General features: G+C 35.6%; 1 protein-coding gene across 1 annotated transcript; it reads right to left on the bottom strand.

Annotated features, from left to right (window-relative positions):
* Positions 1-23,712: 23,712 nt before the first annotated feature.
* On the bottom strand, positions 23,713-69,770 carry PI15 (peptidase inhibitor 15). Its single transcript, XM_090282886.1, has 5 exons — positions 69,498-69,770; positions 28,188-28,306; positions 27,071-27,203; positions 26,833-26,948; positions 23,713-23,848 (listed from the first exon to the last, which is right to left on the bottom strand). Exons 1-5 carry the CDS (start codon positions 69,768-69,770, stop codon positions 23,713-23,715), a joined length of 777 nt encoding a protein of 258 aa, XP_090139012.1.
* Positions 69,771-72,089: the final 2,319 nt, after the last annotated feature.

Raw genomic sequence — 72,089 nt, 5'->3', positions numbered from 1 at the left:
AATCCTGTCTGCATTGCTACCTCCTGAGACTCAATGGTTTGGCTGAACTAAGTGGCTGGGTTGGTGAAGAACGGGGTGGTCTGTGGGCTTCACTTTAAAACTGGTTTCTCTTTTCTATCCTAATGGCTTGGACAGAAAGAGCCCAGAGGTCTTAGAGGGGGGAAACCTAAAATATTTCCCTCAGTCCAAACTAAGTATAATGGGCAAAAGGGTTTTGGACAGGTGAGATGTACCTGGCATACCTTCCTCCAAAGAAACCCTTCTTTTCCCTAATGTGGGACATTGAAAAATTAATACCTGTCTTTTGTCATCTAGTGGTTACGGATTGAATGATGTCCTTTAACCCTGTTGCCCCCAGAATACAACAAGGATGCCAGTCTGTTAAACCAAGCATGTCGTTGTCCAGAGACAGCCAAACAACCTGAAGTCTGCACGATCCTTTCCCTTGTGGGAAGGCTACCCTCCCCTCCACACCCCCACTCTTATTAGGGATTTCTTGACCCAAGGGTAGGTAGGACGACGACCATGTCCAGCTTGAAGCAGCTAGAGGAGCTCGAGACCTTCGTCCATTGTCCTTTATAAGATTGTAAAGGGTCTTAAGTCTGAGAGGGAGGGATTGTTATTTTTTAGTGTTAAAATATTTAACTAATTAATTAATTATTTTAAAAAAAAAGAAGAAGAATATATGAAAGGGTGAGCCATGGGCATGGACTTGGGGAGGGGATTGTTGGGGAGGGCGGTGCTGGGTGAAGGGGAGCAAAGGGGAAAAGATTGAAACTATTGCAACAATATAATCAATAAAATATACTTAAAAAAAAAAAAGGACAACAGAAAAAAAAAAAGAATGTTATACAAAAGGGTGAAGCCAAAGAACTTATATGTACCCCCCATGGACATGAAATAAGGGGGGTGGGAATGCTGGAGGTAAGGGAGTTACTGGGTGGAGGGAAGCAAAGGGAAAAAATTGGGTTTACTGCAACAAGATAATCCATGAAATATACTTTAAAAAATAATGACAATTTTATTTATTTTTTATTCTTTGTGCTTTCTTTTCTCTCGTCCTAATACACTGGCTAAACTCAATGATGAATAGAAGTGAGGATGGTGTACATGATTTTTTTGTTTTTAATATCAGTGGGAAATTGTTCAATATTCCAAGAGATTAAAAATGGTGATAGCAGCTAAAAGATTTGTCAATAGCTTTAATCAGATTAAGGAAGTTCACTTACTTTTCAAAGCAATGAGATTTTCACTGGCCAATGTGGTTCAGTTGGTGAAGTGTCCCATAACCAGTTATGGGTTCGCGTCCCAGTCAGAGGGTATGCGTAGGTTGCAGGTTCCATGCTTTTTTTTCACATCAATGTTTATTTCTCTTCCTTCCTCTCTCTCTGAAAGCAATGAAAAAGTGTCTTCATGTCAGGACAAAAAATAAAATAAAATTTATTTTTCTTAATGATAATGTGCTGATTTTTTATCAAATGACCTTTCTACTTCTGTGCAGATAACTTATAAATTTTCTTCTTTATTATAATAATGATAAAAATGATATTGATTTATTTCTGAATAGTAAATCAACTTTAAATTCCTGAAATTAATGCATTTTGGTCATAATATGAAATAGATGTATATGGATTATTTTTTGATATTTTATTTAGGATTTTAGTGTCTTGTCTATTGAGAAGTATTGGCTGGTAATTTTTCTTTCTTGCACTGCTTCTGTCAAATTGAGGTATCAAGGTTATGTTGGCCACATGAAACAAATTGAAATTACAAAATCTAGTGGGTTCTAGTTTTTTATTCTTGATATATCTTGTTAAGGGTGCATCATTTCAAAGAAAAATCTTTTTGATTTGTCTTTTTTATTATACACCTGATTTCTTTATGAATTTTTGTTCTTACATTTATTATTATTCTTTCTATGATCTTTGACTTTACTTTGCTGTTTCTTTGATAGCTTCTTATAATAGAAGCTTAAATCATTAATTTTTAAGTTTTGTCCATTTCTGCTCTCTGTATTTAAAGCTATAACTTTAAAAGATGTTGGTAGAGTAGCTAGCAGCCCTGTCTGCTTGCTCCCATCATGAATTGAACTTGGAGTACAAACACAGAGTGGACTAAGTGAGAGTAGCTTTGAGATAGGGCAAACAGAGACAAGAATGTGGGAACACTGTGGGAGAGGGCAAAAACCATGGCCCATGCTTTCTAAGTGGAGTCACCAGGGTTGCGCAACCTAGCACCTCCACCTGCACCACATAGGGACAGCCGCAGACTGGCATTAGCTGGGATTTATCCAAGTAAAAAGAGAAGGCCAGGGCAGTGACGAGGCCTGGAAACTGTGATCCCAAAGTAGGCATCCTTTCCAGTGAAGTCTAGGAGGGATTCAGTGAGGTTTGGATGAAATTGTCTGAGGCATGGGAAGACTGAGGCCAGCCCAGACTGTGAAAGACTGTAATTTTTGGAAGCGGTGAGACCATGACAAACCAGGTCCCCAGGGACTGGTGTTACAGTGTGGGGGCCACACAGAGACTCCTTTAGAAAGAAAGCTGAGATGGGAACCAAGACTCAGTAGGGACCCCGAGCTTGCACACCTGTGCGTGGGCACAACAGCTCTGCTAAACAGAAACACAGACTGGTGCTGCAAGGAGAAGGCCAAACAAAGACTCTTTTGAAAGGAGAGCTTAGGCAAGACCCAAGACTCAGTGGGAACCCAGGGCTTGCATTCCAGGGCGTGGGCACAGTGGCTCTGCTAAACAAAACTATGGAGGACTAGAGGGTACTGCAGGACCAGTGGGTAGGACCCAACCCCGGTGGGACCCAACCCAGTGCAGCTTACAACAGAGAGCGGCGGTAAGGAGAGAGGTCAGCAGACCCACAAGCAAGTGAACAGCAGCCTCAATATCCAGCTTGATCTCCTCACAGACAGATAGCCAGAAATGATGATATGAACCCATGGAACTTGGACCAGGGGCAGATCGAGAATGAGAAGAAAGCAGTAAAAACCAGAAACTACTGAGACAAATTCCTCCCTTCTATTACTCCACTTTAACAGTTGATTTCCTCTTCTTACTCTCGTTTTAAATTCTATCCTCTCTCTTGCTACAACCAGTATTCATTCTGCACTCTTACTATTTTTCCCCTTTACAGCCTCTCAAAACCATTTTTCCTGTCATTAGTTATCTCATATTATTTTTCCCATTCATAAAATACACTTATTATCTAGCCACCTTGATCAATCTTTGCTCATTGGTTTGCAGATATGGTGGTAGTTGTGACATTACTGAAATTTTATTCATAGATCTTCACTGTTTCAGCATTTCAAATTTCAAATCCAATAATTTCCCTCTCCTACTTCATTAATACCTTCCTCCAGTCCTTTCTTTCATCTTAAACTTAAGTTTTTTCCCTTTTAGCCTAGTTTTCATTACTCACCCTTAGTATTACTCTTACCTCTATCATCTTAAATTCACTTCCTTATTCTCTAGACATCATTTAAGCTTTCTCTCCTCCGCCCCCCTTATTCCCATCACACCTACATTAATAATAGCTCAAAGGTTGTCGATATACTGAGGAGAAACTTTTTCTCTAATTTGGTTCCTACTTTTTCTTCCTCTTCTTCTTTAAATTTTTTTTGTTTGTGTTCTCTCTCACACAAAATATACATTTGATAACTTCTGTTTAAACCTAATATTATAAGCTTCCCCACTCTTCCCTCCCTTTTTAACATACAGATTAAATTCTACTTACTGTTTTGCATTGCTTTGTCCCTACTTGCTATTATTATTGCTCCTCTCTCTCCTCTCTCAAAAAATAATTTTTCTTTCAGTTAGTCAACTTTTATATGACATTCCTTTAGCATAATAGCCTTAATCTCTTTACATCTATATTAATACTGGCTCATTTGCTGTTGATAGTGCAATTATGGGTGGGGGATATTTTTGTGGGTGTGTGTTTCTTGTCCAGGTTGTGTGTTTATATTTTAACAGCCCCTCTACAAAAGTATTCAAGACATGGTGGATGGAGTGACTCTGAATGAGTTAGCTGGAGGGAAGGACCCACCAAAGAGCAACACAACAACAACCAAAACTGAAATACAACCAGAGACCCCAAATAACTGGCATAAAGAGAATCCCAAGAGCATCATTCTCAAGATATCAAAGAGACTGCACCATTGAATCCCACAAGTCTCGAATTATGGAATGTCACACTACAAAGACAAGAAGTCAAAGCATACCAATCTAAGAAACAAAACCAAAAAGAACAGTCATCTAAAATGGATAGACAAAGAAACAACCCCCCAATGAAAGGAAAAGACAAGTACCCAGAAAGAATGTTAGACAAAACAGAGGAAAGCAAACTATCAGACATGGAATTCAAAATAATTGTTCAAGGAAGCTCACTGAACTCAAAAAACTCAAAGAAAACTACAATGAACTCCAGAGGAACTACAACAAATTTCAGGAAAACTACAAAGACTCCAGGGAAGTTACTTTGAACCACACCAGCATTAAAAAGGACATAGAAACTATGAACAAGAGCCAAGAGAAATGAAGAATACAATTTCTGAACTAAAGAACACAGTAGAAAGAATAAAAAACAGGCTAGATGAAACAGAAAATCAGATCAGTGAGCAGAAGAACAATATAAAAAAATTTGATACAGTGCAACTAAATGAAAAAATACTGAAAAAGAATGAAGAGGGTTTAAGAGAGCTGCAGAAAAACATGATATGTAATAATATCCATATCATAGAGATACCAGAAGGAGAAGAAAAGGAGCAAGGTATAGAAAACCTGTTTCAAAGAGTAATGACAGAAAAGGTTCCTGACTTGATGAAAGAAAAAGTTACACAAGTCTAATAAGCACACAGGGTCCCAATGAAGATGAACCCAAAAAAGTCCACTACAAGACACATTATAATTAAAATGGCAAAACTTAAATACAAAGAGAGAATCCTAAAAGCAGCAAAAGAGAAACCACTAATGACATACAAGTAAGTTTCAATAAGGCTACCAGCATATTCTTCAACAGAAACACTACAAGCCAGAAGGGAATGGCAAAAAATATTTCAAGCAATGAAAAGTAAAGGACTACAACCAAGAACTGTCTACTGGGCAAGGCTCTCACTCAAAATGGAAGGTGAAATAAAGTTTTCTAGACAGAGGAAGGCTAAAGGAATGCATCTCCACCAAACCAGCATTGCAAACGATACTAAAGGATCTGCTTTAAGAAGATGAAGAAACAGAGAGACAGAGAGGAACACAAGTACAGAGGGGGAAAATGACACTAAATAAGTACCTATCAATAATACCCATAAACGTAAATGGTTTAAATGTATCAATCAAAAGATATAGGGCAGCTGAATGGATTAGAAAGCATGGCCCACATATATGCTGTCTACAAGAGACCCACCTTAGAACAAGTTATCTACACAGACTGAAAGTAAAGGGATGGAAAAAAGTATTTCAAGAAAATGGATATGAAAAAAAAAAGCTGGGGTAGCAATACTTATATCAAACAAAACAGATTTCACAGCAAAGAGCATATAAAGAGACAAAGAAGGTCATTTCCTAATACTTAAGGGAACAATCCATTGGGAAGATATAACCCTTATAAACATACGTGCACCCAACATAAGAACATCCATATATATAAGAAAAGTGTTGGAAGACGTCAAGAAAGATATCAACAGCAACACACTCATAGTAGGGCACTTTAACACACCATTGTCAACAATGGACAAATCTTCAAAGCAAAGAAACAGCAAGGATATTGAGACATTGAACAACACTCTAGATTAAATGGACTTAGTCAATATATATAGAATTTTTCACCCCAAAGAAGCAAAATATACACTCTTTTCAAGTGCACATGGAATATTTTCAAAGATAGATCACATGGTAGGACAGAAAACAAAACTCAACAAATTCAAGAAAATTGAAATTATATCAAGCATCTTCTTAGATCACAATGCCTTGAAACTGGAAATTAACCTAAAGGAAAAAACTCAAAAACCTTCAAACTCATGGAGAATGAATAACATGCTATTAAATAATGAATGGGTTAACAGTGACATCAAGGAAGAAATGATAAAATTTCTGGAAACAAATGATAATGAATATACACTAACCCCAAACCTTTGGAACACAGCGAAGGTAGTCCTGAGAGGAAAGTTCTTAGCAATACAGGCCTACCTAAAATGGTTAGAAAAATTGCAAATAAACCTACAGCTACAGGAACTAGAAGAATAACAATAAACAAAACTCAGAGCAAGCATAAGGAAGCAAATAAGATTAGAGTAGAAATAAATGATGTAAACTAAACAAACAATTTAATAAAACAATCAATAAAACTAGGAGCTGTTTCTTTGAAAATATAAACAAAGCTGGCAAGCTTTTATCCAGACTCATCAAAAAAAAAGAAAAAGGACTCAAATAATATCGGAAATGAAAGAGAAATCACAACTGATTCTACAAAATACAAAGGATTGTAAGAAATTACTATGAACTACTATATGACAAGAAATTTGACAATGTTGGTGAAATGGGCTAATTTCTGGAAACATATAGTCTTCCAGAACTAAATCAACAAGAAGCAGAAAGTCTGAATAGACCTATAACAACTAGTGAAACTGAAGCAGTAATAAGAAAACTCCTAGCACACAAAAGCTCTGGACTGAATGGCTTCACAGGTGAATTTTACAAAACACTTAGGCAAAAACTAAATCTTATCCTTTTCAGACTATTCCAAAAATCCAAGAAGAGGGAACACCCCCAAACTCTTTATATGAGGTCAGTATACCCTAATTCCAAAAGCAGGTCAAGACACAACAAAGAAAGAACACTATAGGCCAATATCGCTGATGAACATAGTTGCTAAAATCCTCAACAGTATATTGTCAAACTGGATCCAGCAATACATTAAAAATATCATACACCATTGTAAAGTGGGATTCGTCCCAGGAATGCAAGTATGGTATTATATTCACCAATCAATAAACGTAATACACCACATAAACACAATGAAAGAGAAAAATCACATGATCATATCAATAGATGCTAAAAAAACATTTGATAAAGTACAGCACCCATTTATGATAAAAACGATCAGCAAAATGGAAATAGAGGGCATATGACTCAATATAATAAAGACCATATATGAGAAACTTGCAGCCAACATCATAGTCAATGGAAAAAACTGAAAGCTTTTCCCCTGAGAGGAGAAACAAGACAAGGATATATACTCTCTCCACTTCTATTCAATATAGTTGTTTAAGTTCTAGCCATAGCAATCAGACAAGAAAAAAAAATAAATGGCACTTAAATTGGAAAAGAAAAAGTAAAGCTGTGTTTATTTGCAGATGACATAATAGTATGCACTGAAAACCCTATAAACTCCACCGAAAAACTACTCAATCTAAAACATGAATTTGGTAAAATAGATGCGTACAAAGTCAATCTTCAAAAATTGAACGCACTTCTGTACATTAGCAATGAAATATCAAAGATAGAAAATAGAAAGAAATTTCATTTACTATATCAACAAGAAAGATAAAGTACTTAGGAATAAAACTAATCAAGGAGGTGAAAGACCTATACCCAAAAAACTACAAAACACTGAAGAAAAAAATTATGAAAGGTACTGATAAATGAAAGCATATATCATGTTCATGGATGAGAATAATTAACATCAGTAAAGTGCCCATACTACACAAAACAATTTATAGATTCAATGCAATCCCTATTAAAATACCAATGACATATTTCACAGACATAGAGCAAATACTACTAAAATTCATAAGGAGCCAAAAGACCCCAAATAGCCTCAGTAATCTTGAGAAAGAAAAACAAAGTATAAGGAATAACAGTACCTGATATCAAACTACTACAAGGCCATAGTAATCAAAACACTCTGGTATTGGCATAAGAGCATACATATAGATCAATGGAACACAATAGAGAGCCCACAAATAAAGCCATGTCTATATGGTCAATTAATATTTTACAAAGGGGGAAGAAGCATAAAATGGATGAAAATAGCCTTTCAACAAATGGTGTTGGGAGAACTGGACAGAGTTATGTAAAAAAAAAAGAAAAGAAAAAGAAACTAGACCACCAACTTATCCCATACACAAGAATAAACTTAAGATGCATAAAAGACTTATATGTAAGCTGTGACACTGTAAAAGTCATAGAGGAAAACATAGGCAGGAACATTTCAGATATCCCATGTAGCAATAGTTTTGCCAATATATCTCCTAGGCCAGAGAAATAAAGGAAAGAATAAACAAATGGGACTACATCAAACTAAAAAGTTTCTGTAACATCAGCAAGAAAACTTCAGCAAGATAAAAAGGGAACCAACCAAATGGGATAACATATTTTCCAATGATACCTCAGTCAAGGGATTGATCTCCAAAATATATAAAGAATGTATATGACTCAACACCAAGAAGACAGACAACTAAATTAAAAAATGGGCAAAAAGCATGAACAGACACTTCTCCAAGGAGGACATACAGAGGGCCTATAGGCATATGAAAGAATGCTCAACATCACTAGCCATCATAGAGATACAAATTAAAACTACAATGAGATACAACCTCACACCAGTCAGAATGGTCATCATTAAGTAATCAATAAACAAGTGCTAGTGAGGATGTGCAGAAAAGGGAACCTTAGTGCACTGTTGGTAGGAATGCAGACTGGTGCCACCCCTATGGAAAACAGTATGAAATTTCCTCAAAAAAATAAAAATGAAACTCCCTTTTAATCCAGCAATTCCATTGCTAAGATGATACTTGAAGAATCATGAAACACCAATTCAAAAGAAACCTATGCACCCCTATATTCATAGCAGCACTATTTACAATAGCCAAGTACTAGAAACAGTCCAAATGCCCTTCAGTGGATGAGTAGATCAAAAAACTGTGGTACACTTACACAATGGAATACTATGTAGCCAAAAGAAAGAAGGACCTCCTACCTTTTGTGACAGCATGAATGGAACTGGAGAGTATCATGCTTAGTGAAATAAGTAGGGCAGTGAAAAACAAATACCATATGATCTCACCTAATACAGGAATATAATGAATAAATCTAACAAGCAAGCAAAATAAAACCAGATCATGGGAACAAGGAACAGACTGGCAGTGACCAGAGGGGAGGGTGGTTGTGGCAACGAGAGGAAAGAAGGGGAAGGGTCTATTCAAGGAACTAGTATAAATGACCCATGGACATGGACAACAAGTTGGGGAATGACTGTGGAAGAGGGGGGAGGTGGACAGAACAGGGGAGAGGAATGGCAGAAATAATGGGACAACTATAATAGAAAAACAATTTAAAAAAATTTTTAAACATAAAGCTATAACTTTATGGTTGCAGCACTTAAGCACTTATGTTAGTTGTTATAATTCAGTTTAGAACATTTTATAATTTCCCTGGAATTTTATATTTGACCCACTGATGAAATACTTAATTTCCTAAACATTTGAAATTGTTCTGTTTATATTTATCTAACTTTTCCAGTTTAATACTCGTCGTCGTCGGCAGCCGTCCGTCTCGAGAGACGATGGTGTAGCTTCTTAAGAGTCTATCTGCACCGCCGAGAATGGCTGTGCAGTCCGACTCGGGAGTGACACAGTATCTGTCTCCTCCCGTGTTAAATCGACATCTTGCGATGATGCTGGAGTGTCCTCTCCAGTGAAGCTGAAGCTACAGAGCCTGGGCAGGGTGATATGGAGGGTCTGCTGTTGCCCATGCAGCAGACCCTCCCTCTCTTCGCAGCTGAAGGGTCCAAGGGAAAGATGGAGTCAATACAGCTTGGCTTCAGGTGCGCCGCAGGAGTTGCCAGTGTTGACTACAACGTCAAACCGCCTTAGGGACTCCGGCTCCGAATTTTCTGTCGGGGTTTACTCCCTTAGCCTTTCCCCTGAAGAGGTATGCCGCAAGGCAGTGGAGGTTTTTTGAAGTCAGAGTTTTCCTTCTCTGATGTGCCCTGACTGGAAGATCGAACCAGCGACACTTAGCTCGCAGGCTGACACTCAATCCACTGAGCCAAACCAGCCAGGGGCAGTTTAATACTATTGTGTTAAAAATACTCTATGTTTTCAGCCTTTTGAAAGTTGCTTATTCTTGATTTATGGCCTGCAAATGGTTCACTATGGTAAATGATCCATTAACACACATAGAGAGCACTATTCAAAAGTTGTTGGATGAAGCCTTCTATATGTCTCAAATAAGTCATATTGGTTGATCATATTTTCTATCTTATTCCTGATTTTTTTTCTGCTGATTCCATTACGGACTTAGATGTGTTAAAATCTCCTTCTGTAATTATTGCATTATTTTTCCTTTAATTCTATCATCTCTCTGTATTGAAGCTAAGTCATTTAATGCATAAAATCTATATTTTTAATATTTTCTAAGAAAATGAGTGAAATAAGTCTTTAATGTAATTATTGACATAGGTGGATTTAAACTAATATCCAGTCATTTATTTTTCATTTACTCCATCTTTTTTTGTATCTTAATTTCTTCTTTATTGACTTCTTTTCATCAACCAATTTATTTCCATGTTCTTGTTTTATTAGGATTTTATTTTACACTGTGTTATCACTCCATTAATGATTTCTCTACAGACTGTGATATGATTTAAATTATCTCTTAAGTTAATACTGCTACCATTTCTTGATCAATGCAAAAACCTTACAATAGTTTAATTCAATTTACCTACTTTGCATTGTTGTTGTCATATATTATTGCATATGCATTATAAACGGCATAAGACATTATTATTGAAATATTAAACAGTTAATATTTATTTGTATTTACTCCCATATTTACCTTTCTATTGTTTTTAATTTCTTCCTATACTTTCATTACTCCTGTTAAGATCACTTTTTTTAATCTGAAAAACTCTTGTGCGTATTTCTTAAAATATAGGTATTTGGGAAACAGTTTTCTCAACACTTTATAAAAACCTGCAATTATGCTTATTTTCTCTTCATTTTTGAAGGATGGTTTCAATAGATATGGAATTCTATATAGCCTGGACATTTTCTCCTTTTGATACATTAAAGACATTATTCCCGTGCTCTCATTTTTCAGGGTTTCTGTTGAAAAGTCGCCCATGTTTTTTCATTATTAACATGAGTCTTTATTTCCTTTTACTTTTAAGAGCTTTTTTTTTTTTTTTTTTTTTTTTAGCAAATTGACTATGATGTGTTTGGTGTGTTTTGTTTTTTTTTTTATATGTTATGATTGAGATTGTAGAGCTTATTAAAATCAGTTGGCAAAAGTCTTACATCCTTTGAGGAAAATCTCAGTAAATCAAAGGAATGTATAACTTGAATTATAATTATGGATCATGGAGAAAGGATCGAGTGGGAGAGGGTTTAGTCCAGATATCACCTTCAGAAAGCCTTTAAAAACCCACATCTACTCACATCTCCCCTAGATGTACTCTCTTAAGACACTGGATTTCAACACATTTAATACTACATTGTAACTATCTTTTTCACTAGTAAAATGAGCAGAATGCAAATAATATGGACCACTTTTTTTCAATATGTACAGATTTATATCCTTGCCTGAGGATATGTTGATATGTTTATTGATTTTAGAGAAAGAAGAACATTGATGTGACAGGGAAACATCCATCTGTTGCCTCCTTTACATGATCAGTCTGGGATTTCAGGGTTTGAATCCACAATCTAGGTATCCTGACTGGTAATTGAACCTACAACTTTTTTGATGTATGGGATGACACTTCAACAAACTGAGTCATGTGACCAGGGCAACATTATGTATATTTAATTGATTAGTTTTGTTTGTGCATTTTGTTGTTTAAAAACAAAAGAAAACTAGAAAATTGAATAGGTGCTCTAAAATGCCCGAATTGTATTTAATTACTTGATTTGGTTAAGAACTAATTATTTACATTATAAAGTTATATTTTGCCAAGAAAAGATTAAATTAGCTAACAAGGGGTTCGACTATTAGACTATAATTGGTTTCTAAATTTTTATGAAGTAGAAATTACCTATCATCAATTAGCTTTGAAAAAACTTTTTTGTCCTCACCTGAGGACACTTATTGACTTTAGAGAGAAGAGAAGGAGGGAAGGAAGGGAAAGGAGAGAGTGAAAGAAACATTAATGTAAGGGAGAAACATTGATTGGTTGTGAAGAATGAACTCACAACTTAGGTATGTGCCCTGACCGGGAATTGAACCAGCAACCCTTTTTTTTTTTTTTTTTTTGGTTATGGGATGACACTCCAACTAACCGAGCCACCTGTCTGGCCAGGGCTAATTACTGAAACTTTTAAATAGTCAGTGTTTCTCTTTAACTTCTTTTCAAATATCTTCAAGAAAATCACCATCTATTTGCCTGTTCACCTGCAGACTGCATATTACTTTGTTAAAGGTTGAGAAATTTAAAATCATTCACATAGCCTCTGAATAGATTTTGCTCACACACATTGACTATTGCTTTTATATTTAATATAAGTGACGCAAGAAGTAATAATGTTTCTATGATATAACTTTTCTAAATTCCTATAAATTTTCAACAGAAAGATACTATTACAACTACTTACAAGAGTGGCATCTGTTGGTCACTCATGTACTTGCAGATATGTGACTGTAACAGAAATAATGTGACAGCTTGACAATAGTCTTACACAAAAGCATCAATTATTTCAGTAGTGCATGGGTATCCTGTGTTTATACTTTGTGATGAAAGGATGACCCTACCAAAACTCTAGTGTAATTTAAAATTTTTTAGAATTATCGTCGTCGTCGGCAGCCGTCCGTCTCAAGAGACGATGGTGTAGCTTCTCAAGAGTCTATCTGCACCGCCGAGAATGGCTGTGCAGTCCAACTCGGGAGTGACACGGTATCTGTCTCCTCCCGTGTTGAATCGACATCTTGTGATGACGCTGGAGTGTCCTCTCCAGTGAAGCTGAAGCTACAGAGCCTGGGCAGGGTGATATGGAGGGTCTGCTGTTGCCCATGCAGCAGACCCCCCCTCTCTTCGCAGCTGAAGGGTCCAAGGGAAAGACGGAGTCAATACAGCTTGGCTTCAGGTGCGCCGCAGGAGTTGCCGGTGTTGACTACAACGTCAAACCGCCTTAGGGACTCCAGCTCCGGATTTTCTGTCGGGGTTTACTCCCTTAGCCTTTCCCCTGAAGAGGTATGCCGCAAGGCAGCGGAGGTTGTTTGGAGTCAGAGTTTTCCTTCTCTGGTTTAGAGAATTATATGAATATGCAATAAGGGAGGCAAGGAAGTAAATGCAATATCGTTATTACAAAGATACAACTCAAGTGCTACAGTGCTCAGAGGAAAGAGAACGAACTTGTAAATGGGGAAACCAAAGAATCCCAAAGGAATGAAAATTATTGACATGTGAGAAGGATTTGTGTCATGGAGGGCACACACACACAATACATATACACATGGGTACATCCACAAAACATGCACACAAACACACACAAATACACACATCAAGACAATGTAAACCATATGAGACTAGACAGAAATATTGAAATGTTTAGGATCAAGTATGAGTGATATTAATTAGTTTTATTCATCTATGGAAAAGATGTGTGAAGTGTAGCAGTAAAAAACTGAAATATTCAATATAAGGTTTCTCAGCATAAAGGAAATTAAATGTGAGAAAAAAGTTGTTTGCTTTTATTCTGTAGAGAGCAAGAAGCAAAAGAAAATATTTGAAGAGGAGAGCTACATGTCAGAGTGGGCCTCAGGAAGACTAATTTAGCAATAAGTTGTGCGGTAAATTCAGTTTCTCAATCATAATTAAGAACTTATTACTCTTTCCTGGAACCACTCTAAAGTCCCAGAGATAATAAGAGGTCAAGGAGAGTACAGAATGCAAGGAGAAGAATTTCAAAAAGAAGGGAATGACTTACTGCCTTGAGAGCAAAAAGGAGATTGAAGATAGTAAGAAGCGCTAGCTATTTTCAATAAACAGATCAGAGAAACCCTCCGAGACAGTTTAATTTGATAAAGAACAAACATTCAGGTATTTGTACAAATTTCACGTCTTTGGTGAAACCCTTCTTGACCACCACCATCTAAAGCACCCACAGTTTCTTCATCCCTATCTGCATCACCTGCTTTATTGTTCACAACAATTATACCCACTGGGCATTTTATTACGTAAGTATTGATTTCTTTATCCCCTACTTTTTTCTCCACTGTAATGTAAGCTTCTGGAGGGCAGACACATTGTCAGATTTTTATCACAAATACTTAATATGTAAAATGTGCTCAGTGTATATTTGTGGAATAAATGAGTGAACTGGAAGACATCAAGATTTGAGTGGGTAACCAGGATTGGGAGTCAGTGAATACAGGTAACATATTTATGAATCTGAGTAGTGAGGGGCTAAAAATCATATGTCAGTGATTGGTGCTGTTCTTGGCTTGAAAGAAGAGTGAAAATACAAAAGAAGAATAATGGACAAATGAGGTCTTAATGTAGGTAGACTTCCTGACTGTCCACACTATTAACACAGTGGCCAGGGTAAGCCATTTGAAATGTGTGAGATGTGAGAGAGTGTAGCACTTTGGAGCTCCAGACCTCAGTACAGTACTGCCTTCTTTCCTAACTCTGCTACATGTCTGTGGACACAGTGGTATGGTCTTGCATGAGGGCTTTGTCCTCCCTTCTTCTGCCTGAAAACTTCTTCCCCGGAGATCTACATGGTACAGATGCTCCTCTATTCACCATGGGGCTATGGCTGATAATCCATCATAAATTGAAAATACCCTAAGTTGAAAGTGTACTTAATACAGCTAACCTACTGAACATCAGAGGTTAGCCTAAATGTGCTCAGAACACAATATCCAAAAGTGCCTCTGGCAACACGGTCCACTGTAGAGCACTGGTTGTTGACCATCCTGACTGCACCGCTGATGTGGAGCTGTGGCTTCCTGCTGCTGTCCAGCTTCATGAGAGAGGATTGTACGACATATCCCAGCCAGGGAAAGATCAAAATTCAAAATCTGAAGTATGGTTTCTATTGAATGCAGGTTGCTTTCATACCATCGTAAAGTTGAAAAATTTTAAGTTGAACCATCATAAGTGAGGACCATCTGAACATGCAGGGGTATAGACTTCACATGGCTATCCCCTTAAAACTTTCATATATTTACTGAAGTGTTACCTTAGTAATGCCTCTCTTGACCCTTTATGTGAAAATGAGTACCATACCTTCCTGAATTTCCTATCTCTTATCCCATCTGAATTTTTCTCTGCAGCATTTATTACTCTGATACATTACATATCTTTGTATTTGTTATTGTCAATCTCTTCCTCCTTGGAATGTTCCATGAGGCATAGTTTTTTATCTGTTTTGTTCACTAAATGCAACACAAACTTCTAATAGAGTCTGGTACATAGTTGGGGACTCAAAAAGTATTGTGAAAACACTGAGTGAAATGTTACCATAATTGCAGTGAAATGTAGGAATGAGCAACTGCAAAATTTAGTGTATTAATCAGACTGGTTTGGTTTTGACTGTTTACTCATGAAGGTCTTTATCAGTGGTTCTCAATCAGGGGTATTACTGTATCCCTCCCCTACCAGGAAGGCATTTAACACTGTATACTGGTAATTTTTGAAAGTCCTATAGGCATGATTTAGTGCTCTGTGGGGCCAGGGATTAGAAATGTCTTTTAAGACATGAGACAGTCCTTGTAATAAAATATTTTCCCACTCAAATATCAACATCACTCCTATTGAGAAATACTACTCAAAAGTTTGCCTTTGTTATTTATAAAGATGACACAAAAAGGATTGCCTATTACTGTTATGTCTGCTTATTAATAAATAGGAAAATATTTAAAATACATGGGCATTTTATTTGACTTCAGGGAAGATTTGTAATTTATCTGAAAACTTACTAGTATAACTATAGCTTTAGACAGTTGTTATAGAGTATGATTTATCATTTTCTATCTATGAAAAGGTAATTTATGTCCTTAAATTTCATTGTTTCTATATTAATATGGTTCTCCTTTGAATCAGTTTAATAGCTTAAGTTCATGACTCAGGTTGAAACAGAATTCTTACTTTCTTGGTGTTGTGTGGATGTGAACCCACTAAGTGTTATAGAGAAAAGTCCCAGGTTTCAAACACAACCATCAACTAGGTCATTTCCAGATTGCCCTATCTGATTTACATGAAACTACTCAGCTAACACAGCCTGTGACACACTGCTTTGTGCTTTTGTTGTTGTTGTTGTTGTCTTCTCTCCTTCCTAAGTACAAACTTAGAAGCTGAAGCACTGAGTGCATTTCTCTCAGATTTTCATTGCTTACCTCATTCTTTTCCATGTAAAGGTAAGTCAGGGCTGCCTTATATGTATTATAAATGTATTGTAAATATATTATAAATACATTATTCCCCCTAACCTTTCTCACAAGGATAGCACTTTAATTATATTCCTGTGTACCATGCTTTTTCACCTAGTATCATTCTGGGAGACTTCTCTCTACATATTTATACAGAGGTTTTTCTCATTCCATTTTTCAATTGCATGGTATTACCTTATGTGGATGTACCACTCAGCCAATCCCCTTCTGATGGACCTTTGAGTTGTTTCTGGCCTTTTACTAGTACAAATGATGCTATGTTGATTAATGCCATACACATGTCATTTCATAAATTGCAAAGTTACCTCTAGAATGGATTTGTGGAAGGGAAATTGCCAAGTCAAATGGTAGTGCATACGTAAATTTTCAATATGAATAGCCACATGCCAGGACCTTGCTTCTCTTTGAACAAAGATGAGAATTGGGGCTAGAGAAATTCAACTAGGGTTTGTAGAGTGTCTCCAATTGGCTAAGGTAGGGCCAGTGTTGGTTCAACAATGTAAATATGATTCAGAAAGGAGTCAGCGCCCCTGGCACCACAATGCCCAGATTACTGTCTCAGAAGGAACTGGGTCAAAGTCACCAAGAGCGGGCATAGGCTTTGCTCCCAAGAGCACAATCCACTGTTTCTGGGAAAGTCCATGTTTGCCTTGTCAGGGAGTGCTTGTTTCTCGTGCATTTGTCTCCCACAGCTGTCACTACTGGGAAGAAGGAATATGACAAGGTACCCACAAAGCCTCCCATGTCTCCACAGTCAGAGGTGTGTAAGTCTAGCAGGAAAATACTTCCTGCACCCATTAGGCCTGCCTGAGTTAGAATCAGCTACATACATGCACCCATGAATGGAGCCCCATCTCCTACGGATATGGATGGAACTTTGAAAACATGGGTGAAAAGCTGAAGACTTGAGAAAGTGAAGTGAGAAGGGAGGACTAGCAGGAGGAAGAGAAACCAAATGGTAGCCACAAGCCTCCTGGGGACGATGCTCTGAAGAGTCTTGAGTCAGTGAAGCTTTCCCTTTTTGTGTGAAATATAAGAAGAAATTTACAGCCCTAGATTTGGGTCCTTCTCAATGAACTGGCTGATGGGATCTTCCATCGCATCAGAAAAGAGTGACCCTACTGCAAAGCAGAGCCACCATGGGAATCGGCCTTGGGCCAGCTCGTAGCCAGAGATGGTGTTTCTCACCCAGGAATTTGGATGTTTGCTCCTGAGGCCCTCTGTGTGGAAGCACGAAAATATCCAAGTTCAACTGAGGCAATTTCCTCAGCCAGAACTTCTTAATATGTTTTTGAATTAAGTGAAAAAGAAAGGAAGAAAGAAAGAAAGAAGAAGGCAGGGAAGGGAAGGAAAAAAAAGAAAAATAGAAAATTTGGTGTATTTCAGTAATGCATTAAAAAATAATCATTGTTTCTTTATAAAAATAGATAATTTCTTATCAAAAATTATCATGCCCTGTAGTTCTGAATTTATTTTAAAACTACTGGAAACAAGAAAAAAATTAAAAACAAACAATTAATATAATATTTTATTGAAAGGAAAAATAATATAGCTGAGCTCCAAAAACTATACTTATTAATCTTTATGAGGGCTGAGGTTTACACAGGTTTTATGTATATAAACATTTATGACATTATATCACAACATTCAAAGCACCTTTCACTGCCACAGTATTAGGTAATGAATAAAACTCATCCAAATTAATCTTTTTAATAAAAATATCTAAAATGATACAGTTTATTTTAGGTTTATGTACATATTTGAAACATCTTGATATTTTAAAAACACATTATCTTCATATGTGCATCAAAATTATCTCTAATTCCCAAAATATTATAGTTCCAAAATTCTGTTTGTCAAGTAACACAAGATGATGTAATCTATAATAAGCACCATTTAATAAGTCAGCATTTAATTCTCCACCAAACTAAGAGGATTCTAACACATGCAAAGTTATGTGATATTTTCAAAACCCATTGAAATAAAAACCACTGAAATAACTTAGAGCCTTAAAAGTTTTTCTTTAATTAGATGATTCTTTTAGAGACAATGGAGGGAACTGGATGATTCAGATCAATTATTTTCTAACTGTTAGATGGAATCCTAGGGCTCTCAGAAGAAACTCCAAAGGCACTGGGAAGGGTGCAGGGGATAAACAGGCCCATTTTTTCTTTATTGTATGTCAGAGATTTGTATATAATTGAGATCATAGAAAGGATTGTATTTAAAATAAGTATGAAAATACTAATTTGGGAAACTGCTTCAAAGTATATTTCATTTGATTATGCTAACATAGTTTAAGAAACATCTCTGTCAAACCAGATTATCACATCAGTCAATTACATAGCTCACCTGCAAGTTTATCTAAGAACCATTTTAGTTACAGGTGGTGTGATTCTAAACTTTATGTATACTTAGTAGGCTAAAAGGACTTTGAATGAAAAAATAAAATTTTACCATTAGCTCAATAGTGTAATCAAAGAACATTGTCATATTATAGACCAAAAAGTGAAAGTGAAGAGATAATCTTTTTCTATATGGAATTATTTTAAGCTATCTCCTTTTTGTCTTATGTATTCTGCAAAATAAAAATAAATTATTGCTTCTGAAAATGAAACACACATAATTGCTTGATAATTTTAATTCTAATTGTATTTATAACATAAATCAAATTTAAAATATTTTAATAATGTCTAGTTAAAAATAACACTGTAATGAGTGCCTCAGAAAAGGAAAATTATGAAAAATATTATTATTTAAGAAAGTAGATACTGAAATATATTATATCTCTTATTCTCTTAGAAAAATATGTCTAAAGAGTAAACATTTTAAATGATGTCAGATTTATAGATTATCTGAGAATTTGAAAAGTGTGCAACTTAAATTTTTATTGAACAAGAGAAAAGGCTTTTGTTTGAGGCCAAGTAGCCATCAATAATTTGTGTTTACAACCACCATGCAACCACCAGAGGGCGCCAGTGCCCGCAGCATGGTTGGTGTGGGTGTTACCTAACCTTTATGAGATACTTGATTTAGGACATTGCCAAGCTAAGAAATGCCTTTAAAAAAATTGATAACTTCTAAATATATATATTTACATTCTGTAACACTGAAGTAATTTTGAACTGTTTTATTAAAAATGTAATTCACTGGCCTGTTTCTGGCTAAGATTAATTTAACAGGATTTTATTATTTCTGAATCAGGAATTGAATGGGTAACTTTTAACAATGACTAAAAAGAGCATTACTGACATTACTAAAGTTATTAACACTAACAATTCATTTAGCACCATATAGTTAGCACCGAAATAGATGATAGTTCACACTTAATAAAAATTTTAATTGCAAAGAAACCTCAAAATTGTAGCAATTTTGGTGGTTGTAATGCAGTTTCAGCACCATTAACCAGTTACTTTGTAAGTTTTTGATTGGTCTCTCATAAGTCAGTTATACCATGACACAATTTTTAAAAATCATTTTGGATGTGTTTGAATGTCTTTCCCCATAATTATAAAGACAATATTTTTTTAATCATATATAAACAAAGATAATGTTACACTGATAGATATATAATTTTACTCTCCTTAAATGCTTCAGTAGATAGAGGCTTCCATCTATGTCAAAATTTTCATCTTATGATACTGCAAGACCTAGGGAATGTTTCTATATAAGGCAGAGATCATCAACCCCAGGCTAACATTAATTTTCCTTCATGGACACATTCAAATGATCTGTTTAGCTTATGCATTCATAAAATAGGCCAGGTATGAACCCAAAACTCTTAAATTGATCTAAATATATATGAGATTTGCTTATGTAGATGTTATTAAATTGATTCAATGTATGTATTAATGAGAATATATATATATATGTGTGTGTGTATATATATAGTTATAGTTTCAATTCAAGTATTCTGAGTGAATCGTATTGGTTGAACTTGCTCTAGCCATTTGGTCAACTCTGTGCTAAAGCTGCCTGGAGCCTTCAGATGAACGTTTCCATGGTTTCAAGTGAGTATTACCTCACTGTCAAATGAAGTTGGTAGGGAAAGTTTCATGGCCCAGAGAAGTGATGACACTTAGATTTAATAGAAGCAAAAAGGATAATAATTACTTCTGCTACATTTTAAAAGCAAGTTTATCATAAACAAGGACATTAAGACTGTGCCTACACAACTCAAATACAATTCTATAAAGAAATCCATCAGTTCAATAGCAAAAATTATAATTTTCCCAGTCTTTTGATAACGTGAAAGCCAAAAAAAATCTTTATTGTGACAGATTATTTTACTCTCCTACTAAAAAAAAGTGTGGTATGAAAAATCTATATCATAGATAGTACCCATGCTGTAGAATACATATGCTAATTTCTATTTATTTTGAATGGAACCTTTTGAAATGAAAACCTCAATACTGACTATTTAAAGCTGCTCTTATGAAATAGCTTATCCTCAGGTCCTTTCTGTCTCTGGGAATTACAATGAGAGATAGTTCCCCTAGCACCATTGTTGCATGCTATAGAGATATGAAACATCGTGTTGATACTAGCAAATTGTCATTTGCTTTAGCCTGGGAAATAAAACATTTCACATGGCCACATTATATGATGAACTTTAAAAAGTACACATAGAATAACAAATATACCCGTTATATTTTTCAGCTGAGTAGTTAAATTATAAACTTATAGCTCTAGTTGTGATTTGGAACGAACTGTTGTATAATTTATGTGTGTAGACCCTAGTCTTAATCTGATATGTTTGATGATTCATCTGGATTTCTGATGCATTCAAAGCTTTGTATTGAAGACATTTTTGTCTTAATGAAAGTTGGAAAGGTGGGATTCCTCTGAATTGTTGCAGTTCTAGACTTCTTAGTTAATTCTAAAAATTCATTCTTATAAACATTTATTACATTATAGCTACTATTTAAGAAGATGAGATAAGTACAAAGAATTAAAGTTTCTGCCCAGGAAAAACCCATGAAAAACTTTTTACCTTAAATAAAAGTCTCACATTAGTGAAAATGTAGATATCTATAAATTCATTAATATGGTAGTTTTACCTCTTGAAGAACCTCTGAAATATGTGGCAAATATTATTATTCATTTTAGAACTGAGAAACAAAGCTACTTCAGTAAACTGTAAGAATTGTCATCCTTGGTTTAATAGTATTTTTCTACTTCTGTGGACCTAATATGGCAAGATCAAGAATAGAAATACTTTCTACACAAATAAGCAAATTTTATAAGGAAATCTCTCTAACTGCCTATTATATGTTATAAAATTTGGACTGGAGCCTTGATCATATAATTATTTTCTTTATTCATTTAAGTCTCCAAAATATTTATTTTTAATAATTTCTATATATGTGCTCACAGAAGCAGAGTAGTATGGTATGAAAACATTTGGTCACCATATCCAGTTTGTAAATGGAATTAGACCAATTGTTTTTTATCATGTAAACCCAAACTCCAAATGGTGGGTTTCTCCCCCACTGAATGGATTTAATTAACTACCTGTAGTCTTTCAATGTTTTCATCTTAAGAAATAGCAAATGTACAGGGAATTTTAAACAAGTAGCTTCTTTCTGTTAATTCTTCTGGATCTAATCATTTTTATGTATTCTGTAATTCTATGGAAGTATTGCAGTATTATATAACCCAAATTTCTCTCTCCCTCTCTCTTTCACACACACACAGCATATTTTGTTAAGTGTCTTGACCCAGATAATCGAGTTATCTCTGAAAGCAATGTCTCAAATGAAAAAACATTGCATTTCCAAAATCGCATGAGTGAAATTCTCATAGTAACTTTGATTTGATTTCCACAATCGAATAATTGAGAAATGGAACATATTCTCCTACATTGATATAGAAATAAAATTTGGTTATTAGTCCACAGAAAGTCATCTGAAGAGGGCTACTTCACAAAAATGTCATAACTATTTGTGGTGTGTACTCAGGGTCTTTCAGAGACACAAAAATTCATGCTGATCAGATTACTTCTCACCAAATAATGACAATGAAGCAATGGAGGTGTCCTTGGCATTTGGGTATTTCCTTCTGACATCCTGTACTTCCTACTGACAGGCCTTAAGATATTAGACCCTCAGAATAGGCCCTTCTGAAGCTCTTCACCTGGTATCTTTGGACAATAGCCCTATTTCTGTGACCTTCATACCTGTCTCCTACATCTTCTGTTGGTCTCTTCAGTTTTCTTTAGGGTCTTGCTTCCTGCCTTCCAAAGTCAAAATTATCTACTCGAATCCAGTAACTTCTGGGCAGTTTTTACTTCTTCCCTGCCTCTTCTGGTTCCAAGCACTGTAGCTAAAATTTCATGCTGATCAGAAACCTTATGTTTTAGACAGTGTGGCTCATCACCTACTCAACCTACAGGTGAACATTATTGTGTGTTCATCTCCTTAAAGCAACGTGAAAATCAATTTGTTAAAAAAATAACAAGTTTTTACAAATCATTAGGATGTATTATTTCCTGAATATTTTGGAGCTTCTTGGAGGCAGGAACCATATCTGACTGTCTTTGCATTATCAGAGCATAAATAGCAGAATGCCTTGCATGTGATAAGCACTTGGTACAAGATTACTGACTCAATAGAAGAGATTAAGTAAAAGGCATGATGTGAAACTTTCATAATTTTGAGCATATACTTTTCTAAACCCAAATAAGAGGAAATGTCTCCAGAATGAAATTTGTGTTTGCTTAATTAAATTATTATATCCAGATACCACTGAGGGTTATTTTGCAAAGTATCATTTTTGTGAGTATTATAGAGGTGGATGCCGGGAATGTCCCAGAACCTCACATATATTTGGAATAAAATATTTTTAATTTCCCGCAAGTTAACTACAGACTGATATTATTATCTATGTGTTACATAATCGATTATGTTTGTGTGTGCATGTGTGTATATATACACACATGTATATATACACATGCCTTGCAGGTCACATACACCTTTTATTCCTTAGGAACATAACATAATTATTTTGGAAAACAAGTTTTAGAGTTTAATGCATTAACTATATCAATACTACATATACAATATTTTCATTCACACTTAGAGGTCAGAAAATAGAAATAGATGTTTTGATGACCTCAAAAGATTAAACCGACTTAGTAGACAAACACTAATTTATACAAAGAATATTAAAAGGAAAACAATATTATTTTAAAATATATATAATATGTGCAAGACTCAATATATATATATATATATATATATATATATATATATATATATATATATATACCTATGACTCCCAGAAACCATTCTGTTTCCTGGAAGAATAGATAAGCTTATTTAAACCAGTATAAGTAGTTTGATGTTACTCCTGGAAAACAAAGGTTGTCAGTACAAGATCCCCCGTAACTTGGAGGACAGGCTGAACATGGTACCCCTACTTTATATGGTGCTTCTCCAATCCAGTTGCCCCTAGAAAGAAAAAGAAAAGAAGGTAGCATTAATATTACTTGCTGCTTTAAATTTTTTTATTATGCTTAAACACATGATCACATGTATTGACATATGATGATCTTTCTGAGAAGTTTTCACTTTTGAAAGGCACTAAAAATTATATTCATTTCTCATTTATATAGTAACTTATTCTATATATCTTATTTTTAAAATATTTTCTCTCTGAATTAATATTATTTTAATTTAAAGATAACAAGTGACTCACTATAATGAATGGCAACACCATCAGTTATCTGACACCAGGCTTAATGCTCATTCCAGTCACCACATCTCTTTCCTGTAACCATCTTTGAGAGTACATGCACCATATTCACTTAAAAAAACTCACACTAATGACTTTCTAAGGAAAGTACTTCCTGAGAGACTTAGAAATGATAAAATGAGCAGGAAGTTATCATAAGCACAAAACAATAGTTATAAATGTTCACAAGATTTGTTTATAAAGTTGTAAAATATTGTAGATTCTCATTATTTATAAAATGAAATATGGAAAAATCCATTCTCATAGCAATTAAAGGTGATTTCAATACTTTTCCCCACATGTACACTTATAACCTTTTTTTAGTAATACAATTCATTTTTTGATAATGAACACATTTAACTGAATTACTTTGTGTTCTCAATATTTTTCTTTATATTGATGACCATGATCAAAATAATACATTAATTTATTATATAAGAGAGTTATAAACAGCCACACTGCCTCTCTGTTATTTAGCTCCTTAAATTATAAAGGAGAAAGTAATAAATGTATTTTCAGTGTCCTGGTAATTAATAACTAGAGTACTAGACAATAACAATATGGCCAACAGTGTGAAGGAAATTAAATGGTCAGGACAAAATTTGGCTTTCAATAATAAAAAGTCAAGGTAGTAGGTAAGACAACAGGAGATAAGAGACTAGAGTATGAGACAGGTGGCTATCATCTTCTTCAATACCTGAATAAGACCAAGCAGTGACTCAGAATGTATCTATAGGCATGAAGTTATCTGCTTAAATCAATGAGTTAAAAATTCACACTTTAATTCATAAAATATTTATTTATAAATAAGAAAAACATGCTGATTATTCACATTACAAAATGAAGTGAGATTCTGAGACTGTTCACTCTATCTATCTATATTCTGACCTTTGGATGAGCTTTCTCAGGCATAATTTTGATAATTTTACAAGCTTGCTGAGAAATATATGAGGGGGCCCATTCTCTTATGATGTAGCTTGCTCCTTTGTCCTAGTCTCTCCCATTCTATATTCAAAATTTATTTCCTTATGTATCTTTATCCAAAGCTATATTTTTACCAAGTCTATACTACTTTAAATTTGTATTTTTTTATGTATTCTATATAACTTTCTGAATTATATAGCACATATTTTTGGTAATATAAATTTAAAACTATAATGTTATGAGATTTAAAAATTATATATTATAAACTTTTACATAAGTCACAGAATTTTATTGACCACAAAATAAGTAATTATATTCAATAGTAAATCAATTAATAAACATTGTTAAAGTCTCCCACCCTGTCTCTCTGTCTCTTTCTCCCTTTCCCTCCTATTTTTTTCCCCTGAAAAGCAATTAGGCTTGAGATAACTTCATACTGGCATTGGAAGAATCATGTTCGCATATCAGGATTTTAAAAGGTTTTTCATTGCCTAGGTTTCAAAATAATGTTTTGATTACAACAGATATAGCATATAAACACAATATCTAAATCTCTTGGACCCATAAAACAATCAAATCTTTCATCAATAGTACTAGAAATTCTAGTCATTGGCCAAAGACAGAAAGGTTAAATGAATGAAATAAAAATCTCTTTCATCATTTGGGGCCTACTTAGCCTATTTATGTCAGAAAAAAAGGTAAAAGCTTAACAGGAAAAATAAGGAGTGAGACTGAAAATATCAAACAAATACATAGTTTAATGCTTTTCATAATGCAGACATATTCTACTTTCCAACTCTCATTCTTCTAATAATTGTGAAGAGGGGTGCATTGGGGAAATTGCTATTTTTCTAACTTTACAAAATCACTGGCATACTACCACATAAATGAGTAATGCAGTTGTTTGTGAAACTTTTTCTCATTTTCTTCCCATACTGGCAACACTGGAGAAAATCTTTGTTTTGGACTTACTTTGGAAACACCAAGTGTCATAAATCCTTTGCACATTTTGGTATTTAGTCAAAATGAGAATAGACTCATGAATAAATATTGCAATCTTTTATCATCTAAAGAGTTATTGTCATCAAGAAGGCATTTTATCAAATGTTAGCACATGCTTATTTATTTTGAAAAATGTTGATAAATATGGCCATATTTTAGAATCTTTAATCAATTTTCACAATACTTTTTATGCATGCCAGAGGATGAAATCACTGAATAATTTTTAATATGAAATTTAAATCATGACAAAGCCTCAATTTAAAAAGAAGTCATAGCTTGTAAATTTCCCCTTCTGATATTGAATGCCTCCTTAACCATCTAAGGAATTAATAAACTATAATTTAAAATTTTATTCTTAAAGCAAGGAAGAAAGAAAGGCTTATTTTGTTTTTCTAGTGAAAAAGGTAAGTCAGCATTCCAGCACTGAGATGGAAATTTTGTGGTGTAGAAGATTGGGTTCTGATGCCTTTTTATGTAGCTATCAAAAGCCTGGAAGCACAAAGTTTGTTTTACGATTACCTTAACAAAGAAAAGATGGTGAGAAGAATTTAGTAACTCCATACTCAGATTGTTTTGCAACCAATTTTAGCCCAGAATCCCTTTCCTTGTAAAAAGAAATCTTAAGCTTATTATCTTTCAGGTATATGGGAATAACTGAAGATTCAAGACGACAGCCCACTTTAGTTAAGTCATAGTCATATTAAAATACCTATCAGACTGAATGTATTTATCATCATGAAAGGTTCAAATAAGTAGCATGCTACCCAGGACTTACTTTGGGGCATAGTTGCACACTAAGTATACTGCACGTCGCCACACAGCACCCCACACATTCATGTTTTGGCAAGTATGAATTGCACATCCTATCCGATTGGAGGTGGCCCAAACCATCTGCAAAAATAAACCAGTATGTCATTTCTGAAGTCAGAGCTAAGAAAAGGCATGTTCACCAAGATAGTTAAGACCATTTTTTAAAAGTATGAACCCAAAATTAACAAGACAATTAATATAACCTGTGTATAATGTGTACACATTGGGCCAAAACATCTCATAGGACATCTGGGGTTGCAGTCCTGGGGATATGGAAAAGCATAATCTTTCACTTCATCATACCATGGCTTGACCAGCTGCAGAATAGAGCGGTATCTAGGTATAAAGAGAAGCAACATGAACTTAGAACACAGCAGTGGTAATACACAGTAGACTCATATTGAATTGTAAGTTAATTGTCCATTTTGCAGATTGTTCACGATGAGTCAAGAGTATACCCACCCCTCACAATTACTATCACCACCTCACATTCCTCTATTCCTTCAAAAAAGGCCAACATAAAAATGCCCAGGGCTGGAACAAGTGATTCTATGTTTGTGTAAGTATGTATCTGGTCATTTCAAAAACAGACATGCAAATATTTCAGGAATCATCATCTTTACTTTATCTATATTAAAATTTTCTTCCATCAGAATATTATACACAGTTAAGAATTTATATATAAAAGTTTTTGCAATACTAGAATTCAGTGTGCTTTTTTTCCCCTTATACTTACATCACTTTAATTTTAATAATAGCACACCTGATTTTCCCTCCCTAGATGAAAGAGAATGGGTCTTTGGAATTGGATGATAACATTCCACAGTGGAAGGAAAATTATCCCATCACCAGTAAAAACTTTCCCATAGTTGCATATACTTGCATATATATGTATATGTGCATATACATATACATGTAAATATGTATAATTTGTATAACACACATACAGATAAATGAAACCATGGATAAGTTGCAGACACACAAGATTGGTTTCTGGCTCAGTCAAGGGAATTTTTTAAGGTAGAAGAGATGAGATAGAGGGTATAGCACATGCCTGATCCTTTCAGAGATTTTGAGACATAAGTGAAGAATACAGGCTAAGGGAGGGTGCTTCAAGGGTGAAAGAGGACACTGGTCTTATTAAGCTCTTTTAACCAAGTAAATATTCATTAAAGGCATCTAAAATAGACATAGATCAAGCATTCATGCCTGGCACATACTCAATAACTAGTTGCTGGTATTACTTGGAATGGGTGTCAGTCCCCCTTGGAGTCTAATGAAGCTCTGTGGATAAATGGTGTCAGTGAAACTGCTTCCTACCTTCCAGTTCTTACAGATAGATTTTGGCCCAAAAATCTCAGTAAGTAAGAAGGTCCATGGTCCCAAATGCAAGTAGCCGCCCAAGCCTCAGCAGATTTTGCAAGATTCTCATCCCAAACCTGTGAAGGGGAAAAAGCCTTCAGCTTTACCTGGTTTGCATGTAAGAAACAAAAAGTAAGAGGAAAGAAATGGTGTTCCTACTTCCTAAAGTTCTTTAAAATCTGGTTTCTGTGACTTCTGGTTTTCACTTAAAGGAAGCAAATTCAGACCACTGATACTTAAAATTCTATAATGTATTATGATTGTACCACAAAAACTTTACTGTTTTTATAGTGCCCCTAGATTTAAAGTCCAGACATTAGTTTTAGTAAAGGGTTGGTTAACAAAAATACTGTATCTAGATGTAGGACGCCTCATACTGACCACTGAAATTTGAACCCACCAAAGTCCATTGATTTCCCTAGAGGCCATCTTCACAGCAACAAGGGGCCATGTTATTAATATACCTTAAATACTAATACGATCAAAAAATTTTAACTCAGTTTGTCAAAATTAATAATGTCTAATATACTACAACTTTCAAAGGTCAAGCAATATTACAATGTAATAAATCCCATGGAACCTTCATGTTTTATGTCATTTTAATCTTTGGTAGTAATAATAATATGAAAATTCTTTTTTAGTTGCTACAAACTGGAAACAAACTATGGTAAAAAGTAATGTGACTATGCTACCTGAGGCTGCTATAAAAATATTGTACCTTATGATTTAAATAAAGAAAAATAATAATTGTTCTTGAAGAGGAGGTTGTTTACATTGACAAGGGTGTTATTGGGGTATAAGAACTTTTCCAAAAATAAAAATTTTATGGAATAAAATTTAAATGAGCCTTAGATTTAGCATACATTTATATTGGTTTCCATATAGATTGATTGGCATTCTCATTTTCAAAGCTGTGTGGGGAAATCAAGCTCTGAGCATTTGTGGGCCTGCCAACAATAAAGCAACACTAAAATGATAATCTATTTTCTAGCAAGTTACAAGGTACAAAGCACAAAATAGAGAACATTTTTAATTCTTGTACATAAATATAGGAAAAATGTTTTCAAAATTTCTTCCTAGTGAAAATATAATTTAGTGAAGTATTTATCTGTTGTAAAAAATTATTTTAATTTTTATATTTTAGTTAACATCATGACATTATTTTCTAAATTATATATATGGGTCTACTTTCTAAAACATCATGTTCAGATTGTGATTAGACAGTGGATACTAATATATATGTAAATATATATTTTATTTCATCTTTAGTGTATTTTTTTCCATTACCATTTAGTCCTCTTATGCTCTCCTCCCCACAAGAATCAACACTGTTGTCCATGTCCATGAGCTGTTTTTCCTTTTTCTCAGTCCCTCCACTCCTTAACCTCTCCCCAACCTAATAGCTGTCATCCTTCTCTACATCAATGAGTCTTTTCCATTTTTCTTTTTAGTTCAGTTTATTCATTAGATTCCACATATTAGTGAAATCATATGGTACTTGTCTTTCTCTGACTGGCTTATTTCACTTAGCATAATGTTCTCCAGGTCCATTCATACTGTTGCAGACGGTAAAATCTTCTTCGTTTTTTTTGTTTGTTTGTTTGTTTTTTATGGTCAAGTAGTATTTCATTGTGTAAATGTCCCAGAGTTGTTTTATCCATTCATCTATTGATGGACATTCAGGCTGCTTATGTATCTTGGCAATCGTAAGTAATGCTGCAATGAACATATGGGTGCTTGTGTTCCTTCACATTAGTGTTTTGGGATCCTTTAGATATATTCCCAGAAGTGGGATAGCTGGGTTGAAAGGCAGATCCATTTTTAATTTTTTGAGGTATCTCCATACTGCTTTCTACAGTAGCTGCACCAATCTGCATTCCCACCAACAGTGAAAAAGGGTTCCCTTTTCTCTACATTCTCACCAGAAGCTGTTTGTTGATTTATTGATGATGGCCATTCTGACCAGTGTGAGATGATGTCATTGTGGTTTTAATTTGCATTTTTCTGATGATTAGTGATATTGAGCATCTTTTCATATTCCTATTACCCATATTTATGTCCTCTTTGGAGAAGTATCTATTCAGGTCTTTTACCCATTTTTTTAATTGGGCTGTTTTCTGGTGTTGAGTTTTGTAAGTTCTCTATAAATTTTAGATATTAATCCCGTATCCGATGTAACAGTGAATATGTTCTCCCATTCTGTGGATTGCCTTTTTATTTCGTTGATGATTTCCTTTACTGTGCAAAAGATTTTTAGTTTGATGTAGTTCCATTTGTTTATTTTTTCTTTTGTTTCCCTTGCCTGGGTAGATATATCTGATAAAATATTGTTACAAGCAATGTCCAAGATTTTGCTGCCTATGTTTTCTTCTGATTTTTATGGTTTGAGGTCTAACATTTAAGTACTGATCCATTTTGAATTTGTTATTGGGTATGGTAAAAGAATCTGGTCTACTTTCATTTTTCTGCATGTATCTGTCCAATTTTCCCAACGCCATTTATTCAATAAACTACTTTTAACTCACTGAGTGTGTTTGCTTCCTCTGTCAAATATTAATTGACAATAAAGGTGTGGGTTTATTTCTGGGGTGTCGGTACTGTTCCATTGATCTATGTGTCTTTTTATGTGGGCACCATCCTTCCTGGTTTGATTACTATGGCCATATAGTATAGTTTGATATTAGGTAGTGTGACTCCTTCAACTTTGTTCTTCTTTCTCAGGTTCATTGCTGCTATCTGTGGTCTTTTGTGGTTCCATTTAAATTTTTAAAAATATTCATTCTAGTTCTGTGAAATACATCATTGGAATCTTGCTAGGAATTGCACTGAATCTATAGAATACTTTGTGTAGTGTGAACATTTTAATGATGTTAATTCTTCCTATCCATGAACACAGTATGTACTTCCACTTATTTTTATCTTCAGTTTCTTTCTTCAGTGCCCTATAATTTTCTGAGTACAGATCTTCTACATCCTTGGTTAGGTTTATTCCTAGGTATTTTATTCTTTTTTAAGCAACTGTGAATGGGATTGATTTCTTAATTTCACTCTCTCTTGTTCATTATTGGCATATAAAAGTGCATCTGATTTCTGGATATTAATTTTGTATCCTGCTATCACTGAATTCATTTATCAGTCCTAGCAGTTTTTTGGTGGAATCTTTGGGGTCTCTCTATGTACAGTATCATGTCCTCTGCAAATAAAAATGGTTTTTCTTCCTTCTTTCCAATTTGGTTGCCTTTTTTAAAAATTTTTCTTGTGTGATTGTTGTGGCCAGGACTTCCAGTACTAGGTTGAATATAAGAGGTGAAAGCAGACATCCCTTCTTGTTCCTGATCTTCAGGAGACTGCTTGTAGTTTTTGCCTGAGTATGATGCTTGCAGTGGTTTTATCATATATGGCCTTTATTATGTTTAGGTATGTTCCTTCTAATGCTATTTTGCTGAGAGTTTTTATCATAAATGAGTGCTGAATTTTATCAAATGCCTTTTCTGCATCTATTTATATGAACGTGTGGTTTTTATCCTTCATTTTGTTTTTGTGGTGAATCAGATTTATTGATTTGCATATGTTGTATCAGTTTTGCATTCCAGAACAAATTCCACTTGATCATGGTGTCTGATCATTTTGATGCATTGCTGTATTCAGTTAGGTAATATTTGGTTGAGGATGTTAGCATCTATGTTCATCAGGCATACTGGTCTATAATTTTCTTGCTTTGTAGTGTCTTTATATGGTTTTTGAATTAGGATAAAGCTGGCTTCATAAAATGAATTTGGGAGCCTATCCCTCTTCTTAAATTTTATGAACTGGTTTGAGAAGGAAAGGTATTAATTATTCTTGGAATACTTGGTAAAATTCACCTGTAAAGTCATCCAGTCCAGGGCATTTGTTTGTTGAGAATTTTTTGATTACTGCTTCAATTTCACTAGATGTAATCTGTCTATTTAGATTCTCTTATCCTTCCTGATTTAGATTGGAAGATTGTATGCTTCTAAGAAATTATCCATTTCATCCAGGTTGTCCAATTTGTTGACATGTAGTTCTTCATAATATTTTCTAACAACCCTTTGTATTTCTTCAGTGTCAGTTTTTATTTCTCCTCTTTCATTTCTGAATTTTATTTATTTGGGTCCTCTCTCTTTTTTTCTTCTTGAGTCTGGTTAAAGGTTTATCTATCTTGTTTATCTTTTCAAAGAAACAGCTCTTGAATTCATTGATCTTTTGTATTTGTTTTGTCTTTATGTCATTTATTTCTGCTCTGATCTTTATTATTTCTTTCTTCTCCTCAGTTAGGGCTTTTTTCATTGTTCTTTTTCAAGTTCTTTTAAGTGTAAAGTTAGATAGTTTATTTGAGATTTTTCTTTTTCCTTTTGTTCTTTTTAAAAAAATATAAGCCTATAATGCTATGAATTTCCCTCTTAGGGTCGCTTTCCCAGTGTCCCACAGATTTTGGATTGTTCTGTCCTCATTTTCATTTGTTTCAAAATATCTTTTGATTTCTTCCTTGATTTTATTATTGACCTATTCATTGTTTAATAATATGTTATTTAGCTTCCATGTCTTTGTGTGTTTTCCAATGTCCTTCTGCAGTTTTATAGCATTGTGGTCAGAGAAGATGCTTGATATGATTTCAATCTTCATAAATTTATTGAGACTTGTTCTATGTCCTAACATGTGGATTTTAGAAAATGATCATGTGCACTTGAAAAGTATGTATATTCTGGTGCTCTGGGGTAAAATGCTCTGAAGATATCAATAAATCCAGTTGATCTAATGTGTCTTTTAAGGTTCCTGTTTCCTTGTTGATTTTCTGTCTGTAAGTCTATCCATTGAAGTCAATGTGCTTTTAAAATTCCTGACCATGACTGTATTTCTGTCAATCTCTATCTTTATGTCCACCAAGTTTTGCTTTACATATTTAGGTGCTCTAATGATGGATGTGTAAATATTTACTAGGGTTATATCCTCTTGTTGGATTGTTCCCTTTATCATTATTCAGTGTCCTTATTTGTCTGTTACTATAACCTTAGTTTTAAAGTCTATTTTATTGAACATAATTATTGCTATCCAAGCTTTTATTCCCTTTCCACTAGCATGAAAAAATTTTTTTTATAGTTTAATGTATTTAATAGCAAACTTACAGGAACAGCACAGAAGACAGACAACATTAAAAACACGTACTTGCATGTAGGACAACTCAGTTAGAAAAGTATAGCGAATGGATGGAATCTACTGTGTGATAAAAATGCTACAAACACCATTTAGTTGCCATCAATAAGAAATTTACTTGTTTTAAAAAAATCCAAATGCTGGCATTGTCCAGAAAAATTTAACATGTTTATTTATATTGTTATAAAGCTGAACTGCTGAAACTTGTTCACTGAAACATTTTGACTTGTATTAATGCTTTATGTCCCCGCATTTATATTAAAAAAATTCACACACAAATGAAAATGGAAAAACTGCCAATACCTGATTTCTGTCCTCTATTTTCCACTTGCAATCATATACTTAGTTACCTTTTGACCCCATGGAAAAAAAATATCTAACGTTCAGAACTACCAATAACAGGAAGAAGAGAATTTTTTTTTTTTTTTAAGGAATGAAATGTTTCCCATCATAGTGGACTCTTAAGCACATTCTCCACGTATGCGGCGTGCTAGCTGGATGTCTTTTGGCATAATTGTTACACGTTTGACATAGATAGCACACAGGCTGATGTCTTCAAAAAGGCCAACCAGATAGGCTTCACTTGCCTCCTGCAAAGCACCAATAGCTGCACTCTGGAAGCGCAGATCTGTTTTGAAGTCCTGAGCAATTTCTTGCACCAGACGCTGGAAGGGAAGTTTGCGAATGAGAAGTTCAGTGGACTTCTGATAACATCTAATTTCACGGAGTGCCACAGTACCAGGCCGGTAACGATGAGGTTTCTTCACCCCTCCAGCAGAGGGCGCACTCTTGTGAGTGGCTTTGGTAGCCAGTTGCTTCCTCGGTGCTTTACCACCGGTGGATTTGCGGGCAGTCTGCTTTGTACGAGCCATGGTAGAGAGACCTCTTTAGTTACCCCCCTTTTCCTTTGGCTGGAGCTCTGTGAGCTGAAGGAGGCGCTGGCGTTAGAGAGCGATGGCAGCTGCGAACACCAGCATGAAATTTTTTTTCATCCCTTTAGTTTGTTTGTATCTTTCGATCTGAGATGTGTCCCTTGGAGGCAGCATATATATATGATTTTTTTTTATCCATTCAGCTACCCTATGTCTTTTGGCTGGAGCATTTAAGCCACTTACATTTAAGATAATTTTTGATAGTTATGTATTTAGTCCCATTTTATTGTTAGACTATTTTCCTCTTTTTTCTATTTTTCTTCTTTTCTCAAAGCAAGTCCTATAAAATTTGTTGCAGTACTAGTTTTGTGTTAAAAAGATCCTTAAGCTTTTTCTTGTCTCGGAAGCTCCTTATTTCTCCTTCAATTTTAAATGATAGCCTTGCTGGGTAAAGTAGTTTTGGTTGTAGATCCTTACTTTTCATCACCTTGAATATTTCATACCATTCCCTTCTGGTCTGAGAGGTTTCTGTTGAGATACCAGATGATAGTCTAATTAGAGCTCCCTTGTAGTTAACTACCTGTTTTTTTCTTGTGGCTCTTAGGATTCTCTCTCTGTCTCTAAGCTTTGCCATTTTAATTATGATGTGTCTTGTAGGCCTCTTTGGGTCCAACTTGTTTGGAATTCTCTGTGCTTACTGGACTTCTGTGACTTTTTCTTTCACTTGATTAAGGAAGTTTTTGGACATTATTTCTTCAAATAGGTTCTCAATACCTTGCTCACTCTCTTCTTCTTCTGGTATTCTCATGATATGGATGTTGTTATGCTTCATGGTGTTCAAAATGTTTCTTAAGCTCTCCTCATTTTCTTTTAATTCTTTTTTTCTTTTTGCTGCTCTGCCTGAATGTTTTTTCTCTACTTTGTCATCCAAATTACTGATTCAATCCTTTGCTTCATCTAATCTACTGTTTATTCCTTCCAATATATTATTTATCTTAGATATTGCATTCTTTATTTCTGACTATGTCTTTCTTCATGCTATTTAGTATCCTTATAATCTTTACTCTAAACTATTTATCAGATAAATTGTTTGCCTCCATTTCACCTAGTTCTTCTGGGAAATTCTCTTGTTCTTTCATTTGGGGTCTGTTCCTTTGTCATTCCATTTTTTCTGCCTTTTTGTATTTGTTTTTATCTATTAAGTAGGTGTGCTTGTGACTGGCCCTATTAAAACCTATTTAGAGCCATCAGTGATCCACATTGTATGGCTCCCTCTGCTGGGTCTTCTGTGCAGAAAGAACCGGGGCTGTGTACCAAGACTGGCTTTTATTAGTACCAAGCCTTTGGGAGGGTCAGCTGAAGTCTCGTAGAGCTCCCAGATGTCCACTTTAGTTCTTAAACTAATCATTGATATAGCCTCAAGCTATAATCAGCATCCCAGTTTAAGATCCACAGGATGATACAGAGTAATTCCTGTGGGTAGGGTTATTGCTTTCCCTCAGGCTAATGCCATTTGGAGAGGAGTGCTCTGCCTGAGAAACATGACTTCTGCAGTTCAGAATGACTCAGCACAGAGATCTTGGTGGTTGTTCCTTCAGTTCTCTTCCCAGAGCCACCAACTCCAGACTCTCCTTAGGAATCTTTAGTCCACTCTTCCTTCTCTGTGCTGGAGCCCTGAGTAAGTGGCTGCAAACCATTGGGCCTTTAAGAAGGTCTCTGAGTCTCTAGCCATCTCTCCCTGGCAGATACAAACCCTGCTGCTTTCCACAGCTAGATTTTATCTGGGTTCCTTTTAGTGCTGGTGCTGTAGGCTTGTAGCCCAGCTTGGTGTTTAGACACCACACTTCTCAGTGGAAATCTCCTGGCCACTTAAATATCTCTAGAACTTCAGTTGCCACCCATGGGATCCCAGCCAGCTCCATTGCACCTCCTCTACACTCTATGGATCTTGTTGTAGTGATGTGGCTTCTTCTGGCTGTCTGTGATTATAAGGTTTCTCCAGCTAGTGTTCAGTTGGTTATACAGGATGATTTTTCTACAGTTTAGTTCCAGATTGGTCCTGGAAGAGGTTAGTGTAGATTCCACTTACTCTTCTGCCTTCTTGGATCTCCTAAAGTTTTGGATACTAATATATTTAAGAAGGTAAGACCTTATATTAAAAAGAAGTGATAGTGTGATGATTCAGTAGGCAGGGACGTGGGTGGAGGTGGAAGATGGTATAGAGAGGATACATGGTAATGAATAAAATACAATAAAAATAATGTAATGAAAGAAAAAGGAAGTAACAGTTTTGTAATTATTCAGATTTACATGAAGCTGTATATATGAAGGCATGTAGATGTCCTTCTACTATTCATTGTTTTTCTATTTTTCATAGTCTTCCTTATCTTATCATCTTTTGGTAACTTTCTCTTCTACCAGGTTGTGGGAAACTAAGCAAGACTCACCTACATTAGCATTAATAATCCTTAGTTCACTATACATTTCAAGCTTTCAAGCAAATGCATAGGACCACTTGACCATGACACTGAAAAGGAATAGTTTTCATCAAGGATAATTGGAGATATAGATTTACTTAGTATAACAATGTGTTCAAGTGAAAGTAAATTAATTTAGTGACTATGAAATAAAATAGGATAAAACAAAATAACAGATGAACTCTTCAAGAGACATTTTCACCTTAGAAGGCCATGGCAGCTACCCTCAAATATTTGTTAGTTACTCAGAAGTTGCTTTAAATTAGAATAACAAGGTTATCTCAAATATATTGATCTATAATTACATTAAAATAAACTCAAAAATTTATATTAAGACAGAATTATTTAGAAAGAATTTAGAGTAATTCTGAGGTGAAAATGGCACATCTCCTATACCCATATACAAAGAAAAATTACTCAAGGAGTTGTAGCAAGACACACTTTTAGTTATCCAGAATATAATTTGCCCATTTTGTTGATTAAATTAAATGTGACAAAATATTACATAATACAATTTTAATAACTATTAATCAATGTTCAATGTTAAATACAGTGTCAAAAATGGATAACACTCATTCTATAATAACTTATGAGCTAGTGTTTATTTATGTATTTTTTCTCTGACATGATATCATGCTACTTTACAAGTATGAAAACATATTTTGTACTATATTTTTATAGTTAATTACTTAGCTAAGTAAAGTAATTATTTTACAGAAATTTTATGACTTATTACTCCAAACTACTCCTTTGTTTTGTTTGTAAAAATTGGGGCAAAATATATTTAAAAAAATAAATTTATAATGAAAACCAAAGAATCTTTGAACTGAAATTAATTTTTGAAAGCATTTGCTTGGCTGATAGTGAATTTATCTATTAGTTATTCTTCTGATGTTTTGAGTAAAATATGAATTTATGACATATGGGCTATAGTTCATTGAAATAGAAAACAACAAAATTGATTCACAAAGAAATTGTATATGGAATATCGTCAGCCCATTTTGTCCCCTAGAGGGTTCTAAACTAATCATAGTCACTTGAGAAAAAAATCTAAGTATTATTTACATATTGAAATACAGTATGCACTCAGATCAATAATAGTTAAAAAGACTTAATTAGAAACTTGTCCTGAAATATGAACACAGCATGGAACAAATAACATTGACCTAAAAATAAAAAATCTTATATTCTAACCTGATTCAACTGCTAAGATCATCTGTGACTGAAGCCATGTAATTTAGAAGATGAGGTCATCTCTAGGGGTACCTTTCACCTTCAACTTCTCAGGATTTAGTATACTTGAGTAGTCCAAGCAAGCGTCAAGAAAATCTGTGTTCTACTGCTCTATGACTTCTTTAGTTATAGCCCTTTCTATACCACAGAGAGGATAAAATTTCTTTTCAAAATTTTACAAATATTTAAGGCAGTTAAGATTTTGAGAAACAATTTAACATACACAATCCTATCCTTATACTCCTTTATATATTTAAAAACAAAATATTGTATATGTCAAAAAATAAATCAAAAGTTTATGTCTGAAAAATATCTTACATGAGCATTCTTTGTTAACTGTGATAAGAAATTTTGAGAGGAAAACAATGTATTACTACTGATGCTTATACTTTTTAGGGTTTTCTATCTACAATGGTCACAATTAAAATTTTGGGGTGGGTAGCTGTAGGGGAGGAGGAATAACTACTTTTTTTCTCTATGTGGTGTTTACTTTTAGAGAACTTGCCTGTGTCCATGTCCTTAAAGGAAGATGCTGGCCAGATTCCACACAAAGAGCGGTCACTTTGTTTCCCTGTGAATGAGGAGATTGACTGTCCCTTTGATGCCCAATACAGAATGAGTCAGAAGGTCCTGTACTCCTTCTTGCTTCTTCTGTCCCTGAGAAGTACCCACACCCATCCTGCACAGAGGTAGGGAGCACTGAAATTTGGGAATTACATCAATCACATCTATTGGTAAAGTTGATATCTGCATTTGCTGTCTCTTTCTTCACTGGTTACAACTCCCATGAGAAGATGAATAAGTTATTTATTCCCCTAATATATAGATGTATTACTATGATGAGATATCTTTGGGGTTTAAAAATAGCAAGAAATGATTACTTTATTTAATAACAGTAGAAAATTTCAACAAAAATAAGAGCTGTAGGAAGTAGTACGATATGATCTATTCTTTCCAATCAGAAGCTCTAAATTACAATGAATGTTTCTGGCATAACCATGTGAAACAATTTTAACAACTTATAAAAGTTCAGAAAATGAACATGTAAATTGCTAAGCATTTAAGTATATATATATAGTGGTTAGAAAAGCTGAACACTTGATACTTACTTAGCTTTTATTCAACCATACTCAACATTCTGCATTTCCTCTAAATAGATAATTTACTTTCAAAGATAATTTAGTTGTAAACATTTAAAATCTGATCTTATGACACAGAGGAAGATGGCGGCAAAGTAAGTAGCAGTGTTCTCTGCTTGCTCCTATCTTGGAAAGCTTGGGAGATGGACAGGGAGATGAGTGAGTGAGTACAAAGTTGGGACAGCTCGAGTGGGGAAGGGACAGCGAGAGCTGAGGGAAAAGGGGCAGAAGGCTCGCCAGCACTCTCGGGAGGAGTCGCTGGACCCACCAGGCACCGTACTCCTACTGGACCGCACTCCAGAGGGACAGCTGCAGACCTGTTCACCACCCAGAATCTGCTTGGAGATTGCTGCCTACTGTGGGTGTGGCAAACAGCAGAGTCCCATAGGGAAACAATAGAAAGGTTTCTGTGAACCAGCCAGAAGTGTGGGAGGACAGCGAGCGACCCAGACTTTGGGAAGCTGTGTGAACTGAGACTGGTGGTGGCAGCACAACATACTGGGTGTGGGTGCGAGCATCCATCGCGGTGCCACTGATCAGAAAAAAGTGGGATTGGGCCAGGAAAGCTGCAGCAGAAACACAGTCTCTGTCAGGGTCTAAAATGGCCTGGCAGAGTGCTCAGCCTGGACACAGCTAAGTGCTGTGGCTCAGAACACAGAGACTTCTTGGGAGGAGGAGTGAAGGCAGGATCCAAGGCAGGGCGGGGACTAGGAACATGAGCACTGGTGTGCCAACAGAACAGCATTACTAGAGAAGCTTGAGGACTGCTGGAGGGTGCCACAGGACAAGTGGGAAGAGACCCAATGCTGCGGCTCACAGAAGATAGTTACAGCAGTCCCCTGACTGAGAGAAAAGCAGCCGCAGAAACCAGCCAGAGCTCCTCAGAGCCAGCCAACGAGAAAAAAAAATTGAAACTCAAGGAATTTTATCCAGGTGTAAATCCAGAAAAAGAAGACTGCACACAAAGGTTAAACTGAGTAAAAACTCTTTTTAATTTTAAATTTAAGTTAAAGAAGGAAGTAAAAAGAGTTTTCTTTTTAAAGGAGAAGAAGGGGAAATAATTTTTTTTCTCTTTAAACTATCTCTTCAATCTGTTTCATACCATCTCTCCCTCCCATCCTTCATCTTTAATTGCTGTTTATTTATTAGTTTTGTTTAGCATCCCTTTCACACCAAATATATAGCATACAACTACTATATAAATCTAATACTATACATTACCACTTTCTTACTTTATCCTGCATACTTCCCTCTCTCTATTTTCTATTTTCTATTTTTGTTTTTATTTTATTTTATTTTTATTAACATACAAAGTAAATATTACTTACTGTCTTGCAGAGTCTTGACACTACCTGCTACTATTACTACTCTATCATCCCCCCTCTCAAAAATCATCTCTTTCTTCATTTAAAACAACTCTTAAGAGAGATCAAAGATGGAGAAGGAGTTAGTGGAAGCTACACTAACCTCCTCCAAGGACCAGTCTGGATTTATAACTTAATTTTGGAGAAATCATCTGGAATAACCAACTGAACACTAGCTGGAGAGAAGTCTTATAACCACGGAGAGACAGAAAAGGCCTCTACATCACAATGTGACTGGTAGCGAGTGCAGAGATGCGAAAGGGCTGACAAGGCTCACACGGGTGACAGCTGAAGAGCCTGAGAAACAGCTCAAAAGCCAGGGCTCCCTCTGAGGTCAGGGTCTAAACTCCAGCCGGGATTCCCAGCCTACAGCAACAGAATGGAAAGTAAAATAGAATCCGGCTGTAAAAATCAAAAAGCCACAGGGTTTCTTGCTAGCCAGAGAGAAATAGTGGGAGAAAAAGAGCTCTTAAATGGATCACTTATGAAAAAAAATTTTTTGCTCCCACTTACTCTGGGCTCAAGCAGAGGGAAGGCAGAGAGGACTGAAGACACTTGGGGAAAGTTTGGCACAGTAGCTTAGAGGGGAAGACTAAGGGAACAGCTGACCGGGTCCCAGTGTTGACTCATCTCCAGTACTGCAGGCAGACCATTCCCCTCCAAGTGGCATCAGCCTGAGGGGAAGCAAAAGCCCTGCCTACAGGAATTAAGCTGCCACACCCATAGTCCTTAAGGGAACGGTTAATCACAGATTGAATAGATTAACAACTAAAGAAGACAGACAAAGGCAGTAGATCCCTGGAAGTCTTTAACAGGCTGACTAGGGCCAGACTGGTATAGGATCTGATGACACGAGGGGCAGATCCAGGAAGTGCAGATCATTTTAAGAAGCACCAACAAAGAATAGGAGTCACAAAAATGGGGAGACAGAGAAACAACCCCCAATCGAAAGGAAAGGTAGAATCCCCAGAAAGAATGCTAAATGAAATAGAGGGGAGCAAACTATCAGATATGGAATTCAAAACATGGATTATGGAGAAGCTCAATGAGCTCAGCAGAAACTACAAGGAACTCCAAAAAAACTACAAGGATTTAGTGAGAATTACACTAGCATGAAAAAGGACATAGAAGCTATCAATAAGGGCCAGGAGGAAGTGAAGACTATGATCTCTGAATGGAAGAACACAGTAGAAGGAAATAAAAGCAGGCTAGAGGAAGCAGAAGATCGGATCAGCGAGCTGGAGGACAACAAAAACAAAAACTCCCAGACAGTGCAACAAAATGAAAGAAGACTGAACAAGACTGAAGAGGTTCTAAGACAGCTGCAGGACAACATGAAACTTAATAATATCCATATCATAGGAATTTCAGAAGGAGAAGAAGAAGAGCAAGGGATAGAAAACCTCTTTGAAAAACTAATGACAGAAAACTTCCCTAACATGAGAAGAGAAAGAGTCATGCAAGACCAGGAAGCACAGAGGGTCCGAATGAAGATGAACCCCAACAGGCCCACTTCAAGACACATCATAATTAAAATGGCAACACTGAAAGACAAAGAGAGAATCCTAAAAGCAGCAAGAGAGAAACAACTAATAACATACAAGGGAGCCCCAATAATGCTATCATCAGATTTCTCAGCAGAAACTCTACAAGCCAGAAGGGAATGGCAAAAAATATTGCAAGCAATGAAAAACAAAGGTCTACAACCAAGAATACTCTACCCAGCAAGACTCTCATTCAAAATAAAAGGTGAAATAAGGAGTTTCCAAGACAAAAGAAGGCTAAAAGAATATATCTCTACCAAACCAGAATTGCAAGAGAAGCTAAAGGGTATATTTTAAGAAGATGAAGAAACAGAGAGAGACAGATAGGAACACAAGTACAAAGGGGGGAAATGACAAGGAAGAATTATTTATCAGTAATAACATTAAATGAAATGGATTAAATACTCCAATCAAAAGACTTAGGGTAGCTGAATGGATTAGAAACCATGACCCACATATATGCTGTCAACAAGAGTCCCACCTTAGAACAAAAGATCTACACAGACTGAAAGTGAAGGGATGGAAAAAAGTATTTCAAGCAAATTGACATGAAAATAAAGCTGGGGTAACAATACTTATATCAGGCAAAATGGATTTCACATCAAAGGCCATAAAAAGAGACAAAGAAGGACATTTCATAATACTTAAGGGAACAATCCATCAAGACGATATAACCCTCATAAATATATATGCACCCAACTTAGGAGCACCCAAATATGTAAGAAAAATTTTGAAAGACTCCTAGAAAAATATAGACAGCAACAAAATCATAGTAGGGGAATTTAACACCCCATTGTTAACAATGGACAGATATTCGAAGCAAAGAAACATCAAAGATATTAAGGCACTGAACAACACTCTAGATCAAATGGACTTGGTCGATATATATAGAACTTTTCACCCCAAAGAAGAAAATTATACATTCTTTTCAAGTGCACATTGAACATTTTCAAAGATAGACCACATGGTAGGACACAAAGCAAGCCTCAACAAATTCAAGAAAATTGAAATTATATCAAGCATCTTCTCAGATCACAATGCCTTAAAATTGGAAATTAACCTCAAGGAAAAAACTCAAAAACATTCAAACTCATGGACAATCAATAACACGCTATTAAATAATGAATGGGTTAACAATGACATCAAGGAAAAAAATCAAAGTTTCTGGAAACTAATGATAATGAACACACAACAACCCAAAACTTATGGGATACAGCGAAAGCAGTCCTGAGAGGAAAGTTCATAGCAATACCGGCCTAACTAAAAAAGCTACAAGAATCTCTAATAAAACATTTAACCCTACAGCTACAAAAACTAGAAGAAAAACAACAAGCAAAGCCCAGATCAAGTAGAAGGAAGGAAATCATCAAGATCAGAGTACAATGAAATGACATAGAGACTAAACTAACAATTCAAAAGATCAACAAGAGTAGAAGCTGGTTCTTTGAAAAGATAAACAAAATTGACAAGCCTTTAACCAGGCTCATGAAGAAAAAGAGAGAGAAGATACAAATAAATAAAATCAGAAACAAAAGAGGAGAAATCACAACCAATACCACAGAAATACAAAGGATTGTAGGAAATTACTATAAACAACAGTATGGCAAGGAATTTGACAACCTAAAGAAAAGGCACAAATTCCTGAGAACATATAGTCTTCCAAAACTGAATCAAGAAAAAGAAGAAAGCCTGAATATACCAATAACATCTAATGAAATTGAAGCAGTAATCAAAAAACTCCCGGCACACAAAAGCCCAGGACCGGATGGCTTTACAGGGGAATTCTACAGAACATTTAGGAAAGAACTAACTCCTATCCTCCTCAGACTACTCCAAAAGATCCAAGAAGAGGGAAGACTCCCAAACTCGTTCTATGAAGCCAGTATTACCCTAATTCCAAAACCAGGTCAAGACACAACAAAGAAAGAAAACTACAGGCCAATATCACTGATGAACATAGATGCTAAAATCCTCAACAAAATATTGGCAAACCGGATCCAGCAACACATTAGAAAGATCATACACCACGATCAAGTGGGATTCATCCCAGGGACACAAGGGTGGTTTAATATTCACAAATCAATAAATGCAATACACTACATAAACAAAATGAAAGACAAAAACCACATGATCATATCAATAGATGCAGAAAATACATTTGATAAAGTACAACACCCATTTATGATGAAAACACTCAGCAAAATGGGAATAGAGGGGGCACACCTCAACATTATAAAGGCCATATACAAGAAACCTGAAGCCAACATCGTATTCAATGGGCAAAAACTGAGAGCATTCCCCCTGAGGTCAAGAACAAGACAATGATGTCCACTCTCTCCACTCCTATTCAACATAGTCTTGGAAGTTTTAGCCACAGAAATCAAGCAAGAAAGAGAAGTAAAAGGCATCCAAATTGGAAAAGAGGAAGTAAAAGTGTCATTATTTGCAGATGACCTGATAGTGTACATAGAAAACCCTATAGACTCCACACAAAAAAACTACTCGACCTAATAAGTGAATTTGGCAAAATAGCAGGGTAAAAAGTCAACATTCAGAAATCGAAGGCATTTCTGTACACCAATAATAAAATCTCAGAGATAGAAACTAAAAGAAATATACCATTTACCATAGCAACAAGAAAAATAAAGTGCATAGGAATAAACTTAACCAAGGAGATAAAAGACCTGTACTCAGAAAGCTACATAACACTGAAAAAAGAAATTGAGGAAGATACAAATAAATGGAAACATACACCATGCTCATGGATGTGAAGAATCAACATCATTAAAATGTCCATCCTACCGAGAGGAATTTATATATTCAAAGCAATCCCTATTAAAATACCAATGACATTTTTCACAGACCTAGAACAAATACTTCAAAAATTTATATGGAACCAATAAAGAGCCCGAATAGCCACAGCAATTTTGAGGAAGAAGAACACAATAAGAGGAATCACAATACCTGATATCAAACTATACCACAGGGCCACGGTAATCAAAACAGTCTGGTACTGGCATAAGAACAGACATATAGATCAATGGAACAGAATAGAGAGCCCAGAAATAAACCAAGGTCTGTAAGGTCAACTACTATTTAACAAAGGGGGAAGGAACATCAAGTGGAGTGAAAAGAGTCTCTTCAACAAATGGTGTTGGGAGAACTGGACAGGGACGTGCAAAAAAAATGAAACTAGACCACCAACTTACACCATACATCACAATAAACACAAAATGGAACAAAGACTTAAATGTAAGCCATGACACCATAAAAGTCCTAGAGAAAAAATAGGCAGGAAAATTTCAGATATCCCACGTAGCAACATTTTCACCCATATATCTCCTAAGACAAGGGAAATAAAGGAAAGAATAAACAAATGGACTACATCGAACTAAAAAGTTTCTGCTCAGCTAAAGAAAACATCAGCAAGATGAAAAGGGAACCAACCATATGGGAAAATATATTTGCCATGATATCTCAGACAAGGGATTGATCTCCAAATTATATAAAGAACTCACATGACTCAACACAAAGAAGACAGACAACGCAACTTAAAAATTGGCGAAAGACCTAAACAAACACTTCTTTAAAGAGGACATACAGAGGGTTCATAGACATATGAAAGAATGCTCAATATCACTAGCCATCAGAGAGATGCAAATAAAAACCACAATGAGATACCACCTCACACCAGTCAGAATGGACATCATCAACAAATCAACAAACAACTTGTGCTGGAGAGGATGCTAAGAAATGGGAACCTTGGTGCATTGCTGGTGGGAATGCAGACTGGTGTAGCCACTATGGAAAACAGTTTGGAATTTCCTCAAAAAACTAAAAATGGAACTGCCTTTTGAACCAGCAATTCCATTGCTAGGATTATATCTGAAAAATCCTGAAACACCAATTCAAAAGAACCTATGCACCTCTATGTTCATAGCAGCACTATTTACAATAGCCAAGTGCTGGAAACAACCTAAATGCCCATCTGTAGATGAGTGGACAAAAAAACTGAGGTACATTTACACAATGGAGTACTATGTAGAAGAAAGAAAAAAGGAACTTTTACCTTTTGCAACAACATGGATGGAACTAGAGAGAATTATGCTTAGCGAAATAAGCCAGGGAACAAAAGAAAAATATCTTAAGCTGTCACCTATTACAGGAAACTAATGAACAACACAAACAAATGAGCAAAATTGAACCAGAGGTATGTAAACAAGGAGCAGACTAACAGTAACAAAGGGGGAGATGGGAGGGAGAGAATGGGGTAAGAAGGGGAAGGGTATAGTCAAAGAACATGTATAAATGACCCACGGGCATGGACAACTGAGTGGGACTGAATGTGGGAGAAGGAGGGGACAGGGTGCAGGGAAGCAAGAGGGGGAAAAAAGTGGGACTATTGTAATGGAAAAACAAACAAAAAAATTTTTAGTGGGGGAAAAATGAAAATAAGAAGAATGGAAATGCTGTTCAGTGAATATTATGAGGACAAGGATTTTCCTTCAGACTGTATATTTTTCTCCCTATCTGATCCCTCTGGAGTTTTGCATTCTAAAGAAGTAAGTAATGACATGTTTCTTTGCATAAAACTAATAAGACCAGTTGTTAATAGAGGTTTTTTGACCAAGACATTGACTAAAATGTCATGCCTAAAGGAGACATGCTTGGGCTCTGGTTGTTACCAAAAAGCCCTGAGGAACTGGGAATGACTTTCAAAAGTAATAAAAACCCATGACATAAAAGGCCTGGTACCATGGTTGCTTCTGCATTCCACAGCAATCTTTCCAGGGAAGGAATTAAGGTTGTTTCTTGAAAGATGGCCAGATGGGACCTTAAGGCACAATGGAAAACCAGAAGGACTTGGAAAAGATAGGTGTGTACAGGCAAGGCTGAATACCAGGTATGTGGTTCAGCTTCTGTGCCCTGAAGGGCAGACTGAAGGTCACCCTAAATATTCCTTGGGTAAGTTCCAGCAAAGCAGAACTAAAGATCATAAGTGATCATTTGCTGCCCTTTTTCTGTTTATGCAAATGAACAGGATAAATTAAAAATGAACTTAATGCAGTCCCTTTAATGACAAGGAGGGTAATCTTAGGGAGAAAAATCATTATTCAAGGAAAATCACAATGATCAGTGGCAGACTATAAAATAGTGCAGCTAACCATCTTTAAAGTTTCTTTTCATTTAAAATATGTTTTCATTAGAATGTTCAACTATGTCTGTGGTATCATCAAAGATGTTTAATTTACAGGCAAGAAGAATGTCAAATGCCTTGCAACTGGATGTCTTTCCAATAAGACAGTGTTACAGATTTAGAGACTTGTTTGTAGGTTATGTTACAGAAATTAACATGTGTTTTCTGTTTTCAAAGGGCATAAGCCTATGATCTCACTACCTGAGTGATTTCACGTATAGGCCACACTTAATCCTGTCTGCAGCACTGCCTCCTGAGACTCAAGGATTTCGCTGAACTAAGTAGCTGGGTTGGTGAAGTATGGGGTGGTCTGTGGGCTTCAGTTTACAAAACAATTTTCTCTTTTTTATCCTAATGGCTTAGACAGAAAGGGCCCAGAGTTCTGAGAGGGGGGAAAACCTAAAATATTTCCCTCAGCCCAAACTAAGTATAATGTGCAAAACTGTTTTGGACAGGTGAGATGTTCCTGGGACACCTTTCTCCAAAGAAGCCCTTTTTTTCTCTAATATGGAATATTGAAAAATGAATCCCTGCCTTCTGTTATCTAGTGGTTATGAATTGAATGATGTCTTTTAACCCTGTTGCCAAATCTGTTGCCCCCAGAATACAGCAAGGACACCAGCCTGTTAAACCAAGCACGCCATTGTCCAGGAACAGCCAACTGACCTAGAGTCTGCACGATCCTTCCCCATGTGGGAAGGCCACCCTCCCCTCTGTATCCCCACTCTAATTAGGGATTTCTGGACCCAGGTATAGGTAGGACGATAACCATGTCCAGCCCGAAGCAGCTAGAGGAGCTCGAGATCTTTGCCCATTGTCCTTTATAAGATTATAAGATTAAGTCTGAGAGGGAGGGATTGTTATTTCTCATTGTTAAAATATTTAATTATTCATTTATTTATTTAAAAAGAAGAAGAAGAATATATAAATAGGTGAAGCTGGAGAGCTTGTATGTACAACACATGGGCATGACCTTGGGGGGATTGCTGGGGAAGGAGGGGTGCTGGGCAGAGGGGAGCAAAGGGGAAAAAATTGTAACTATTGTAACAATATAATCAATAAAATATACTTAAAAAAACAACTCTTATCTACTTCTCCTATAATATAATAGTCCTAATCTCTCTACATTTATATTAATACTGATTCATTGGCTACCGATAGTGGGATAGGGGGTGCGGGATATTTCTGAGGGTGTGTGTTTCTTGCATGGGCTTGTGTTTATGTTTTTAACAGCATCTCCAGAAAAGAACTGAAGACAAAGTGGGCAGAGTGACTCTCAATCAACTAGCAAAAAGGAAGGTCACACCAAAGAGTAATGGAAATATAACCAGACAGCATAAATAAACAACATAAAGGGTACCTCATAAACATTAGGCTCAGGAGATCAAAGAGGTTGCACCAGTGAAACCCCCAGATCTCCTATAAAGAATCTCATACCACAAAGGCTGTAAATCAAAGCAGACAAATTCAAAAGACAAATACAAACAAGAATTCAACATAGTAAGACGCAAAAAAAACCCCCAATGAAAAGGAAAGAGGAATCCCCAGAAAGAGAGGTAGATGGAAGAGACATAACCCAAATGTCAGACTTGGAATTCAAAATAATGGTGGCGGAGAGCTCAATGTACTCGAAAACCTCAAAAATAACTATTAAAACCTTCAAGGAAAGCTCCAAGAAAATTTCTGGGAACTTGCAGAGAACTACACCAGCATAAAAAAAGAAATAGAAACTATTAATAAGAACCAGGAAGAAATTAAGAATACAACTCTGAATTGACAAACACAGTAGAATCAATCAAAAGCAGGCTAAATGAAATGAAGATTGGATTAGTGAGCTAGAATATAATGTAGAAAATAATTCCCAGACATTACAACAAAATGAAAAAAAAAATTGAAAAAGTGTGAAGAAAGTCTAAGAGAATTACAAGACAGTATGAGAAAAAATAATATCCTGATCATTGGAATACAAGAAGGGGAAGAGGAAGAACGAGTAATTGAGGGCATGATAGGAAGAATAATGACAGAAAATTTTCATACCGTGAAGACAGAAAGGGTCCAGGAAGCACAGAGAGTCCCAATAAAGAGGAAACCAAAAAGGCCCACTCCAAGGCACATCACAATAAGAATGGCAACATTCAAAGACAAAGAGAGAATCCTAAAAGCAGCAAGAGAAAAACAGCAAATAACATACAAAGGAGCTCTGATAAGGCTATCGACCAATTTCTCAACAGAAACACTATAAGCCAGAAGGAAAAGGTAAAAAATATTTCAAGCAATGAAAAACAAAGGCCTACAACGAAGAATACTCTACCCAGCAAGGCTCTCATTCAAAATGGAAGGTGAAATAAAGAGTTTTCCAGACAAAAAACGACTAAAAAAATACATCTCCACCAAACCAGCATTGCAAGAGATTCCAAAGGGAATGTTTTAAGAAAAAAGAAGAAGAAAACAGAGGGAGAGGAACACAGGTACAAAGGGAAATGAATAAATACATGTCAGTAATAATGTTAAATGTAAATAAATTAAGTGTTCCATTTAAAAGACATTGGGTAGCAGAATGGATATGAAAACAGGACCCACATATTTGCTGTCTACAAGAAACACACCTCACAAGAAAAGATTTATACAGACTGAAAATAAAGGGATTAAAAAAATATTTCAAGCAAACAGACATGAAAAAAAAAGCTGGGGTAGCAATACTCATATCAGACAAAATGGATTTCAAAGCAAGGGCCATAAAAAGATACAAAGAAGGACATTTCATAATGCTTAAGGGAACAATCCCTCAAGAAGATATAACACTGATCAACATATATGCACCCAACATAGGAGCACCCAAATATATAAAGAAAATACTAAAGATCATAAGAAGACTACTAACAGCAACACATTCATAGTAGGGGACTTTACACTCCATTATCAACAATAGACAGATCCTTGAAGCAAAGAAACACCAAGGATATACAGGCATTTAACAACACACTAAACCACATTGACTTAACTGATATATATAGAACTTTTCTCCCCAAAGAAGTAAAATATATATTCTTTTCAAAAGAACATGGGACATTTTCAAAGATATACCACATGATAGGACACAAAACAAGCCTCAACAAATTCAAGAAAATTGAAATTATATCAAGCATCTTTTCAGACCACACTGCTTTGAAACTAGAAATCAACCTCAAAGAAAAAAATCAAAGACACCCAAATTCATGGAGAATGAATAACATGCTATTAAATAATGAATGGGTTAAAATGACATCAAAGAGGAAATCAAGAAATTTCTAGAAACTAATGATAATGAACACACAACAGCCCAAAACCTATGGGATACAGCAAAACCAGTCCTAAAAGGGAAGTTCATAGCAACACAGGCATATCTGAATAGGATAGAAAAATCTCAAATAAAAAATCTAACACTAAAATTATAAGAACTGGAACAACAGCAACAAACAAAGCCTAGGGTAAGTAGAAGAAAGGAAATCGTCAAGATTAGAAAAGAATTAAATAACATAGAGAATAAACAAACACTTCAAAAGATCAACAAAAGTAGGAGCTGGTTCTCTGAAAAAATAAATAAAATCAACAAACCATTAGCCAGGCTCATCAAGAAAAAAAGAGAGAAGACCCAAATAAACAAAATCAGAAACGAAAGAGGAGAAATCACGACTGATACCACAGAAATACAAACAATTGTAAGAAATTACTACAAACAACTGTATGGCAAGAAATTCAAAAACCTAGATGAAATGGACAAATATCTAGAAACATATAATCCTCCAAAACTGAATCAAGAAGAAGGTGAAAGTCTCAACAGACCAATAACAAAGAAGGAAATTGAAACAGTAATCAAAAATCTCCCTGCACACAAAAGCCCTAGACTGGATTGTTTCACAGCGAAATTTTACAAAACATTTCGGGAAGAACTAACTCCTACCCTCATCAAACTATTCAAAAAAATCCAAAAAGAGAGAAAAGTCCCAAACTCTTTCTATGAAGCCAGTATTACCCTCATACCAAAACCAGGTCAAGACACAACAAAGAAAGAAAATTACAGTCCAATATCACTGATGAACATAGATGCTAAACTCCTCAGCAAAATATTGGCAAACAGAATCCAGCAACATATTAAAAAGATTATACATCATGATCGAGTGGGATTCATCCTAGATATGCAAGGATGGTTCAATATTCGCAAATCATTAAATATAATACATCACCTTAATAAAATGAAAGACAAAAATCACATGATCATATCAATAGATGCAGAAAAGCATTTGATAAAGTACTACAATCATTTATGATGAAAACACTCAGCAAAATGGGAATAGAGGGAACATACCTTAACATAATAAAGGCTATATACAAAAATCCGGAAGCCAACATCATACTCAATGTGCAAAAAATGAAAGTATTTCTCCTGAAATCAGGAACAAGACAAGGATGTCCACTATCTCCACTCCTATTCAACATAGTGGTGAAAGTTTTAGCCACAGCAATCAGACAAGAAAAAGAAATAAAAGGCACCCAAATTGGGAAAGAAAAAGTAAAACTATCATTATATGCAGATGACATTATAGTATAAATAGAAAACCCTATAGACTCCACTAAAAGACTACTCAATATAAAAAGCAAACTTGGCAAAATAGCAGGGTACAAAATAAATATACAGAAATCTAAGGCATTTCTGTACACTAACAATGAAATATCAGAGACAGACAATAAAGAAAATACCATTTACTATAGTAACAAGAAAAATAAAGTACCTAGGAGTCGTCGTCGGCAGCAGAGATAAAAGTCCTGTACTCTGAAAATTACATAACATTGAAAAAAGAAATTAAGGAAGATACAAATAAATGGTAGCAAATAGGATGTTCTTGGATGGGAAGAATCAACATCATCAAAATGGCCATAATATGCAAAGCACTGTACAGATTCAATGCAATCCTTATTAAAATACCAATGACATATTTCACAGACCTAGAACAAATACTTCAAAAATTTATATGGAGTCAAAATACACCCCGAATAGCCAAAGCAATCTTGAGACAGAAGAACACAGCAGGAGAAATCACAGTACCAGACATCAAACAATATTACAAAGCCACTGTAATCAAAACAGTCTGGTACTGGCCTAAAAACAGACATATAGATCAATGGAACAGAATATAGAGTCCAGAAATAAACCCAGAATTATACAGTCAACTAATATTTGATAAAGGGGTAAGGAAGATAAAATGAAGTGAGAAGAGCCTCTTCAACAAATGGTGCTGGGAGAACTAGACAGGGACGTGCAAAAAAATGAAACTAGACCACCAACTTACACCACACATGAGAATAAACTCAAGATGGATCAAAGACTTAAATGTAAGTCATGACACCATAAAAGTTCTAGAGAAAAACATAGGCAGGGTAATTTCAGATATACCACATAACAATATCTTCTCAGATACATCTCCTTAGGCAAAAGAAATAAATGAAAAATAAACAAATGGGACTACATCAAACTAAAGAGTGTCTGCTCAGCAAAAGAAAACATCAGCAAGATGAAAAGGAAGCCAATCATATGGGAAAACATATTTGCCAATGATATCTCGGACAGGAGGCTGATCTCCAAGATATATAAAGAGCTTATATGACTCAACATCAAGAGAACAGACAACCCAATTAAAAAATAGGCAAAGGACCTGAACAAACACTTCTTCAAAAAGGACATACAGAAAGCCCATAGACACATGAAAAAATGCTCAACATCACTAGCCATCAGAGAGTTGCAAGTAAAAATCACAATGAGATACCACTTTACACCTGTCAGAATGGCCACCATCAACAAATCAACAAACAAGAAGTGCTGGTGAGAATGTGGAGAAATGGGAACCCTCCTGCACTGTTGGTGGGAATGCAGACTGGTGCAGCCACTATGGAAAACAGTATGGAATTTCCTCAAAAAACTAAAAATGGAACTGCCTTTTGAACCAGAGATTCCACTGCTAGGATTATACCCCAAAAATCCTAAAACACTAATTCAAATGAACTTATGCAGCCCTATGTTCATAGCAGCACTGTTTACAATAATAAGTACTGGAAACAGCCTAAGTGCCCACCTGTAGATGAGTAGATCAAAAAACCATGGTATATTTACACAATGGAATACTATGCAGGAGAGAGAAAAAATAACTCCTGCCATTTGCGACAACATGGATGGAACTAGAGAAAATTATGCTTAGTGAAATAAGCCAGGCAAAGAAAGAAAAATACCATATGGTATCACCAAACACAGAAAACTGAGGAACAACACAAACAAATGAACTAAGTAGAACAAAGAGTAGAATAACAGTTATCAGCGGGGAGGGGGGAGGAGGGAAGGAAAGAAGGGGGATAAGTAAGGAAAGGGTTCAGTTAAGGAACGTGTATAAATGACTCATGGATATGGACAACGGGGAGGGATGTGATTGTGGGAGAGAGGGTGGGACGGGTGGGGTGCGGAGCAAAGGGGAATAAAATGGAACAACTGTAATCGAAAAACAAAAAAATAAATAAAATTAAAAATAAATAAATAAATAAAATAAAATCTGATCTTGCCTCCTAAAAATAAGGCAAAAAGTAAGAATATGCATGGGTACAAAAAGAAAATTTAATGGATCCACTAGAAGTTAGATATTATAATTATATTAGATAAATCACAAAATAAAGATAGTTTAGACAATGTCCAAACATGTATACACTTGTTAAGTTGTGCTCTATTGGCCCAAATGGTTTTCTTCCATTTGTTGTTAATAGCTTGTTAGTTGGTCAGCTCATAAATTGATTAATTTAGTTTTGGACTCAAACATTTACCATGAGCTATTCTGCTTATAAAGTTAGCACCTTGTCTGTGACAACCACTTAGTTGGTTTAAACCATGAAAGATATCCAGAATTCAAATTGATGTCATTTAAAAATCTAAGAGACTTTCGGCTCCAACAGATAGGAGGGGTATGTATGACAAGAATGCAGATTTTCATCAAGTTCACAGGTCTTTCGAGCTAAGGCCAAAGACATGCACAATTGAGTCAAACTATTTTGCAGCTTGGGAGAAGGTTGTTGACTTCCATAAGTAGAGAATTAGAGGATGATATGATTCAGTCAGATATGAGATTGATTTAGTGGCTGTTTCTGTAAGTTTTGGTATCCCCAACAGAGTGGTAGCCAGAGAGTCAGGGAGCACATTGATATCTGAGTCTCCCTTCTTAAATCCCTGTAAACGTCTCGGGGCAACAAGAAATTCAGTCTATCTGGACTGCAACCTAAAATTACTTGGGTATATCCCCAATATTGTTTCAGGGGACATACTGCTTCTTTTTTAAAGGGTAACATCTTTTAATTTCAAACATAAGAATTAAATAGAGAAGTATTTGAAAAATCAATTTTAAGCCCTGGCCAGTTTGGCTAAGTTGGTTGGAGCATCCTCTCATGCACCAAAATGTTGTGGGTTCAATCTCTGGTTAGGGTACACACTGGAGGTACTGAAAAATGTTTCTCTCTCATGTCAATGTTTCCCTCTCTCAGTCTCTCTCCCTCCCTCCTTTCTTCCCTCCCTCTCTAATATCAATAAACATATCCTTGGATGAGGGTTAAAATAACAATAATAAACTAAAAAAATAAAAACAAAAGTCACCTCTTGAAAAATGTATTATACACTTGGAATCCATCTTCAGAGAAATAAAATGTTAAATAAAAATATTGCACTGAGTTTTTGGAAATGTATTTATAAACTGGTTATGAAAGCAATGGCATTGGAGACAGTATGGCGGTATGGCATGTGCTGTAGATATTTATTTTCTTGGACATTTATGTGGTCATTCCTTGTATATTAAGGTTAAAAGTAAAGTCAATTTAGATAGATAGGTTTTAGAGTTCTTTAAAAATAATTAAGCTAAGAATGTTTGATCTTTTTCTGGGTTTAGCAGATTTGGAAAGAAGTGTTGACTTACAGAAGTGAGAAAGAACCATTAAAAAGAAATTAAGTGATGACAAAATTATTTCCCTGAGGGCAGCCAAAAGCTTTTAAAACACTTTAAACAGCTTTAAATTATGGGCATGATTGCGGTTCTGCTTTGAAATTGGTGGGTTTATTTCCATTAGGTAGAAATGCATGTGAAATGCCAATAAAGAAAATTCAAAGCTGAATATATAAGCTCCAGTGTTAACCAGAAAGGAGGGCAGAAATGAAATGAGCATTGGGAAGGAAGGCTGGAGAGGGATGATGTCAGGTGGGGTGAAGTAGGGCAGAGGTAGAGAGAAGGACAGTTCTGGCATTGATTAATTAACTGATTTTTTAACTAACTCTATTTTATAAGAGAAGTAGAGTTAAAGGAACTTGATATAAGAAATTCCTTCAAGTAATAAAAATAACTATAAAATATGGGACCACATTATATCATAAAACAGCAATTTGCAACCAGTGCACCACAAAAAATTTTAAAACATAAAACACCTAACTATTTAGTCAGGGACTCTCACCTCTTTTCCATTAGATTGTCAAGTAAAAAAAAATGACAATAGTCAACACAATAATAGTCATCCAGTGTGAATGAATCAAAACTATACTTATTTTTACCAGATCAGCAAAAATTTATATATTTTTTGGTGTGCCACAGAATTTAAATAATTAGTTTATGTGTTTCATGAAATTCTGTCATGAAATATCAAAGTAAGGTCCTAAGTATTTCTTAAATGTTTAAACGCATATAATGTAGACTTCCCTCAGGTAAGATGAGTGTGAGCTTGCATGTAGGTGAGAAAGATACATTTCTGTAAAGAGATGATATAAAGCGCTTTTTTTTTTGGTGGAGACTATTGTCAACAGCATACATTTTTTAAAAAGGCCCTTTGTTGACTCCTTTTATCTTCCAATGGCAGTATCATTCTTCTCCTTTCTATAACAATAAAACCCTTTGAGAGCTGTCTTAATCAAAATAATTTCCAGGTTTTTTTCTTCCATTCTTTTTTGAAACCTCCAGACATGTTCCCCATCCAACCTCTATTCTACCCAGCTGTTCACATCAATTACCATTTTCTGCTCACCAACTTCCTTGGTCTATCAGCAACATTGGGATGCCTGGCCTCTTTATCCTCCTGGACACACCCCCATTCCTTGGTCACATGATCCTATGCTTGACTTGATCTCTGGTTGCTGATTGTCCATATTTTTACTGATTCCTCTTCACTCTCCAACCTCTACAGGCTGGAGGTTCAGGCCATGGCCGCTTCTCTCTCTCTCTCTCTCTTTTCTTCTTTTCTATTTCTTCTGTATGCACTGTCTCCATAATCTCATACAGTCTCATGGATTTATATACTATTTATATGCTGGTGGTTTTATAGTTCCAAATTATATCTCTAAATCTCTCAGTTGAATTCTGAGCTAAGTTATCCACCTAGCTACTTTAAACCTCTACCTAATTCATTCAAAGTTGAGCTCCAGATATTCATGACCTTACCCGCTATCCGCCCATAACCTGTTGGTCCTACAGTCTTCCACCTATCAGAGAATGGTATTGCCCATCTTCTAGTTCAGGGGTCATCAGTATGTCCCCTTACCTGTTCATATATTATCCATGCTACAAAGGCTGAGTTAAGCAGCTGCAACATAAACCATAAGGTCTGCACAGCTGAACATATGTACTGTCTGACCCGTAATGAAAAAAGTTTACAAGCTGCTGTTGTAGTTGTGCAGGTTAAAAATCTAGCATTCATCTTTGTTCTTTATTTGTTTCATAATTTTTATCTGCTCCACCAGCAAGTTTTATTGATCCTACCTTCAAAATACTGTTTATCCAGAAGACGAGCACCAATTGTCAACACTATTGTCACACCTGCTCCAAGCCAGCATTGTTTGTTATCTGCATTACTGAAAGACACTTCTAACCGAGGGAGTGCTTCATATGTATCAATAAATGAAGGCATGAATAAAAGCCAAAAAATTCAAAATTTGAGATAAGAGTACTCAAATAAGGTTGGTGATTAAGAAATGATGGAAAAATGTTCAGTGATTTAAATCTATGCATGGCTAAGTGTGAAACTGTACTTTAAGCAAGTGCTTTGAAAATGCACAAACTCTAACTAAATATAATCAAACTAAATAATTGCTTTGGGGGCATGGTCTAGTAATGAAGATGACTAAAGTAGTATTGGGTATAAGATGACAAAGTACACCTGCTGCTTGACCTCTGGACAGTTATATGGAGAGAAAAAGGGATGCAAGGAGAGAGAGAGAGACACTCTCAGAAATGAGCAAATTTGCCCCACCCAAAGAAGCTACTCCTCTCTAAGCAATTGTTGACAAGTAGGAAGTCGGTTCAATGTCTCTAGGCCATTTTTAGGATAATCTAGAAATCCTGATGTACATATAAAATGTATCAACTTTTACATGTTGACAATTAACTTCTAAAAATGTAAAATTCTGTACAGTTCAATGTCATGCAGAGCAAATTAAACATACCTACTAATTAGAGTAGTTGATGGGCCTACAGTTCATGAACTCTGATAGAGGGTATCATTATCTCTATTACACTTACACAGGGGTGTCATCTTTTCTGTTAATATCCATAATGGTGGCAGAAAATAGTGACCCTGGAACTACATTTACCTCAAACCTCCCTACAATAAACTTACTACATAGGGATGGCTGCCTTGACTTCAACAATGGAAAATCCAAGAAATAGAAGTTTCCACATTAACAATAAGATCCTTGGTGATTCCTTCATCTAAGCAGCAAGTTAATGAATATTTATTGGGAGGCACTAGGTATTGAGCATTCAACTGTCAGCAAGACTAATTAATATAAACTCTGCCTTACAATTTAGGGAAGAGACAGGCAACAAAAACACTACCAAACAAATATTTAAATAATTGCAAATTATAATAAATTCTATAAATGTATGCAATACATTATACATATACAGTGGTGGGCAAAAGTAGGTTTACAGTTGTAATACAAATAAGTAATACAAGAATAATTTGGTTCACATACTCAGCACTGTAAACCTAATTTTCCCACTCCCATATAATGTGTGTGATGCATTATATGAAGAAGCTCCAAAAGACTCATCTGCTACTAAATTTCTTTCTTTTGAAAAGTCCTTAGTCAATCAGGTATATTCATAAGTGTTGTTCCATGTTTCAGACATTGGTAGCTCACCCATAGTGCCTACATGATGTTTTCTGGAAACAGGTGCTGAGTGAATATTCAGTGAAATTTTGTGATAATATTAAAATTATCACTGGAATAATTCTTTTGGCTTAGCTTAGTACTTGTTTTAGTATATAGTCTCCTAATAAATAAGTGGATATTTGAGCCACAAAATACTTTTCTCAGCTCAGTTTTGTGTCCTGAAACATAACCTTAGTTCTAAAAACACATTTTAGAATTACAACTCAGTAAATTACTCCAGGATCTCTTTTGAGAAGAGATGCCTAGCACAACCCTGGACCTACTGAATCAAAGTTTCACAGATGGGGACCTTGAATGTGTACTTGTAAAGTGGTTCTGTGTTCTTCTGGTTAACAAGTTATCTAAAGCCTCATTTGCTGTTATGACATTATGATCACAGAGAACTCTGGCCCTCCCCTCTCCTCTCCCACACTCACACACCACAGAGAAGTTCTGGAAGAAGTGGGCATTTCTGGTAGTTAACGTCTGTTAATTTTCATTTTATAAGCATTTACATCGGTGTCCTTTCTTTCAGTTCTGGTCTGTTATTGATTCAAAGTTTAATTAAAAAATAAAAATAACATCTCATCAGTAAAATATCTCACTGTCACACACACTGGATACCAAGCTCTGTGAGGATGTTTGTAATGTGTATAAATGAAAGAATTATGAGTGAGAAGGTTAGAAAAATAGTACTGTATGCTGCTGTACAAATAAGCTAACATCACTCATTCTGAGAATGATAATTCCAGTGAAGGGAACGTGTAGTCTGGCTACATGGTTATGAATACCGAGATAATAGATTGTGTTCATAGTGCCTATGTAGAAATCATGGGAACTCTAAATGCTTTCATTAACTGAGGTATCAAAACATGTAGAAGAATGATATACTTCCTGAAAATCTAAAAACTTAAAAAATATTTAAAAACTTTAAAGTAAGACCATCTCTTTTCATTATAACATCAGACATATATTTAAAGCACATTTTTGACCTACATGTGACTTAGTTCATGAGACTGTGACATGGATCAGCAGGAGACTTTGGCCATCAAATCTGCCAACCTCACTTTTGGCTGAGCCCAGAGAAGCAGAATGGAGAAAAATTGGTCATCACTACTCCACTCAGGAGAGGCCACATCAATTCCAGGCACCTCACTGTCAGAATAACACACATGTGGGAACCCAGGCAGGGATGACAACCAGGTGAAAGGTCGTCTTTGATCAGAATCACACTGCTTCCCAGGAGTAGGGGTGACGGAGTACCTTGATTCTTTGTCTTTAATGACACAACTCTTACCTTTCGCAGAGTTTTCAAAAAGCAAATATCTTTGTACAATCTTCCCTGGTAAGCCACATTCTGGAGGCTAAGAAAGAACTGGGTGACAGGGTCAGGGGTCTAAGACACAGGTGCTCATAGCCTTCAAAGATTCGAAGCATTATTAAAATGCAGAATTTTTCCCTATGATGTCGAAGAAGAGTACAGGGAGCAAGGTTTGATTCCACATGAAGAAAAGTCTTTTAATATTCAGTGATGTCCTTGGATGATGTGCATGTAGGGAATTTCCCTAGAGCAGAAGATGAATTCATGAAGGGGAGTATGTATTGTAGTCTTTTCAAGTGTGGGTTTTTGTGGTCAGATAGAACTGTGTTCTCACCAGTTTGATTTACTTGCTCTGTGACCTTGGCCAACTTACTTACACTCTCCAAGCTTCAGGCTTCCTGTCTCTCAATGAGGAAAACTGTTGCCATCTCTCAAAACTGTTGTGAAGGTTAGGTGACAATGTGACTGAGATCAATGAGCCCAGCACAAGGGTGTATGTAATGGTAGATATTAGTACCAAGGATCCAGGCCCCAGATGGTAGTGAACTAGCAAGCCACCTAGAATGCAAATCAGCAAGGTGCCCTTTGATCACGTTTTCTGGCAGCATGAAGCTTAAAAGACACAAACTTTAATCTCAACTAAGCATGCAATCAGATAAAGTGAAAACAGGCAAACCCTAAAGCAACTAAATGATCAGAAGCAGAATTGTGTATAGATAACAAGGAGCTTTCTTCCAGGGAAACATAATATCAGACAGTGGAACATAAAAACTAGGAAACATTTTAGAAGTTTTAAAACTTGTGAATTCACCAACTTAAATTCCTCTTTTACATATGTTTTATTTTTAAGTTTTAAGACCATTTTTTATGGACTCTAGTAATAGTCCTTCTCTCTGTGGAAATATAGTACTCATCAGCTATCATTTAATACTGAAGTTATGAGTCAGGAAGACATTTTCACATGTGGTTAATTTTTTTCATAAACTTGGTATTACAATAATTTAAAAACTGATTTATTGATACATATGCAAACCCCCTACCTTCTATTACCCATTTGGTCAGAAAAGTCCAAATGCCTTTCCACCTACCTGCTGCTTGCTGAAAACATGATCTCCCTGGTATGCAGTGACACAGATTTGGTAGAATGTTCATATTTAATGGAATTATGAAATATGAATTTGATGCACTTTTAGGAAGAAAAAATGTGTCCTTAAGTAACATTTCTGGATTGTTTCAGTTTGAAGTATGTGGTGTGAAATTTTAAAAGTCATGAAAGGTTGAGTTTGAAAACACCTTGTTAAGCATTCTTGCATGTTCATGTCAAAAAAAATGCTTGATACCTGGTTTTAGACACTACGGGTAGCATATACTGGAAACATTGAAACCCCATTTCTTCAAACCTCACTCTAGGATAGTTTGTGCCAAACTTTTTTTTTTCTTTCCCAGTTTGAGCTGTTAGCCTTTCTTCACCTTGCCCCTCCCCATCATTCTTCAGAAATCCTTAGAGACAATTAAACATCTCAAGTTCAGAACTATTTAATGGCCACTGAATGACTATTAAATGGCTTTCAGATTTACTAAACTCAGGATGCTGGACAAGCCACACTAGTCAGCTTCTATTTTCCTGAAATACTTTGATTAGTTTCCAGAAAGACCTTATTCTTAATATGTCAGAAAGACTTGCTAGACCTGGTATTATTTAGGCCTCTGAAACAGTGAAACAGATTTGAATTCATGTTGATTTAAGTCTCAGCATTTATTCTAATAGAGTAGATGAAGCTTTCTTACAAAAATTCTTGAGCTGATTCCCAGACATAAAATCACCTATCCATGCTGTCTCCATGATATCCCTATCAATTATGCAAAGTGGTCCATTTTGATTACCAAAGCATATGCCGATCCAAAATTCTTTATAGTAGAACAGCGATATTCAACCTTTTCATCCCAAGGCACACATAAACTAATTTCTAAAATTCTGCAGCACACAAAAAAATAGATAATCTTTTTTGCCAATCTGACCAAAAACTAGGTATAATTTCGACTCATTCACATCAGATGTCTATTGTTATGTTGCCTGTTGCCACTTCTTTATTTGACATTCTAAGAGAAAAGAGGTCAGTGCCCCTGCCTAGTCAGGTATTGCTTGTTTTAAAAATCCTTGTGGCATACTAGTTGAAAATTGCTGTAGCCACTTCTTTCAATCTCTGTAGGTGTATACCTGGATGACACTCCTGCAGCTACTTAAAAACTACCTGTCACCCAGTCTTCCTTTGTGTTCTTCAAATCAAAGAAATACAGTTGTCCTAGTAAAAACTGAAGGCATCCTCCTTGACTATTCTATCATATAAATCACTTTCTCCTATTGATTTGATGCCTAAATTTACTTTGTCACAACCCTATAGCCTTAAACTTTACTGAGGCTTCAGTCATCACTCACCAGGACTGACAAAGTAATTAACCACCTCTGGACTATGCTCGCTACCTTTACTTCTGCCTCTCTCCAATCCCCTCCTCATCCTAGAGCCAGAATGACCTTTGTGAAATGAAAATCTATTATATAACATTTCTGCTTAAAACCTTCAATTAATGACATAACTCTGATCTTAGAATAAATCCCAAAAAAGTTTCTCATGCCTTCCCTAGCATCATCAAATATTATTTTCTCTTTAATACACTTCATCCTAGCCACATTGAATTTTTATTCTTGCCTTCAATGCACCATGCACCTTCTTGGAACATGCTCTCACACCTACAATGTGTTCTCTCTTTCCTTAGCTCCCTCCTGTATAACTTTTATTTATTTTTCATTTTTAATATTTGAAGTCATTATCTTCTAGAAGCCTTCCCAGCCTCTGTATCCTGAGTCCAAGTCTGGGCTAGGTATACCCCATATGATCCCATAGCACCCACTAGCACTCCACTCATTGCTTTGCCCACTTACTTGTCTGTTCACAGTTCTCCTAAGGTAACCTAAGATTACCTAAGGAAGATAATCTCTTAGCTCCCCATTCAGTCCTCTCAGCCAAGTGCCAGGTACCTGAATAGGTATTTTAGAATAAGTGATTGAATACTGAAGGATTCTTGCCCACCAGAGTGCCATAGCCACACACTCTCTATGCAGATGCTCAGAAGTTAAAAGACTTCATTTAGTTGTTCCATAGTTATTTACTATTTCTCTCTAGAAAAGATATGATGCTACGTTCTACCAATACTCAGCAGGAATACAATAAAATTCTTTTCCAGCACTGTTGTATTTGGCCAAATATCATTTTCCACCAAAAAATTAAAAATTAAAACAAATAAACAATGTTGAATATTGGAAAATATGGTTACCATGTATGTGGCTTCTGTGTGAGTCACAGTTTTTCTGATTTCCACCTAAATGGTGATGTTCTGAATCACATCGTGTCCATGTGCTTACATTTGCACTTCCTGGAGCCTGTATTCAAAATTGTCTCAAATAAAATGCCCTTCATCTTCATTCAGCTGACTCCATACATGGAGGGCTGAGCATTTGTATACAACCCTAAGTGATACTGAGCAATGTGAACCTTGAAAGAAAATTCCTATAAAATGTGCCCAGTCTCCATTTGAAGTGAAGGCACTTGAAAAGTTCTCCATCTAGAACAGAAATGCAGAGTTCTAAAAGTCCTGGAGAAGTGCCTTGCTGCCAGCAGTCTCTTTCAGTACACTGCTGTCTGGCAGAGGCTCACAGGTGGCTTTCTAATGGTCATAAAAGCATTCATTGAACAGATTTAGGTTGGACACATCAAATATCTCTCATGTTTATAATAAGAAAATTTAGTTGTCCTTCTCAAATGAGAGGAAATGTGCCACTTGGGAAAATATATGGTTTCATATGTTTTTCAAAATAATAAGAATAGACATCACAAGTGTTCAGTCAACTATGAAATGAAGAAAAGAAAATATAGTTCACATTATCTATATTCTCTTCTACAGGAAGCCCAAATAAGTGAATCAGCATTTTTTATTATTCCCAAGTTATAAATTATTGTAGGAAATAGTTTATTGGCTATTTCCAAAGGTGGATTAATCTATTTTCCATTCATTCGTTCAACTCATGCTTTTTGTTATGTTACTACCTGTTGTGATTTGGAAACTAGTTATTTTTCTCTTTTCCATAAAAGCATAAGAAACCCTATTCCTTTAGCTTTGCCAATAACATTTGTAGGCAACAAACAAACAGAATTGGCCATATTATCAATAGAGCTATTTGGCTTCTTGAAATTACATTATCCTTTTATTTTCAGTATTAAGTTGTTAATTCATATTAACCCTTACCTTCACACTGACCTTCACCTGCCTTTCCACCATTCTGTACTAGATATGAAGACTGCTGCCCTGGCTGGTGTGGCTCAGTGGATTGAGTACCAGCCTGCAAATCAAAGGTTCATCAGTTTGATTCCCAGTCAGGGCATATGCCTGGTTTGTAGGCCAGGTTCCCAGTTGGGGGCATGAGAAGTAACCACACATTGATGTTTCTCTTCCTCTCTTCCTCCCTACCTTCTTTCTCTAAAAATAAATAAATAATTAAAATCTTTTATAATAAAAAAGACTGCTGTTTCATGCACTACACTTCAATTAGTTGTTCATACTTGTCACTGTATGTAGATGTAGGTGCCCAGCTCCTCTCTACCTATGCCAAAAGAAATTACATCACTGACTCAATGGTTGCTATGTCTCCTGTCACATTCACTGCCACTCTGAACTCCATCAATTGCCAGAATCTTTTTAATTTTTTTAGTGAATCTCTGACTCTGCTCAAAACCTCCAGTCTCTCTAATGCTTTTGTATTAAGTGATCTTCAATCTTTTCCCAAATTCCTCAAAAATATGGTTTATGTACTATACTTTTTCTCTCTTAGCAATTTTGTTCATGCCTCACTTTACCTACCATAGAGCCAATGTTGCCCTTTCCAGAGCATCAATCTCTAATCTCTTCCTCCAAGAAGCCTTTTCTGATTTTGCCAACTAGAGATTATCATTTCTCTCTTTGACTTCTCCATGGTATTCATCTGGATCTCTTTTATTATATCAATCTGATGCAGCAGTGTATTATACTGAATTATATGTTTAGTGGATTTTCCCCCCTGTTTTCTTTTTTACTGTTTTGTTTACATTGTAAGAAAGAGTTCTGTGATCTTTGGATCTCATATTCTCTTGGAAGAACTTCAAATTTTTGAAATTTAATTTATTAAATTGACTTGGATTCAAAAAATATCTTACAACTTTTACTCCATGTGTGAGTCTTGCAATTTCATTCTTTTGGGGATAATTCTTGTTCTAAGAAACTAGTGTGGTTTGTGGTTTAGAGTCATGGTTTAAGCTACCCTTAGGAAGAATGAAAAGCAACTGGTGTCCAAGGAGCTCTGGAAATTTGTCAGTAAACTAACTGGAATACAGAAGCCAGAGTAAAGAATTTTGATTTGCATATCTTAAGCACTATCTATATTATTGATTTTCTGAATTTATTAAAAACATTTATTTTGAGTGTATGAGATAAAATATTATTATAAGTGATAAGAAAATTTATATTAGAATGTAGATAATACAGCTGTCCCTTATGGGATTGGTTTCAAGACCCCCAAATCTGTGGATGCTCATGTCTCTTATATAAAATGGTCTAGTATTTGCATATAATCTACATACATAATCCTTATACATTAAATAATCTCTCGATTGCTTATTATATCTAGTATAAGTGCTATGTAAATAGTTGTTATACTGTATTGTTTAAAGAGTAATTACAAGAAAAGAGTCTCTCCATTGTAGGTCTGACTACATGGTACATATCAGCAACAATGTAACAAATTTTTTTAGACTATATTTGATCTGTTGTTGGTTGAATCCACAGTTGGAGAACCCATGGTTATGGAGGGCTGACTGTCACATCAAAATTAATGTTACTTAAAAATAGAAATACAAAGATGACTTAGTACTCTGAAGCTTAAAATTAAGAAGTTTGCAAGAAATATACAAATAACTATAAATCCAGTTTGATTTTGATGAGAGCAATATAATAAATATATAGATTATGGTGCTTCAAAAGAAGAAGGAATCGAATGTGGTGTGATCATAAGAAATATCAACAAAGGGCATTCATTATGCTTAAAACTTGAAGGGTAGGATTATAAATAATGGCAGATACTAATGAGGTGACATTTAAAAGAGAGGAAATGGCATGGGAAAAGGTTCAAAGAGGAATGGGGATGAAAGAGATTACAAATCAGGCTGGAGCAATTAGGAAAAATCTTGAGCTGAAGACCATCTTCCACAAGGCTCCTGCAGGGATACCACTCACTGATGAGAATAATTTGTACACATGGTGGCCATAATGAGCTGTGTCCCCAGTTTTTGAGACACATAGTAGTTACAAATAGAACTCATTTTCAAATTTCTCACAATTCAAACTGATGCTGAATAAATTAAAATAAAGGTAACAGTGTTCAATTGAGATCCGTATTTTTCACCTGGCCTAGAGATTAAAGTCACGTAACATCTGTGCTGTGGCCTACAAACTACTTTTTATATTATACTTCCTTCAGAGTTTCTCTGAGTCTTCATTAAGGATCCAATGAATTATGTCAATTGGTCAATTTACTCAGGGAGTTCTACAATTTCACTACATTAAGCATATTTTTCTAACTGAACTAATCATTTTTCTCCTGCCTCAGGGTCTTTGCCCTTTCTTGTTCTTCCCTCTGCCAGAAATGGTCTCCCCTCACCCATCAGTGTGGCTCACTCTCTCTTCTCTCTAGGACACTCCCACTGAGCTCTTCCTTGACAACCTTATTAAATTTTGCAACCTCACTATAATCTGCTTTATTTTTCTTCATAATTATTAACTTAAAATGTACTATGTACTTTATTTATCTTATTTATTGTCTTATTCCCCACCTTACATAGCAAGGGAGTATCAATTTTATTCATAAATGTTTCCATAATGTTTAGAATAGTGACTAGCATTTAATAAATGCTTGATAAATACTAGTTAATAAATACTTGTGCAAAGGAACTATATGTTGGGTTTACATGATAATTTAAGACAGTCATGTGTTACTTTATAGGACTTAACTGTTCTAATTACTATTTCTCATTAATTTACTGAGTTAAGGAGGATTCATAGAGCTTCTACTGTCTACCCAACACTGTGTCTGGTTTGTACAAAATAAACTGTATATAAGAGCTCTTGCACTTGAAAAACAAATTAGAGAGGAATGACAAATAGAATATGAATGCTATGGGACTTCAGCTGGCAATTTAAAGAAGAAAACAAAGATACCTCTGAGGGGCTCCTCCAATGAACATTTGCTATAGCTAAATGAAAAGATGCCCCCAGTACAAGCATGGGGCTTCGAAATTACACATACCTGAATTCTAATTTTAGTGATCCTGGTCCATATGGATAATTATCCACACCGCCTTGGCCTATTCATGTATGTCTCTGGGTCTCAATTTTATTTGTAAAATGAAAATCACGATCTTAATTTTATAGCAAAGATGGGAGCTATCAGATTAGGTCATCTATGGAAACAATTAGCCAGGTCCTTGGTACATAGAAGCAATTAAATAAACACATGGGGAATAAATTAATTCTTGATTAGTGGGGAAATATGTAACTAGAAAAATGTGGCTTTATTAAATCTCATTTCTACTGTGTTGTACCCCACCGATGTCTTTACTCATGATGGTAACTTCTTCCCTCCATATTATCAAAATAGTGAATGGTATGGATATACTGACAGGCTATTATGTAAATTATCACTCCCATTTTACAGATAAGGAAATTGGGTCTCAGAACCTTCAGTAACTTATACAAGGTCACAAAGTAAGCAGAAGAGTTAGGATTTCAACACACTAGAGCTTGTCTCCAAAGCTGGTTCAGTTCTCTTGAATCTCACCTCAGTCTGCATAGCAATGTGATCCCCTCTGGGGAGTACTCTCTAAGCCTGCAATCAGGATATTATACTTTTCTGAGCTTACATAGAATCTTATGCATATAATTTATTGTAATTTTGAAAACATTTGTGTCTCTTCTATGTTTATATATCACCATCTATAAACACCTCTGCAATGTGCATAACTGCTTCTTATATCTTGAATAGGTTTTCACTGAGAGCTTTTCACAAGAAGTTCATGGAAGTTTATGAAAACTCATAAAAACTAATGTTTATTGAACATCTATTTTGGAGTAGGCTCTGGTCTAATTGTTCTACCAGTCACCTCATACATTCCTCATAACAACTCTGTTTGGCAGCTACATCCTTTATTTTCATTTTAGAAATGATGGAAATGAATGAGGTAACAAATTCATTCAGCTTATATTCCAGGACAGAATTTGAGCCCAGGAATTTAGATTCCAGTTTTGTTTTTTATAATCCTCACCTGAGGATACGTATTTTTATTGATTTTAGAGAAAGAGGAATGGAGGGAGGAAAAAGGGGAGGAGAGAGAGAGACAGAGAGAAAGAAAGAGATGTGAGAAAGAAACGTTAATTGGTTGCCTCCCATATGGACTTCAACTGGTGGTTGAACCTGCAACCTAGATATGTGCCCTGACTGGGAATCGAACCTGCAACCTTTTGGTGTATGGACGACATTCCAATCAAGGCCACCCAACCGGGGCCAGAGTTCATATTCTTATTCATGAAACTATATAACCCTTTATATATTAGGGCTGGTTACATCTTCTCTTACTCTTTCTTTCAAAATTTTAGAAACATGCTTTTTTATAGAATCTAAATTTATACTTCTATGAACTATGACTCTCTTACATTTGGCTAGTCTTTGTTTTTCCTATGACACTGATATCTGCAATTAGTCATACTTAAGAGGCTTATTTAAATAAAATAGATGAATTTATAATCTGACAGAAGTACCCAAATTTCAGGTCATCACTTATGAAAAGTTGTTAGTGGCACTGCCACCCCCCACTCCATCTTAGAAATACCATATTGGTGGTCTTTGTTAACTTAAATTGGCTCCAGGCTGTGCTCTTGGAAGGTGATAGAATTTAAACCATAATCTTGCATAAATTTAAAACCAAAAATAAAAAAAACTTTAAAAAACACCTATCATTTCAATACGTACTTAAAATTTTTTCTAAGTAGAATAATTTAAACATACAGAGCCTATTTTTAAGAGAGAGCAAAGAATGTGTTTATAGCAAGTTGTAACAGCACACAAGTAAGTGCACACTGGCTTCACTGCTATCTAAGCAACAAAGCATTAAATCACAAGGAGGAAAAAGTCAGCATGTTGTCTGAGAACACAAGTAGATTAGCTCAGAAAGAGCTTTGTCCAAGAAAGGGAAAAGACACCTACCTAGAGAATAAATCATGCACACAAAACCTATAATTAAAAAAAAAATTATTTTCAAGAAATGGTTTAACTGATCAACATGACTATTAGCTAAACAAAGCCCCCCCCCCAATTTTCCATGTGAATTTTTTAAAGTGAATTTAAAGTGTGATCAGTCAACATACCTAACTTTTTACCTATGTTTCTTATATAAGACCTGATTCATTGATGGTTACAGAGCTCACAAAAGATAACTGGATCCCCCCCCCCCTTAATTCTATAATGAAACAGTGTTTTAGTTTGCCGGGAACACAAATACTTTTTCTGAGTTAAAATGTGTAAAAAACACCCCATTCTCAAAACATATAAACACTCTTTAGATCTTCTAATGAACAATTTAAATAAACTCAGAACTTAAAAAAAAAGGTTATCTTACCATATATTCCATGTTTGCTGCCGGTGGGAACACTTTGCCCCGAATTTGGTTATGATAGTCAAGGATGGCGATCATATCATTTTGCGAAATGTAGCGCTTCCGCCTGGATTTGGGGATGTCCGCAGAATCTAGTTGTGCTTTCAGAGCTGCTTCAATATCAGTGAAATTATTGGTTGGCGAGGATGAGTCAGTGGAATTGAATAAAACAACAGCACTTACTTCACAGAGAATGGAGAACAGGAGAGCGCTGCTGACGGCAGAGATTGCTGTCATTCTGAGGGTGGAGGAGAGGCCACCGAGTTCACTTTGCTTTAAATTAGAAAGGTAGAATTAGGGCCTATGAAAGGAATAAAAAATTGGGCCAGAGAGTATGGGTTTACAAGTTATTATTTGGGAGAATTCCTTCATTTGTTTTTCTCCCTAAAATTCAAACACATGATGAACTCAAGCCAAAGAAACAAGCTATATTAGTCTCTTTACATTTTATTTGGTGTTATGAGGCATATTTCTAAGAGGGATTTCATACAGCTAAAGAAAAATGAACAAAATAGCTATTAGCCCTAAAGGAATGTGAACCCTTTTCCCCAAATGCCTGAACTACAGAAAGCATGACTGCATGTGTATTTTCAGAGGGAATTCTTTAGGAATTGAAATTAATCTTGAGAGTGAAAAGGAAAAAATTCATCACAGATATCAACAGAGAATGTGCTGATAATGTGTCCTAGACATATATGGACACCAAGTGATAGAAACATACAAAAGAACCATAATTATCCAATCTAATTTCTAAAATTAAAAATAAAAAAATTGAGCTACTTTAAAATCAATGCATGCAAAATAATCTTGTTGAGCTAAATAGCTTACCTCTGTACAATGCCAAAATGAATATTTTGTTCTTCCAAAAATTTAAAGTTCTTTGCCTTTGCTAGATTGTAGTATGAACTCTTGTAATAGTAGTGTGTCTTATTACAAACTCTCAGAGAGCAAAAGTCTGCAAGGTTTGAATGTTGCTGTCTACAGGAGCTGCTAACAGCTTTTATATGTCACAGTCGGCAACGTCCAGAAAGGGCAGTCTTTCTCAGGGTCTCTCCCTGCCAAAATCAAAGGGGAGGGATTTTGGATAGAAAAAAAAAAAAAAACTGATTGGGTGGCAACCTTTTTTATGTGGGTGGTGAGGAAATTGAGTCACACCCACAGCTTACAAAATACAAACCATTAAAGACAAACCCCTTTTTCTCTGGGCTTTCACCATTTTTGTGAGTGGTTAATTTCCCTCATTTAATAGTTTTTAGTTTCTGGTTCCCATACAAAAAGAAAAAGAAAAAGTGAGTTCTTGAAAATACAAATGATTGAGTAACAAGGAGTACTTTTTTTTTAAGACAATAAAAGACATGGGAGCTGAAAAGAGCAAGCTAATATTAAATCAAATATCATCTCACAGGGTTAATCTGGGTGGCCACAAATATGATTCAAGAGGGATGTCAGGAAAATCAGTAGTAGCCAAACTACCAAACTATAGGATATGGTATTAGGATAATAGGTGCTCAAATTGTTGTTTTCTGTCTATGTGGCTTTATTCCTCTAATTTCTCTATTTATTCTCCCCCCCTTCTCTGTTCATCCTCCCTCTCCCTTTTTTCTTTTCTACAATGTGAGGTAGCAAATTACCTGCCTTTTACCTGCTTCCTGTGTAAAGCAAATAGAAAAGCCCCTGACAATTGACAGCAGCCAAGATAACATCTGTTTCAGGTTTAGAAGCATATAGTTGAAATTTTAAGCTAAGAGTGGTTCAGCTTCTCAGGAAGAATGTTGGAGGGTACAGTACAGAGTACATGAAGAATTTAATATTAGCAGCAGCAGCAGCAGCCGCCAATAGAAGTTCCTTCTTAGAAAGATGCCTTTGGAGCAAAATCCATGTCTGGCAAGGCAAGAGCCAAGAATGTGAATATTAGGGCAATCTTTAATAAAAGGACCCTCAAAAATGCCATGTGTCCTGGTAACATTAACAAAATGTAGTCCATTCACAGCAAGTGGCAACAAGAATCTTAGAAAATACACACTAATCAGTTTAGAAACTCACTTAAAACAATGCACTGACTCGTCCAGTGTATCGATGTACTTGTCTCCTACATGTTTCTACAGGAGAACTACTACATGAATTTACAGCCATCAGAAATGATGGTCATGTGGTTAGAAGTATACCAGACTGAGAGCCAAGTATCCTGGGCATATTCCCAGTTGGATCTCCAGCAATATGTGTGGCCTGATGCATATTGTTTAACTCTTTATTAGGGCATCTAAAAATGGGAGAGGAAAGGTGTATATTCTATGGTGAGACTGACTTCATAAAATTCTTTAAGAGAGCAATAAAATATTTTAAACCAGAAGTGCCACTGAAGTTCTAAGTACAGTGATGAGATGCAGTCAGAGATGGCAATAGCATGTTTGGGTTTTGCTATATTTTGATGAGTATCAAGTTCTTAACTAAAATGATGTAATTTTAGGAAAACTCAATTTGCAATATGGAAAGCAATAAGACAACACTGTAGAGTTGAAGAGGCAAGGCCATACAAGGACCGAAGGTGAGTAGGAA

Source organism: Furipterus horrens, unplaced genomic scaffold (assembly GCF_987537825.1).
Source record: "Furipterus horrens unplaced genomic scaffold, mFurHor1.1.pri manual_scaffold_7, whole genome shotgun sequence".
Classification (NCBI taxonomy): Eukaryota; Metazoa; Chordata; class Mammalia; order Chiroptera; family Furipteridae; genus Furipterus; species Furipterus horrens.
This window is presented reverse-complemented; position numbering and strand designations above follow the sequence as displayed.

Coding starts and splice junctions, on each gene's coding strand:
- PI15 (XM_090282886.1), bottom strand. CDS start 69,770: ATGACAGCAATCTCTGCCGTCAGCAGCGCTCTCCTGTTCTCCATTCTC. Junction 27,204..28,187: donor CTATCTGTAAGAACTGGAAG/GTAGGAAGCAGT, acceptor CTTTATACCTAG/ATACCGCTCTATTCTGCAGC. Junction 23,849..26,832: donor GTGTGCAACTATGCCCCAAA/GTAAGTCCTGGG, acceptor TTTTCTTTCTAG/GGGCAACTGGATTGGAGAAG.